The sequence below is a fragment of the Uloborus diversus genome, unplaced genomic scaffold (genome assembly GCF_026930045.1).
Source record: "Uloborus diversus isolate 005 unplaced genomic scaffold, Udiv.v.3.1 scaffold_953, whole genome shotgun sequence".
In the NCBI taxonomy this organism is placed as follows: Eukaryota; Metazoa; Arthropoda; class Arachnida; order Araneae; family Uloboridae; genus Uloborus; species Uloborus diversus.
This window is the reverse complement of record NW_026559180.1, coordinates 11,512-75,873: the sequence shown is the minus strand read 5'-3', so window position 1 is coordinate 75,873 and position 64,362 is coordinate 11,512. Positions and strand designations below refer to the sequence as shown.

The 64,362-nt window shown below is 36.7% G+C and overlaps 3 protein-coding genes across 3 annotated transcripts in view; 2 read left to right on the top strand and 1 right to left on the bottom strand.

Annotated features, from left to right (window-relative positions):
* Positions 1-3,851: 3,851 nt before the first annotated feature.
* LOC129234047 (THAP domain-containing protein 2-like) lies at positions 3,852-6,884 on the bottom strand (the record flags this gene model as incomplete). Its single annotated transcript, XM_054867947.1, has 2 exons — positions 6,719-6,884; positions 3,852-4,062 (listed from the first exon to the last, which is right to left on the bottom strand). Coding segments are annotated over exons 1-2 (377 nt in total), but the record flags the coding sequence as incomplete, so codon positions are not given.
* A 367-nt stretch (positions 6,885-7,251) lies between these two features.
* On the top strand, positions 7,252-44,138 carry LOC129234046 (tubulin-specific chaperone D-like). Its single transcript, XM_054867946.1, has 10 exons — positions 7,252-7,429; positions 9,657-9,882; positions 14,355-14,498; positions 18,167-18,444; positions 19,460-19,621; positions 23,149-23,337; positions 27,223-27,500; positions 32,484-32,620; positions 38,697-38,892; positions 42,881-44,138. Exons 1-10 carry the CDS (start codon positions 7,252-7,254, stop codon positions 43,427-43,429), a joined length of 2,337 nt encoding a protein of 778 aa, XP_054723921.1. The 3' UTR covers positions 43,430-44,138.
* Positions 44,139-52,178: 8,040 nt separating this feature from the next.
* The window catches only part of LOC129234045 (eukaryotic translation initiation factor 4B-like), a gene marked incomplete at its 3' end in the record, with an annotated part of 22,264 nt that continues 10,080 nt past the window's right edge, over positions 52,179-64,362 (top strand). Inside the window, exons 1-2 of the mRNA XM_054867945.1 lie at positions 52,179-52,247; positions 63,335-63,478. Of these exons, the coding sequence (XP_054723920.1) occupies positions 52,235-52,247; positions 63,335-63,478 (157 nt within the window). The remainder of the gene's footprint in view (positions 52,248-63,334; positions 63,479-64,362) is intronic.

Sequence of the window (64,362 nt, the reverse complement as noted above, 5' to 3'; positions counted from 1 at the left end):
GTAACAGGGCTGTAGCTAAACACTGAAATAAGGTAGGGCAATTGACTTGGATTGCAGGGGCACTCCGAAAAAAATTTTACGTTAAAGAATTTCAAGCTTATTATTCACTACTCAGTACCGTCGCGGGGTTCAAAAAAGAAAAGGTCTCAAGTTATACAGCGAAAGATAATTAGCCAGGGGCGCCCACCTGAGGAGTTGATCATGGCGCAGACTGCTGCATTGAAAAAATGAAAATAAACATTGGTCAAATGGGAACAGTCGGCAGAAATTTGGGGGAAGGAGGGCTGTTGTCAGAGGGGGTACTCTTCCTTTTTTGGGGGGATGGGGAGCTTGTGCCCCTTTTGGGGTTGGGATTGGCCATTGCTCTCGGAGGGGGGGGGGACACCTCGGAATAATAAGCCATATGAACTCAGACACAAAGTAGTATTCGCACAGAAACATGAGTACGGGACTCTTCCTCAGCAATTAATCTAAATAGCAGCTTTAAAAATTTAAAGTTCAAACGATATTTGGTGGTGTTACAGGGAGGGACAAACATTTTTTTTTTTTGGAATTGAAATCTTGAAAACGTTGTTGTGAACCATCTGTGGTAACGTTAAAGGAAACGCTGATATTCAAGGAACCTATCCCAGGAATGTTTCGAAATTGAAGTTTCAAAAATGCAATTAATGCCAAAAACATTATATTTAAAAAATGTATTTGAAGGGTCTCCTCCAGAAAATTTTCGGAATTAAAGTTTATGAAAAACACAACTGTAATCATCTGTGATGAAGAAAAGAGAGGGCATGGGATTCTGAACTCTCCCTCGGGATTTTGGAAATAGAAGTTCCAAAATACAATTATAGATGATTTTTTTAGTGGTGTTAAAGGAGGTTTGGAATTTTCCCACGGAAATGCCCCGCAATATAAATGTTGAAACCGCATCTGTAGGCTATATTTGGTAATGTTAAGAGATATAGGATAGGGTTCGTTCAGAACTTTTCCCCGGAAATTTTTCGTTATTGAATTTCCAAAAATATAATTTAAAAGATCTTTGATACTTGTTAAGTGAAGAGAATTTTTGAGGTTCTCCCCTAGAAAGTTTTTCGAATATCAGTCTAAAAATACAACTGTAGTTAGTTTTTGTTGACGAGAGCAAAGAATTAGATTTGGAATATTTCTCCAAAAATTTTCGACATTCAAGTGTTGAAAAAGCGATTTCAGACCACCTTTAGTAGTTGGAGACAAGCGAGGTTTGAAGGCTTTCCTGTATATGTAGGCCATTAACTGATATTAGGGACAGGGATGAGGTTTGGAACTTTCTTATGATTTTTTTTTTCGAAATTGGAAGTCCTTAAATATGCAAGCCTAACATCAATTGTTAGGGGAATGAAGTTGGTACTCTCCTCCACAAATTATTTAGAAATTAAAGTTCCTAAAATGCAATTAAAAAAGATCTTTGTCGATGTTGTAAGAAGGGGACTTTCTCCCAAAACTTTTCATTGTTTTATAAGTAATTTTAAGGGTAGGGCATTGCCCCCTAATACAACCCCCAGGCTACGGCTCTGTGTTGTAAGGGCTTTTTAAGGACCGCTCGCCGAGCCTTAATTAACTTAACTTAAAGTTTCAAAATTTTCCTAGATTGTTTTTGTTGTTTAGAATTTATATGATCGCTTGAACTTTGACAAAAATTTTTAACATATGGTCGAAAAAACTTGTTAAGGATAAGAGTGCACAGCACTTGCTTGTGGTTAGCTGTTTTAATTAGTGGGCAAGAAAAAATAGGATTTTTTAATATTGACGGTAAAAATATTGCAGTTAATGTTTTGATTACAAGTTTTTCAAATTTATCAATATTGAATAAATATTTCAAACATGAGTCCAGTAAAATCAAAATGTTGGTGAATTGAGGTTTGGGGTATTTTAACCCTCCCCTATCCAACTGGATGATCATGAAATTGTGTGGAGAATTGGATTTTGCAATAGTTAAAAGGTTATAGCATTCGACACAGTCTATGTTTTCCTCTACTGTTCTGGCTAAATACCCAGCAACTACTGAGAAAGTTGCTGTGTTCATGCTGTTTTGAGGAACTGCTACCGTTTTCTCCAATCTCTTTAAGTCATCATCTATGATTGATTGATAGTACGACACAGACTGCAGGAAAGTGGTGTCGTCTTGCGTTATATTTTGCTTTCGGGTAAATGATTTCGTGTTCTTAATTATTCCAAGTTTCAATACTTTGGAAATTGCGTCGGTTGCTGCAGAAGCATTCGTTAGGTCATTGCAGCCGTTTAATCTCCTTATATATCCAAAAAACGATTCTACATCGTCACTGGAAAATTTTCTTGTAAGAACATAGTGGAAACCGTTTTCGAGAAGGTAGATTATCGTTTCCACTGCTGATATTGTCGTTACTGTTATCGCTTCATACGTTTCTTTGCTCAGAAATTCTACCTTCTCATTGGAGCACTTATTTTTCCAATTTCCAAAGTACGTCAAAAAATCCTCTTTTAGCCAGTTTAATCTTTCATCTGTTATGGAAAAAAATTGCATGGAATCTGGCTGTCTTTTGTGTATGTGCTGTGTTGTATTGTGAACGTTGAGAATATTAAACCACCTGTAGACAGTTTCCATGAATTCAATTGTAGGGCCTGCGTCTTTGAAGCCCTTTACACCAAATTGTTCGCCTTTTTCTTTCAAATATTTTAGTGCTGCCGTCACTTCGGGCCTAAATATGTCAATAGCCCTTTTTACGTTCATTTTTTCGAATGAAGAGGGATATAAATGTTTTCTTGTCAAAAAACGTACTGGTTTAATTATTTGTTTTTTTTGGATCTTGTACAATTCGAAAAGATACCATGGGGAAATGGAATTACCTTGATTATTGAAATTTTTTTTGTTGGATAGGAATTGGTTTCTGATATTTTTAATTATATGGCAATAATCGTAGCTGATAAAAAGCTTTCTGCTGCTGTCCTCCGGATGGACGATAGATGGCAAAATAGTTCCCCCACACAGTTCTTTGTACATCAACGTATTTACACTTAGGTTATCAGTAACAATACGACAAATTTTAAAGCCAACTTTTTCCACCTCAGAAAGTACTTGTCTAGTTAGTTGATGTAGTTCAGTCCCTTGAAGTTGCAAAGTAAAATAAAACGCAACTGGTATTCTTATTGCTGTTGATAAACCTGAATATAGGAAGCACAAGAGATGTTTCGCTAATTTATTTTCTATTCCTACTTCAGTTTCAATTCCTCCCATTTTTACGTATCCAAATATTTCATCACGATATTTATCATAGTTCAACATTGGTTTGATACTCATTTCATCGATAATTAATGAACCGTAAACTTCATTTTCCTGCAGTTGGGCTTTTTCTAATTCTAAGCGTTGTTTGACTAATGAGCTAAACCCAATATCTGTATTAGCAGTACCATACCCAATATACCTTTTTAAAGTTGTACTGCATGGTAATTTTAAAAACTTCGAATCACGCATGAACTTGTATCCTCTTGGGAAATATCTCTGCCACAAGATGCATATCTTTATAACTTCGGTACTCCATCGAATTTGTTTCTCCTGGTGAGATTTTAGTTGATCCATTATAAATATTGCATGCTCTGACCCAGCAGCAGCTTCATTTTCAACATTTGAAAAAATTGCTAATTTTTTCACCAGCTCAACATTTTTTCTCAATAAGGATTTCTTTTGGTTTTTTATTCTTTTTATACGTTTCCGGGCTCTTCTGAGACAGAAAGTTGCGGATTTTAATTTTCTTTTCAAGGCTTCATTTTCAACTTGTAAAGCTGAAATGGTTGAAGATGACGCAGAGACCGAGTTAGGTGGCAGATTTTCATCTTTTTCATACGTTTCTGATCCATCTGAAAGTTCAACAACTGATAATCTTGCTCTTTTCTTTGGAGGTCTCAGAGAGTTAGAATTATCTGAAAATATTGAGGGAACAGCACCTTGCTTTAAAATCTTTCTCTTAAGTCCTTGTTTGAAATCATCTGATTTAAAATGTTTTTCGCATATTACAGTAAAGTCGTTGGGATACCACGAAGAATCTTCAGATGAAACTAAAAAAATAACGAATAAGCCTAATTAAAATTTAAACGAAATTATACTTAAAAATATTTATGAAAAATTATCGCAAAAATCAAGATTTTGATAACTGTGACTTAGGTCAATAGTTTTTCCATTTCATAATGCCAAGGGCTTGCGGGAGTAATATTTTCCGGCCCTGGATGATCGTCCCAAAATAAAACGATTGTTGCCCAAAATTTAAAGGCCGCACCAAAATTTCAGTCATTGAAATAACCCCCATAAAAGTGATGGTAAAGATTACTCGTCATACTTCAAAAGCTACAGTGGCTCCCAAAAGTGTTCGCACACTTTCCATTTTCAATAAAATAGGCCGCTATCTATTGATTTAAATTAATATTTCAGAATAGATTTTTATGTATAAGATCTGTGATCTCTTATTTTTTTTTTTCAACAAAATTACATAAAAATTTGTCAATAATATAATAAAAATTGATTTTTAAGAAATCAATAATCAACTATGAGTGGACGAAAAAAAAACCGGTTTGAATTAATAACCGCCTCCTTTTTGAAATCGGTTAAAAAGTGCAGAAAAGTTTATCTCACAAGTCTTTGAACACTTTAAAAATTGTCTACATGTAAGTAAATAATTTTCTCTTTAAATTTATATTTAAAAAGATATCATTCAACACACACAACCTCAACAGCTTTTAAACGCCTGGAAAGAGATTTCACTGTTTTTTTTTTTTTTTTTTTTGCAAATTCCTGAGTGAGTGTTCAGGTTCAACCATACTTCGAGCATTACCGTTTTGGGTTCGATTTTTGTTTCAATGAGGTACTTTCGTAATCCAACCTCCAATCTCTCAAAATATGTGCCATTGGGTTTGAATCTGGTGATTGAGGAGATATTTTCAAAACGTGTGCACAATTTTAGAAGCACCAGACGCAAACGTTGAAAGACAACTGTCTTTATAAAAAAACAAAGTTGTTTCCAATGAGCAAATTTTCGGCTATTAGCTTGCAATTGTCCTTTAAAATTTTTTAACTAACAGCGTGATTCATTATTTTAACAACAAATTCCAAATTAAAAATTCCTGATGCTGATATATACCCCCACATAAAAACACTTCCACCACCATGATTAACTGATCCAACTATAAGTACCTTGTCTCCGATCCGATTTTTATCTTCAAAGCATTTTATCAGACACATAGAGTGGCATAAATTAACTAATTTAGTGATATTTCGAACTAATTTACTGGTACTTCACTGTATAAACAATTCAGAAACGTTCCTGGAAAATAATGGGCAGCTGATGTGCCCAATGTCTGCCAGTAAAATATCTTTCCAAAACAGGAATGTTTTTCCCTAAAAGTCTGTAAACTTTCTGAAATATTCATTGAATTATTGTAAATAATACAGAAATCTCCTCAGTTGAAGCCAGTCACGTTGCTGAAACCTTATAAAACAAAATCTAAAGTAGCTTTCAAGCATTCGCTTGTAGCCTTCCTGATTCACCTAGAAAGCTCCAAAAGCATTACTGGGGCCAATGCCAACGCTAAGACAGAACTACAAGTAAGTACCAAGCACCTCATCTGTTCGTAAAGCTGCGGAATACAGTGACTTTTTCGCTTTCATTGGGAGTTTAGTCAACCTGAACGGGCCGTAATTCATCTGAAGCCGATAATAGATACGCTCAGTTAATCTTTAAACTGGTAGCTAAAGGTATTTTTCACAAAAGGGAGAAGTCTGCTTTCGTGAAACTTGTAGTAATTTAGGAAACTTTTTGAAAAATATACCTAATTTTCGCAAGAAATTGGTGAAATCACGGAACGTTCCATGGAAATTACCAGTAGATTTCGCATTTTTTTTACTAATGATGAAAAAAAAAATCTTGTTTTCAATGGTGTTTGTTGTTTTTTAACGAATACCGGCCATTATAAGTAGAATTTTGTGGAATAAATAAGCAAAAAATTTAAATCCAAATGATTTTTAAGAGTCAATGAAAGAAAAAAAAAACAACACAAGACAATTTTAATCATGAATTTCCCCGAAAATATTTCAGTGTACGATTACTTTTGCGACTCGTTATTTCTCTTCGTTTTTTGACTCGTTTAAAATAGAAAATCAGTTAATATTTGGAAAAAAAACTACTGTTTTATGTAGAATGACTTAGAGATGATGTGAAAAAATATTTAACTTCTTATTCGAATTCAGTTCTGCGTTATTTTGGTTTTTATTACAACTTTTTAAAGTATACGGACACTCTGGAGAGTCATTGTATACATACTTATGCAGTTTAAAGCGCACATGAACAATTATTAAAGAAAATTGAAGGATTTATCAAAACTAGAACACTTGGTTCGTTTCCACATTTTTTCGTTAAAAACTTATCCGTTTTTCAAAGGTTGCTAAAATCAATATTTATAAATTGAATTTGAAATTAAATGTTTAGTTTTTTTAATGAAATAGTCCATTGTGAATAAATTAAAAAGTACCATTAAAGCAATATTAATTATTCTGCCAAATAATTAAATTGTATCACTTAAATATAAAGTAATCCTCCAAGTAAATAAAAGCAAATCATCTCATGAAAAGTTCTATTTAAAAATGTAAAATTAAAGTAAGAAGAGCAAAAATGGCAAACACTATTTCAAGCAGTGGGAATATTTTTTTTTACCAATACTCAACGATGATATAATAATTCCACCCGGAAAAAAATATATTTACCTTGTTCTTTTATGACATTTAGCCATAATGCTCGCTGATTTACATCAGCAGGAATTTGAAGAAAACTTATTTTTTCCTTATTTTTATATCTAGAAGTGCAAAAAGGTATACAACAGGTTCGAGGCATTATTGGAATTATTACATTTCAAAACAAAGAAAGAAAACCGCACTAATCTTTGAAGCGCTTCAATATTCTAAAGAAAAAAAATACACAGAGACAAAAAATTTTACAAGAGATTTTATTCGAGCAAACGATTTTAATCCAAAAGAAAAAGATGAAAACAATTCTAAATATCAGACGATATTTGCGAAGCAAATGTTTGAATTGTTTGGATTCATCGTCATAGCAACGTCATCCTTCTAATTGCCGCCAGGTAGCGTAGTTTGTGTACCGGTGGAGACACTCTTTTTGAGGCAAAGTGGTTAGGCATTTAGTATATAGGAGGCGTTGGTTATACGAGGGACACCCCAGTGTTCGAATGATTTCTATCGTCATGGTGCCATTCTCTTTTCCCATTCGCAGGTGGTCGGCCGCCAAGGGCGTGGGCCGGGTGACGGGCCGCCTCCCGAAGGAGCTGGCGGACGACGTCGTCACCTCCGTCCTGGAGCTGTTCAGCCTGCGGGAGAGCGACTCCGCCTGGCACGGGGGCTGCCTGGCGCTGGCGGAGCTGGGTAAGTGCGAAATGATAGACATCGGTAAACGATATTTAACCGCGTTCTCATTCCTAATGTAATGTAAAATCGACCTTTTTTGAAATTAGATTAACTTCTCGACTCTTTCGGCACGTGTAAAGTTTCGGTTTTAGGTTGGCCTCCTTTGATGCCCAATCCCATGCAAACGAGGCAAGTATAAATAGTGAACGATTCCAATCGTTCTCTTTTTTCTTTTTTTTTGCGTTCATCAGCCTCTTATGTGTTTAGTCTGGTAGGTGTCAGGAAGTGTCATATAATGTATTGAGACACCTTGACGTTTAATATGCATTTTATTTTAGATGAATTTGGGAACCAGTTTTATGTTACAACATTTATTGCATCTTAAGTCGTTCTGACAATATTTTAAAAACCTAAAGTCACGTTCACTTACAATTATATTAAAAGTAACATTTGATGAAATAATTAAATATGCAAGGCTAAACTATATTACAGGGAGTTGTTAACTTCACCTCCGCTTATGGCCAGGGTTTATTTTTATGAACTTATTTTGTTAGTTTATTTACTTTAGTTTCTATGGACCAATAAATTTTTGGTAAGATTTTAACAAGTTTCCAATGTTCATTTCTTCACATTAACATTGACTCTGCATCTTCCACTGTGTGATATTATCTCTGCTTGTATAAGCAAGTAATAGTGTTGACTGACTTACGGAATTTAGCCTTTCGGCTTTTAGTTTAAACATCGTACGTTATCAGCCTCGTCTCGTACATCAAAGGCTGTTGTATAATATATTCAATCTAATTTAGTCTGGTCCTTGAAACAAACTATTATAAATGTGTACGTATCAATTTCTCAGTTGTTTACTGTACATCACATCACACCCGAGGGTCCCCTGTTCCTATCCCAGTAGTGACTTGCCCAGATTAGGGACCCTCGGGAAGTACTGTACATCCCGGTAGATGGCGCCATGAGTATGCGTCAACTCCGTGTTTTCTGTTTCTGATCATGGGAAATGTTATGATTTGAGAAGTGAGATCAGAGGGAGTTCTGTTTTTGTTTGGTGTGTGGCTGTCTGCTATCTTATAATATCATGGTGCTTTTTCCTTGGGTCCGAAGGGTACAGGTATCAGGTTTAGTGTTCATCCACCCTCGTTTACAATATATTGTGTTCTTTTAACTTGCCAACTATTTTAAACTTTTAAATGAAAGCTTTGTATAGAAAAAGTATCTTTTCTTGTCATGTGTAAGATTAACTCTGCTCAGTGGTAGACGGTATTAGAATGTGTCGGAAATCTTCGCTGATGGCGTTTGGTATTCCGTGCACAACACAGTCTCTTACCTACTGCGGCGACCCGTACAGCACGGGGATTGAAACCGATGAGTCATCTGCTGGAACTTTCATGGAACATATGAGGCAGTGAGAAGCAAAGGGATGTAAGTGGACGTTTTCAAGTTTCGAGTAAAACGCGTATAAAGATAGCATCCTAGGTAGGCTTTCATTGAATTTTTTTTTCTAAATCATGCTGTACGGTTTACTAGTACTATCTCTTGCCCCCAAGACAGAGGAGAGGTTCACCTACCCAGGGCTCCTACTTCCTTAAAAAACCCATAAGAAACCCTTAATTTCATCAAGCAAAATTAAGGTCCCTAAAAAACCCTTAAAAAATCTTTAATTTTCTGCAAATTTCCTTAATTTCTAAATTATATTATTCGGTCCCCATTTTCTTATATTTCTGGTAAATTAACATTATTTTGTTGAATTTCGGAATGTCAGACACCAGGGGCTATTTTGATCTCATCCCTTTTCTGCATGATTTTAAGTTTTTTTTTCGCTTTTGATTTCTTTCTTTTTGCTCTCTGATAAAGTATAGTTCACTGCTAATGGAGCATCACAGTCAATTGCGCCTCTCCCTACATTTTAGAAACAAGGTGTATATAATGTGTCAAGTACTTTGTCCAACTGGAAAACTTTGAAATGGCGTACCTAAAGTTATCTGATTATTTCCAATGAATTCGTAAATTTTTTTCAGAGTCCTTAAAAAGTCCTTAATTTTCACTTTTAAAAATGGGTATGAACCCTGCTACCCTTTGTGCGGGTTATCTCCAGATTTTTAATTTTGCCACTTACATCCCTTTGCTTCTCACTGCCACATTTGTAAAATGGATACTCAAACAACGAGTGCGTGCTACGAGAATGGTTTTGGGAAAAGCCTGCATTCATTCGTCTCTCTCTCTCTCCCCGCAGGCAGGAGGGGCCTGATCCTGCCCCAGCACCTGGAGCGGGTGGTGGGCGTGGTGCTGCGGGCCCTGGTGTACGACGAGCAGCGGGGCAACTTCAGCGTGGGGGCCCACATCCGGGACGCCGCCTGCTACGTGTGCTGGTCCTTCGCCCGGGCCTACGACCCCCCGGTGCTCGAGCCCCACGTCCGGGGCATCGCGGGGGCCCTGCTGGTGGCCGCCGTCTTCGACAGGTGAGTGCCCCCCCCCGGAGTCAGTTCGAGCGGGGCCGTCTCCAAAACTTTAAAAGTATTTTTTTCCTGAAAGGATCTGACCACTTTTTAAATCATTTGACTGAGATCAATATTTTTGAAAAATCACCTTAATCGGTGCACTTTCGTTGCTCACGCTTCCGCCGATGACATCACAAATGATGAAATCCCGTTCAGTGTTGCCATTCAGGGTCCACAATATTTAATTCGCATCTTTACTCACGTGTACTGGCAACGATTGTGTAACGGATCCGGAGCGACTTCCAACTTTCTTGAAAGGACGACACAGTTCTTGATTAAAAACACAGGAAATTTATTTACACTATGTACCGGAAAGATCGTCAACAACTGCTAAATGAATCATCAGCAAATATCACTCAACACCGTAAACTCGACGGTTACACACGTATTTACTTCCAAATACGAAAAACAACGCAGCGAAATGCCTCGCAATAAACAGAGCTAATACACTCTCAGCACAAATTCTCAATCGAAACTGACGTTTTATCATGCGGGACGCTTTTATAAACATCGAAAAGTTTCCACAATACTCCAAATGCTTCTCGAAAATCGTGGACCGTTATTTCTTTCATTCACAAACCTTATCAATGAAAAATAAAGGACCGTATACTTCAGCCAAATGTATAGGGGCTGTATATTCATTACGGGAAACTATTTACAGGTTACGTTACTACAATAATTTTAGATGAAAGATAATTTAGTAAACGCCTAATTTAGCTAGATTACGACAAATTAATCACAAAAATAATTACTATTTACAGAATTTGTAACAATAGGATTGATAGCGAGCGTAGAGCGCAATGATTTAATTCGCTTCTTGATTATCGTAACGTGGAAACCCGGTGGAAAGGTGCGGCAAAGTGCATCATTTGTGACGTCATAAAGGCCGAGCCTTGTTTGAAAAATCGGACACTTTAAAAAAATTAATTAAGAAATAACTGTTGGGAAAATGAAAGTGTCTTCTGGGTTCGTGTTTTTTCTTTTCTCTGAATATTTTATCAATTTCAGTGACTAAAAATAGTAACACATTCATCACCGTTTGTCATTCAAAAAATAATTTAAGCCGATTCTCTTTTGAAGTGGGATGGCCCTTGCGAGCCTTTCTCGCCACATTGTTTTTTAACCGTTGCCAAAAATGATAGTAATTTTAAAGTTTAAAACTTCCGCTTTTTAATTGCCTCCAAAAACATTGAAAAAGAAGCATAACTATAAAGTTACCATATTATCCACTGGTGGCCTATAATCCGCAGTCCTAAAATCAGCCTAAAGAAAAAAAAGCTTCATATAATCTGCGGCGGCGTATAATCCGTGAATAATACGATGTAAAAAAAAAATTTTTGAATTTAAAATACCATTTGAGCAACTAAACTAAAATCTTGAAAAAGTAATTGCTTTGAAGGCTTAATCAAAATTAATCTGAAATATGATCTAAAATATAATGAATTCTTCTTGAATTCACGATTATAGTACGCTAATTCCTTGAAAAACGAAGACAAATGAGCAAACGATCTAATCTTGTGCAAATGGCTACCTATTTCTCTGTATTCTTGTTTATTTCACATGACCAAGAGGAACATTCAAGCAACGTAAAATAACCAACATACAGACAGGCAGCGAGGAGGAACAAGCATGCTTCGTAAAATAAACAACATTCAGTCGGCGTACGATCTCGATGGGTGAATCCTACTGTAACACACCTCATAAACAGGATTGTAAGAGTTTCGGCTGCTGGTGGTTTTAACCATGGATAAAGCCGGTTAAAACCGGCAGAGATAAAATCAGTTTTATCCAGTTTTGGCCACTTAGATAATTATCAAATTTTAAATGAAAACGAAATAATAAATTATTAAAAAGAAATGCAAAACAAACCATAATAAATCATCTTGCATTATTTATCGAAATAATATGTTTTACAGTTTGTAGAAATTACAGCATGTTTAGAAGATAAGGTTTACGTGAAAAATATGCAGTAACATTAAAAAAATAAAATTCTCACACAAATGTACAAAGTATTTCAAGTAATTTTGAAGAATAAATGAGAAAAAAAATAAAGAACTTCTTTTAGAAACATACATTTTTTATAAATAAAACGGAAGCTACAGGGGGAAAACACTTTTGAAAATTAAAAAGCAACACTACTGAAAAGTTACTATATTTATGTTACAGGCTGTTTTGTATTCCCTATGTCTTTTGTTTTAGTTGTGAGCAGTTTCAGTTATTAATTTTGAACAAAGTTAAAATTTGTTCACTACTATTGTTATAATAATGTAAATTACTTCCAGTAATATTAAATTTAATTAACTAAAATTGCTTTGCTTAATTAAACAACTTCCAACTAACAGATTTATTGGTTGTAAAACACACATCTCTCACATACATACAAATTAGAAGTGTATTTTCACATAATTTAGTTTTTTCCAGTTCTATGGTGGTTAAATCCAGTTTGGGCCGGTTTTAACCGGTTTTAGCCAGTAGCCTGGATAAAATCAGTTTTGTCCGGCCAAATCTACAACCCTGCGTCATAAACTTTGCCTTTTTTAAACAGATAATCCGCGTATTACACGCAGGAAAATACGGTAGTTTTGTTGAACACTTAAATGAATTTCGAGGACGAAATGAAGCGAGCACATGCGAAACAACGACCCCCATCGCCGAACACAGAAATTCTGAAGAAATTCACACGAAAGCAAAGATCTCGGAATGTGGACCCTTCGAGCTTCAGTGATGCGATATTTGCATTCAGATCAGTCTGGATGAAATCCGTCCCTCCAGGAATGCATGAGCAGAGTTGCACGATTGTAGAGATGAGCAGAGGTGCAGAAAATGTTTTGGCTGCCAACATTTCCTCCAATCCGTTTGAAAGTATCTCCAAGATTTTGCAGAGATCGAGAGCAGCGGTCGGCAACTGGGGGGTCCAAAATTGAACTTCCAAAAGTATTTTTAAAGTATAACTGACACCAATAAGTTATTTGAGAACATTCATCCATCGGCAGTTCCGTCGGTCGTTTCTAAGGAAGCGAAAACGCCAAAAAGTGCTTTAAAATGTTTTTAATCCACTCTCTACACAGGCATGTAATTAGGGAGTTTTTTCAATGTGTTTGGTCCAAAGTTCGCAGGTTTAGGCAGCTCAATCCTTTTCAGGGTCTTTCTACAGACCATTCATGACTCATTAATATTAATATCATAAAGGACATAGGAGCGCATTTTTTTTGTAGTGTGTTTTGAAAAAAAAAACCTTGAATTGTGAAGTTTTTGTTGCCGATCAAAACCGATTTTCAGTTTGGGAATTGGATTATTCATTTTTTTTCACCCAATTGCTATCGTTGGACATGGGAGAAATTAAGAAAAAAAAAAGACTGCTTAAAAGCAATTCTTTTAACTTCCCTCACTCATGGCCCCCTTCAGCTTCGTAGTGGATAAAGAGCTCTCAAGTTCCAGTTCCGATTGGCCTGAGAGGTAGGCCTGTGCAAATTTATGAATCCTCCATTGATTGAACATGGGGAAAGAAACCGTTTGTAAGCACTTTTTGGCCTTTTCTCTTCTCCACATTGTGCACAGCTACGTAAAATGACCAGTGCTACCGGCAAAGGAAAACGTGGGCCTCGAGGCACCTCCTTCGTTTCCCGTTTCTTCTACGCATGGACTAAAACAATACCGTATTTTCGGGAATGAGCACCCCGGCGCATACGAGATAAAAAGCAAAGTTGTTTCACCTCGGGTGTGGCCCTTATGGCGGGTGCGGCCCATACATTAAATTCTTTTTCCTTGGGAATATATTTCGATGCGGCACTGACTCCCAAAAATACGGTGACCGAAAAGCGTGTTACGAAAGGAAATAAATTATTTTCCAAAAGTGTTGGCAACCTTAATTTGCATTAGGGTTTTTTTCATTCGTTCTTTCCTTCTTGCAACGAGATCGCGTCAGCAGAATATGCAAATTGCCGGTAGCATTTAAGCTAACGGCACTTTGCTTCATTCTCTTTCCCTTTCAATTTCAACCCAAGCCAGACTCGGTCGGTTTCTTTCGGCAGCCCAGTCGAGTCTGTCCGTTTTTGTCGATAGTTTCGGCTTACTGCTCTGGACATGAATATCATAGCTCAGTATGTTTAACGTTTCATACTTTGACTTAGAATGTTAGATTCAGAAGTCATTTAAAGTATTATGAGCTACTTAATAATGTAAAGAGCGTATTCTCAATATTTCCTTTAACATGTCATTGTATATATCACAGCCATAATAAACAAGTTACTTTTTAAATTTGGCTCTTCGTGATGTTGCACAAGATAAATATGTTTTTCCAAGAAGTATCATACGTCCTGGTTGAGCTTCCACTTAAAGTTAATAAGCTGAGCACTTTTAAAAGCTCACAGTTTAAAGCGTATGGGGGGGGGGCTGTCCGGCCCGAACCAATGTGCTGTCCTCGTGTGTTGCAGGGAAGTGACGTGCCGGCGTGCCGCCTCCGCCGCCTTCCAGGAGAACGTGGGGCGCCAGGGCACCTTCCCCCACGGCATCGAGATCCTCACCGAGACCGACTACTACGCCGTCGGATCCAGGACCAACGCCTTCCTCAACCTCAGGTGAGATCCTCTCCCCTCCCTCTCTCTCTAGCGACCCCGCGTCGCGTGTCCCCCCGCCTCTTCCGATCCGAGGGGGGAAGCGGTTGAGAATCGTCTGTTCATGAAAATTTATATTACAGTGAAACCTCAATAAGTAGTCGACCGGTTAAGTGGTCACTCCGTTTAAGTGGTCGTTTTTCTTCGGTCCCGAAAAGGTCTCATTCACGGTAATGTAAAATGATCCTCCTTTACTGGTCACCAAATTTAATTTTACCCGGTTAACTAGTCGCTCAAAAATTGTTTTCTAAAATTCCTTTTCCTTATCGGATCTTATAAAATAGTGTCGGACTCAGTTGAAAGGCTGTTTGATATTCATTTTTCCTTGAAATCTCGATCCTCGGTTTTGGTCATTCGAAGCATACTTCTTGCTGTGACTCTGCCAAGAATATGAATCTAACTCTTTCCAGCAAAGACAGACAAAATGTAATACCTGGAGAAAGTTAGTCAGTATTTAACATCTGTTCACAAGGAACAATAAACACAAAAGTTAAAGTTTGATGTACGTTAGAAGAGATAGTTCTTTTCCGTAAGCAACAACTTCATCAGACAACATTGAAAGACTGTATTAATGTACCGTAACTACATTAAAGTAATTTGTTGTTATTAAGTAATGTATAAGTAAGAGAAAACAAAACAAAGTAACCATCATTAGTATTTTTCCCCTTTTTAAAATGTCCACTAATTTATAGACATTTATTACATAAGCCATTGTTTTTCTCACAGAATTCTACTGCAATTCATAAACATTTGTAAAGCTTTTTTTTTCTTCCTTAATTTCCACTCCACATAAGTAGTCACTCCGCATAAGTGGTCAGAAATTTTTGATCCCTTGAGTGACGACTTAACGAGGTTTTACTGTAGTAGCTTACCACATGAAAGGCAGCGAATATCTGTATGAAGAAGTAGGGAGTGGTGATCTGCTCCTAGTTCTTCACAAAGTATACAGAGAAAAGGCGAGAATGAAGCGGCCTCGATTTTATGGAATTGACGATTTTCCCGACTTCAGCCGAAGCCGACTTCAGCTCATCTGGTAAGTTCTTTGTCATGAGAGTTTCATGATGGAGGTAACAGTGTACGGTTTTAATTTCTAGTTTGCCGAGTCTCGGAACCGAGCTTCGAGAAACTACGATCGAATGAAATGAGTATCGGAACTGGAAAAGAGGAAAACAGGAGTTAAAGCTGGGGCTGAAATTCTGGGAGGGAGGGTATGATCCCTGCCTGGAGGAGAGGACAATGCTCCCGTTTGCGAAAGATTTAGAAAAAATTCTGTATAGTTAGTTTATTTCGTGGAAATTAGAATCCGTTTTCAAAAACTAAAAGTAACGGGATCACAAGAAGTTTAAAAGAAGTGGGGCAGCAAATCCCGCCTCTCTCCCGTTGTTGGGTATGTCTTACTGCACATGATCCACAGGGTGAATTGAGAAGTTACAGAGCGATACAAGCGCTATTTGGTCGTAACTTTAAAATAAAACACATCAAGGCTCTTTCTTTTTATATAACTATGAAAATACTGCGACACACCAGTATGCCTGTTGGCATAAAATATTATTATATTTATTCTCGGCCCACAGCCGATAGTTTAATGAAAATATTTTGAGGTTGAATATTGTTACCTACTTTTGGCCCAGTCTGGTAAAAGGGTCATTCAACTAGTCGGTGCAAACACTTCAATCGACGTTTTCCCCACGCCATAATTAATGGCGACTGTTTTCGTGAGCTGTAGCTGAAGTTTGAGAAGATAACATTTCCGGGCTTATTGGCCGTGGTCTAATTGGAGTAGAAATTCCAGATGTTTCGGCTTGCTTCGCTGCAGCCATCATCAGTGGTTTGAATTTGGTGAGACTGAGTCAGTGGTTTAGTCTCACCAAACTCAAACCACTGATGATGGCTGCAGCGAAGCAAGCCGTTTTGAATTGAAAGTCCTGATAATGAAAATGAGACCAGGTGAAGAAGTGCTTATTTTGTGTCCGGCAAGTTGCCAGGGAAAAGAGTTCCAGACGTTCTATTGGATAGTTTACCAAATCTTCTCATGTGGATTACCTGTCAAAATAAGTGTTGTGTTCCTGGAGTTTAATCCGGTCGACTTGTTGCGTACTTAGGATTATCGACTCGGAACTAACTTTGACATCATCTGCAGACTTTTGATTTTTTTATTCTTTATTCTATGGGACTTCTTTGCTGTGATATTTTGGGGGTCGTTTTAACGGGGATGTTTGTTATATTTTTCTAGACATATTGAAATAAATGAATTTTTCTGAAATATGCTTTTTACTTGTCTCCAACTTGACGTTTCACGGGCATTTAATGTTGGTTTAGTTTAATGTTCTTAAACAGAATATTGGATATTTAAACTTAACTTCTAATTATGCCAACAGTGCCGAGGCACACCGGTTGCGAAGCCCTGGTATAGAATGTATGCCATTCATAATATGAGGAATTTTATTTATTCCTATGAAACACATTCTTTGAAGAAAAAAAACTTAAAAATGAAATTGGTCTTTGGATAACAGAAAAGAACAGTTTTCATGTCAATGTTTCGTTTTTTTTTTGTTTTTTTTTGAGTATTATTATTTATAATTTTGTTTGAATTTTTAACATTCATGTTGAAAATAGTTCAACAAAGCAACAATAGAAATACATTTTCTGCTTAAATAAATGTGAAGATCATTAGCAGATCTAAAATAGCCTGGAGAGAGATTTGGTAAAATTTTAGAAAATGAGCCATCAGAATGTCGTCTATTATATGGACGCCTCTGTTGCCGAATTGATTTACTCCTTTTTTAAAAAACATCCTCATTTCTGCTTTAATAGTGCTCTATCAATGCATAGCATGTGTTAAACTTTTGGTTCAGTACATTTCTGACCCTGCGATGCCAGAAAATGTAACACAAGGTCCTATTTGCTCCTATGGATAACGCTGTTCATCACTTTTCTCTAATTTTTGTTTTATGGACTGAGTCGATTTGGCAAGTGAGGCATCCATATGTCTCTATTCTGTAGAGTATTCTTTCATGTTAAAAAATAAATAAAATAATATATATATTTAATTATCTATTAAAATTAGCATAAAATTAGATTAAGTATTTCTTAATATAAAATTAATTTTTCAGTATCTTAACTGTAGCCAATATGTGATTGGTCAAGGGCTAGAGAAACTCATTTAAATAGGATGATGTCGATGGACCCATCCATTTGTCGGCTGTACACGTCACTGCAATGACGACGGTTGGCTTTCAGCCACATATTTTGCTTTTTCACTATGTGTATTTGATATTTAAATTAGCTTCCGGCTGTTGACCAATCAGGTGTTGGCACATATGTAACTGCACAGTTCCAACTGTTGGTTTTCAGCAACATGTTTTAATTTTCACCATGTATTCAGTTGCCTTTTATCTTGCAAGAAGCAAGCGGTGTTCATGTTAAATAAAAGATTTTTACAGAATGGTTTTTACTCTGATTTGAAACAGATAAGTAACTTTTAATTATATAACATATTCATTTCTGGGGAACATTCTCTATTTCTGTCCATCCAGGGGGCATCTTTGTCCCTCTATTTGTCTGTCTCTGTTTACAAACTGACGTCCGTCCCTGCGAATAAACGACCTCACACGAGTATCTGTCTCTTGCAGCGTGCACATCGCCCAGTTCCCCGAGTACACCCTGGCGCTGGTGGAGCACCTGCTGCGCCACAAGATCAACCACTGGGACCCGGCCGTGAGGGAGCTGGCAGCCAAGTCCCTGCACAACCTGACGCCCAGCGACCCGGACTACGCCGCCGCCCAGGCCGTGCCACTCCTGCTGGACCTGGCCACGGGGGTGGACCCCAACGCCCGGCACGGCGCCCTCCTGGCCCTCGGAGAGGTCGTCCACGCGCTGGCGCTCCTCGGCCCCGTGGAGGACGTCCTGGGTGGGTAGCCCTTTTTCCTGATGCAACGATGGCGAGAAAAATGTAAAAAAGATACGGACTTTTAATCATTTTTTCAGAAGGAGGCTTTCCGAGATTTTTTTTTAAAGAAAAAACAATCTAAACTTCACTGGTGAAAAGCATAAAAGCCTATTTTTCTTTCTCTAGGCACAATGAAATCCCGTTACAACGAATGCCGATACAAGGAAGGAAACATTCAGTCCCGTTTGGAAACTCATTAAGATAATGTATAAAATTCCTCATTTTAACGAAACCATTTTTTCAAAAATTCGTCACAACAAAATTATTTTCTCGGCTTCAGTTTGAATATTTTTTAGTTATTGCTGTTTTCGGAAATTAAAAAACAATTTTCGGGAGTCGTAACGTGAGAACTCGGTTTATACTTTCGAAACAGAGGCATTCAAGGTGGAAATCTGCTCAAGCTGAAACGTAAGCTGATGTGAGACTCTAAAAGACAATGTCTAGTCGTATGCTGTCAATTTCTACGTGCCAAGAGTGAGGCACCCTGAGAATTTGCAAGGGCTTCAGGAAGATTTCAACTTATCTTAAGGTCAGCAAAGTGACATTCTTAAATTACAATCTTTTATAATGTCCTTTGGAAATAAATTTCTCTTACAAAAGAAAATAACACTTTCTGTGAATACGACCAATGAACAAAACGTCAGTGTTCAATGAATGCTTCCCCTTTGTTTTTTACCAAAGAGAAAATGTGTTTAGTTATGTTTTAGATCGTTATTAACATTAAATTTTACATATTGATTATGTTAGGCTGTTGATTTGCAAAATTAAAATTTTGATAAAAATAAAGAAAGTTTTAAGGCAATTCGGTTACAACGAAAAATTTTATCTGTCCCTTGGAGTATGTTGCAACAGGATTTCTTTGTATGATGAAATAGACTATTTTATGTTTTTTTTTTTTTAAATATGTGACGTTTTGTTTTCTTTTTTACAATTTCTCCACCCCAGAGCAAGATCTGACATCTCTCTCCCTCTCTAGGGGCCGAGGTGTCCGGCCGCATCGCAGGCCTGGTGAGCGTCCTGGACGAGCGGGGGCTGTTCCGAGGCATGGGAGGTGTCCAGATGCGGACGGCTGCCTGCCTCCTGGTGGAAAAGTGCTCCCTGGCCGCATTGCCCCTGCCCCCCGGCGAAGACATCCCGGGTGAGTCGCCTTCCGGACCATCCGCCATTTTTGTCCACATGACGAAAGAGTGTTCAGCGGAGGTCGGTCCGCTCTCCGAGAGTACCCTTCCTCTGTCGGGCCGATATGTGACGGATTTGCAGCAATTTAGTCCGAGTTAAATATTTCGTGGCCGGTCCAAATGTGGGTCGGGGAATGTCGACGGAGACCGTTGTCCCGCCGCGAGGAGTCGACCCGCCGGACAACTGCTGAAACCCATAGCAACAAAGAGGGCGCTACAGGGTACCCCTGTTTCCATTACTTTGCCGTTGATTGGTGGATGCAGGGGTTCCCAGTGACACCTGTTGCGGTCGAAATGGGCGACGTCCAATCAAAAATATAAACAAACTTTGAAACATGGAGAGGACATTTCCAGGCTTATTGGCCATGGTCTAAATAAAAATGAAGAAAAACCATGGGTGGCTTAAAACAGACTGATGTCTTTCCCATTTTGAATCTGAAGCCTTAGACTTCCATTTCAAACAATTTCTGGACGGTAACCCTCTTCCTTCCTCCTAACATCGCCAAAGAGGTGTTTAAAATGTGTTTTTAGGATTTATGTTTTTCAAAAAGCTTTAGAATCTACCACTCCTTGCATAACATATCCAAAGATTGCTTGGAATCGCATTTTTTGACCCTTTTTGTCGAAAAGTTCCGGGAAGGGACCGCTTATCCTAACATCACCAAACGTACCCTAAAACTGCATTTTTAGGCTCTCAGTTTCGAAAAATTTTCGAAGGAGAGTACCCATCCGCTTCCCTAGCCTCACAACAAATAGACTGAAATTGCGTTTTTTTTTTATTTCACTGTCAAAGAAATTTTGAGAACTGCCCCGAACCCTCGTCCTTGACATTATAGAACCTGAAATGCGTTTTTAGGACTTCTATTTAAAAAACTTTGCAGTAAGGCCCCTGAACCGCCAGTGTTTCCCTGATGTTAGTACTAACAGTAGCCCTTTTTTTTACAATTTTTTACAATAGCCCTTGTCTTTTAAGTTTCAATTTCGAACAGTTTACGATTCACATCCCTATGCCCCCCCCCCCTTTCCACTTGCACAACTCCTCCAAAGATAAACTAAACGTTATTCATAGAAAGTTGATGAAATGTTAGTTCTTCCACTAACTCTGCAGGAAGTATTAAAATTAATAGGTGATATCATTCATCAATGGTATCAGAATTTTGACCGACCTACGCGAAGGACGTGAAGCTGGTTTGCATGGTTTGAACTTTGATATTTTTTCCTTGTGCGATCTATTTTCAATATCGCATTTAGTTATTTCTATTTATCCGCGTTCGCCGATCCCCGATACGATGTCCGACATTCCGAGAAACGCCGGTCACGGTACCGGGTCCGAATGGAGTATGTTTAATTGTGTTTGTAGATGTTCGCCCGTCTCTCGTACGACACGGTACAGTATCCATATCTCACCGTATGAAACACAAATTTAACATTTCAGGATTTTGTTCTTTGGCAGTATAAATGATCAAGTTGTTTCTTATTTTTATGTAATTTTTTCTCTTTTTTTTTCACAGAAGTACAGTCGAATACCTTTATAACACAATTCTCTATAAACCGCACAACTTTTCTGATGTAAATAATGAATTTTACGGTTAAAAAAAAAACACTCTTCCGCCTTTCAAACCTGAAAATTACTAGGCAAATTAAATTTTAAAGCATTTTTCATCTTTCTATCTTAATTCAAAGCTTTAAAATGAAAATTAGTGTTCAAAGAAAGAAAAAACGAAGTGCCAGATTGCTCCTGAAAATGCAGCTATTGTGCAAACCATGAAGTTAGCAGTAATGCAGAATAATTCGCTTTTTTTAAGTTGTAAAATACAGTTGGCTCTCTGTTTAACGACTTTATCTATTTAACGACGGCTTTTTATGGTCCCAAATGGTCCACTATAGTGTTAAAAGCATTCTATTTAAGGATGCTTTCTACTTAAGGACGATTTTTTGAGGTCCCTTGAAAGTTGTTAAACAGATAGCCAACTGTATATTTATTTGTGAATGACAATATAGATATTATATTGCATAATTCATGCTTTAATACTTATGGCAATTAAAACTTATTTTGAGGTGCAAATATATAGACATATTCGCAGTATTATTTTCAAATGAAATGATCCATATAACGCCAAAACCTGTATAACGCAAAAGCTCTGGTGCCAAGGTGTGCGTTATAATGGTCTTCTACTGCAACTAGTGTATTTTGTACGCTTTCCGGAAACCGAAGTTTTGGCCATCGCGAAATTTCCCACCTCGAGAGTCTACTGCCGTGTGCAGGTAAAGGACAGTAACAGCCAATTTTCCATTTTTCATATTTTTGCATTTTTGTCATCTATTGTACGTTAGCTATATTGTTCAAACTCCCTGATTTGTTTTCCGCTGGAAAAAATGTGAGAAAAAGACGTCTCATTCCGACGCTTCCCTATTGTTAGTATTGAATCCGAAACGCATTTCTTGAAACTGCCGTTAACCTGCACACGGCAGTCTACTCATTTACACTGCCGCGTGCAGGTAAACAGCAGTATCTGCAGAAATGAGATTTCGAGATACAGTTGGCTCTCTGTTTAACGACTTTCAAGGGACCACAAAAAATCGTCCTTAAGTAGAAATCGTCCTTAAATAGAATACTTTTAACACTATAGTGTACCATCTGGGACCGTGAAAAGCCGTCGTTAAACAGAGTCAACTGTATTTGAAGAAATGTATGGTGGATTCAATATTAACAGGAAAATGTTGGAATTGGACGTTTTTTTCGAGCCTTTTTTTCAGCGGAAACCAAATAAGCGAGCTTGTACAAAAAAGATAACATACAATGGATGACAAAAATGTAAAAAAAAATGCAAAACGAAAAATTTTCAGTTACGGCCCTTTAACTGCACACGGCAGTACGATGCGGTTTTTGTTGCCTCAATTTTACGTCATTTCGGAGTTTCGCAAGACACGGTACGTGACGCCCCGGTTTGTGTCGTGTGCAAAAATGAAACATTAGTTTAGATAAATCGGCAGAAGAGTCTCGCGTTTCGGACACGTACGGGCGAACCGTTTCGTTCGAGGGCGCCGTGCGATCGAGACCCGCGCTCACACGGAGATCTCTTGTGTAGAGTATTCTTTCATGTTAAAAAATAAATTAAATAAAATAAAATATATATTTAATTACTTATTAAAATTAACATAATATTAGATTAAATTTCTTAACATAAATTCATTTTTCAGTATCTTAACTGTAGCCAACATGTGATTGGTCCATTAGATATTTAAATGAGCTTCTGGCTGTTGACCAATCAGGTGTTGGCACACATGTAACCGCATGTACACATGTAACTGCATTTCCAACTGTTAGTTTTCAGCAACCTGTTTTGATTTTCACCATGTATTCAGTTGCCTTTTTATCTTGCAAGAAGCAAGTGGTGTTCATGTTAAATAAAGGATTTTTATAGAAAGGTTTCTACTCTGATTTGAAACAGATAAGTAATTTTGAATTTTTTATAACATCTTGCAGCGAAGTGGCAGCGGCTGCTGGACGGGTGCCTGCGTCACGCGGACGGGGGCGTGCGGGCGTCTGCGGTGTCCGCCCTCCCCCACTTCCTGGGGCGGCACCTCCGCCCGGGGGACCGCATCCTGGACCGCTACCTGGAGGGGCTCGGGGAGGAGCATATGGAGTCCCGCTGCGGATTCGCTCTCGCCATAGGTGAGTACTCATAAACACTATCCTGAGTAGATTATCTGTAATTTATTACATGTGTGTGTCTCATAATTTACGAAGTCATTTGAACGTAAACTTACTGGGAATGTTCACTGTGAAACATACTTGCCAACTCTACTGTTTTTAACAGGAGACTCCCATTTTTACTTCCTTTTACAAAAAAGGAAGTACTGATTCGCGAAAAAAAATTTCATTAAAAAATTGGGCTTCATTTCCATTTTGCTCAACCCCGAATGAATGTTGAGTTTTTTTTTTTGACTCGACCACACGTGGATAAGGGCCTAAGAACATATAGACACGCCAAATATCCATAATGATGATTTCCGAGTTAATTACAACGAGATTTCTCGTGATGTTTGTATGTACGTATGTATGTGCGTATGTATCTCGCATAACTCAAAAACTGTATGTCCTAGAAAGTTGAACTTTGGTACGTAAACTCCTAATACGGCCTAGTTGTGCACCTTCAATATTGTTTGATTCAGATGTACCTAAGAAGGTCTTTTGCCCCTTTTTGGGGGGAAATCATTATTAAACTCAAGTGGTGTTATAATTTAGAGGACACTTGGCGATACATAGCCAGTCTTTTGGTCGCCAAGTTTTGTCCCCAACTTGGTGACAAATTTTGCGATGTTTTTTTTTTAAATTTTATTTGGTATCAATATGGCCACTGTTGGTGATATTTAGAGAGCAAACAATTGAATCACATTAAAATTGCCAATAATGAGGAAATGACATTAAATTGGAGTAAAAGGAAGTCATGTGATGCACACATCAGCTCGTTTGCTTCCATCTCCCAATTTCCCTTTTTTTACGATTTTCTCCCGTTTTGCAATTTTGTCAGTCAATCATCAAAAAGTTTCACTTTCCTCTGAATAGATGGCGCCCCTTTGTAATTATCTACCAATGTCGGGGAATAAGAATTTTTCCGATTAATAGCTCAATTAGTAAAAAAATATTTTTTGGAAGCTTTCCACATTGCACGTTCAACGAAGCACGTGCTTTGCCGTATATGGCACCAGATTTCAATCCTTTTGCATCTTAAAAATATTTCAATTGTTTTGAAACTTTGAAGTTGTTTTAACATGTGCTACCCTATACCTACTTATTTCATATTTTATTTTCATTATATATTGATTTCCTTCTCCTTTTTTTTCGGATTTTAGTAATTAAATTTTTGTAGCGACTTTTTTGGTAGAGACTGGAAATGCACGAAACTTAAAGCAAATTCACTCATTATTTGGTTTTACCTTTGCAGTCTATTTTTTCTTGCTGCTACCAATTAGATTACATCTGCGAAAAATCCCCATTTCATTTTAAATTTAGTATTAATGTTATTTAAAAGCATAATTTAATAATTCTGTTGTGAAGATATGTCGCTGTTGAATCAACTATATACCTCTTGTGGAATCTCCTGTTTTTTTTTTCTTTGAAGGTTGGCAAGTATGGTGTAATGATAACCTAATGAACGCATTGCTTTGCTAAGCAACTTCGCTAAGCGCTTTCGATGTTCTACGAAGTTCTGGAATGTTGTTGGCTCATTCTCTCTTTCTCGTTTTCGGTTTTTGGTTTGCCTGCTGGTAGATTGCAGTAGAGGTTTTTGACCCTCTGGCATTATAAAGCCATCGAGTTCCCCGTTCATATTCATCAGGATTTATTAATCAGGACTTAGTTTTTTTATCGTCGACAGATAGGATTCGATCTTCGAGCATTGTCCAAACTCGGTGTTCCTTGAGTATCTTGAATTGATGATAGTATCAGGGTCGTATTTAAGTGAGGGCAGGCGGGGCTACTGCCCCGGTGCCTCCACAACAAAAGGGCTCCCCTAATAAAATTTGTACGAAATATTGTAACTTTCACAGGTCAGTAAATTTTACGTTTTTTCTCCCAGACATTTTTTTTTTTTTTGTATTTCTACAAAAAATGCTTGCACAAAAATAATATTATTATGGATATATCGGAAAGCCCTGATTGCAAGTATCCATTTACTATCAATTTTTTATTTGATCGAGCATTTCAGTGGCAATATATATATTTTTTTATTCATTTAATTTGCAATTTGTACCTATGAGTTAAAGAGAAATAAAGTAAGTAAAAAAAAATCTGAAAAATAGTTCACTTTGCTGGTCATCCTTACAACTTCTCGCTTCTTGAGCTCAAAAATTTAAAAATTATTTGACGAAATGACTTGAATGGAAATTTTTTAAATCGAAAATATTGGATATATATCCGAATATTTTGATATATATGTATATCAAAGTATTGGATATTTTCGAAAATAGGATGATCTTTTCGAACCCTGATTAGGGGCCTCCACTCCTTCATTGCCCCGGGGCCTCTATGTTTTTCGACACGATCTCCGGTAATAGTGAATTGGGATTAGTAAACAGAAATCAGATTGAATTTAGATATAGTTTTAAGGTGAAGCTTAATTTTGAATGTCGCTTTGAGTTAGTTACTTTTTCTTTGATTTTAGTTTGTACAATTGTTAATCGTTAATAAACTTGTTGTTTATAATACAAGGTTTTCAAAAACCCGGGGTTTTTTTAAAAAATGCCCATGGACCCAGGGTTTTTTGGGGTTTTTTAAATAAAACCCAAAAAACCCAACTGAAGCTGGGTTTTTTAAAAGAAATGTGGGTTTTTTTTTTTGTCTTTTTTTAGGGAAAACATAGGGTACTTGTAGCATTTTGTAGCGTAAGTATGTGGACAAAGCACAAATATTGTCTTGGGGTAAAAAAAAAGCTGGGAACCAATTGAAATTCAAAGTTTTCTGAAGAAAAGTATAAAAGAGGACGAAAACCAAGAATGGTGAAGTTTCAGATTTTTTACTTTCCATGATTACCAACAGTTAAGACAAAGTTACTTCTTGAGTGATAAAATCTATTGTTCGTTTGTTCGCTTTTAATTACTACATTTTTTTTTTGCATTTTACTTTATTGCATTTTATTATGCAAAACTACTGTAGAACCTCAAGTAGTTTAAATCCCTTTTTACTGAATTCCAGCTTAATCAAGACATTTCTTTGAATTTAATGTTGCCCGTTTTTCTATTTCTGTGTACAGAATAAGAAATATTAAACTTTTTCGTAAAATAATAAAAATACTGTACATCCTATTCTGTTTTCTGTCCGACCGTTTGTAAAACCTGTTCATTTCTAAAAAATATACCTCGTTTATTCGAGATTTGTGATGTGTTGGTTAGAAGAAAATAATTTACATGAAAGCCTTTTAACTAGATTAGTTTCCTCTGTACAATCTACAAATATTGAGAAAATCAGACGTGACAGGACTCGGTCGAGATAATTTGAGTTATTTATTGACCAGTTAAAGAAAAAAGTTAAATACATTTATTTAAAATCTTTGAAGTATTTTTTTTAATGCCGTTAAGAGTTAAGAAATACTATTAAAGCTCAAAATTCATTTTTTATGTCCATTGTCTGTGGTGAAGAACAAATAAAAAAGAAGTTTAAATTGTGAAAGTACTTAAATTAATTTTTTTAAAAACTTCTCACAAAATTTTTAAAAAACCCAAAAGTGGTCTAAATAATGGTTTTTTTAAATGGGTTTTTTCAAAAAACTTCTCACAAAATTTTAAAAAACCCAAAAGTGGGCTAAATAATGGGTTTTTTTAAATGGGTTTTTTCAAAAAACTTCTCACAAAATTTTGAAAAACCCAAAAGTGGTCTAAATAATGGGTTTTGTTTAATGGGTTTTTTCAAAAAACTTCTCACAAAATTTTAAAAAACCCAAAAGTGGTCTAAATAATGGGTTTTTTCAAAAAAAACCATTGGGTCCAACCCAATCGGGTCCAATTCGGCCAAACCTGGTATATATGCAACCTATTGAAATCGTGCCCTCTCTCCCCGCAGGTGCGCTGCCGGCGTCAGTGCTGGCGGGCCGCGTGGAGGAGGCGGTGCGCGCCCTGGGGCGCTGCGTGGAGGACACGGAGGAGCACCCCGAGTGGGCGGACGCCCGCCGCGACGCGGTGCGGGCCCTGGCCGGGGTGGCCCGGACGGTGGGCACCGGGGGCCTGGGGGACCCGGGCCCCCTCTTCGAGGCGCTGCTCGCCGCCACCCGAGACTACACGCTGGACAGCCGCGGAGAGATCGGCGCCATCGTACGTGAGGCCGCCATGCTCGCCATACAGGTACGTCCGTCCCTTTTGTCCGGTATGCATTGGTTGGTAAGGTATGATTGAAATTGAGTCTTACCAGTCAACGCGATACATTTAGCAGAGTGGGAAATTCGAGTTTGTGAATCAATATGACTGAAGACAAAAAGTTTAGCAAACATCAATTAGTTTATTACGAAATAAAGAATATAATACAGTAAAACCTCGTTAAGTCGTCACTATTGGGACCAAAAATTTTTGACCACTTATGCGGAGTGACTACTTATGTGGAGTGGGAAATTAAGGAAGAAAAAAAAAGCCTTACAAATATTTATGAATAGCAGTAGGATTCTGTAAGAAAAACAATAGCTCATGTAAAAAATGTCTATAAATTAATGGAAATTTTAAAAAGGGGGAAAAATACTAATGATAGTTACTTTGTTTTCTTTTCTCTTACTTATACATTACTTAACAACAACTTATTTTAATGTAGTCACGGTACATTAATACAATCTTTCAATGTTGACTGATGAAGTTGTTACTTACAGAAAAGAACGATCTCTTCTAACGTACATCAAGCTTTAAATTTTGTGTTTTTTGTTCCTTGTGAATGGATGTTAAATACTGACTAACTTTCTCCAGATATTAGATTTTGTCTGTCTTGCTGGAAGGAGTTAAATTCATATTCTCGGCACTCGGCAGAGTCACGGCAAGAATTATGCTTTGACCAGAACCGAGGATCGAGATTTCAAGGAAAATGACTATCAAACAGCCTTTCAACTAAGTCCGACACTATTTTCTAAGATCCGATAAGGAAAAGGAATTTTAGAAAACTACTTTTGAGTGACTAGTTAAGCGGGTAAAATTAAATTTGGTGACCAGTAAAGGAGGGTCATTTTACATTACTGTGAATGAGACCTTGTCGGGACCAAAGAAAAACGACCACTTAAACGGAGTGACCTCTTAACCGGTCGACTACTTATTGAGGTTTCACTGTATATGGCTTTAATAAAAATAAATAAGAAAGTATACGTTATTGCAACTATCCCATTGACCTAGACAGTTTAATTCTTAATTGACCCGACTTTCGTTCATGAAGGAACAATGCCTTCAAAAGGATAACCAACATTCTACTTCAATCAAACATAAAGTCTAACAGCCGAAGCTTGCCGAACACACAGCAAGTTGGCTTGCCTGAACTGAGACAATGCGCCGAGGCTGTGCAAGAAGTGAGACTGAGATCAACTGATAACAGCCACCACTTTATATCCCCAATCTCATTAGCATATTATCACTCCGATACTACCTGATCCGTCAGTGGTCAAGCCAGGGTAGGATTTAGGGGAGGGCACGCGGGGCTACTGCCCCGGGGCCTCCACAACAAAGGGGCCCCCACAATAAAATTTTTACAAAATATCCTAACTTACACGGGTGGAAAATATAGGATATATACATATATATCAAAATATTCGGACATATATCAAAGTACATGAAATACACCATCAACTCAGTGAATTCCAGCCGAGGACTGCAGTTTCGTACTCATTAGCACTCTTCGGCCCGGCATAGGAGTGACTGAGCCGGAGTTGGAAAACCTCTTAAGGAAGCCAAGAGAGCCAAACTGGTAGCTAATACAGAATTAGCGCTGACCAGACGAGTGACCGAAGCAATGGTTCGGTTCAACTCGAAGATTGAAGGCAAGGCAGGTATATTCAGTAGGTTACCGCCCCATAGCCAGGGCTAAGGCAGAAATGCATGAAAGGGCTTCCTTAAGAGGTTTCCACCTCCGGCTCGGTCACTCCTATGCCGGGCTGATGAGTGCTAATAAGCACGAAACTGCAGTCCTCGGCTGGAATTCACTGAGTTGGCGGTGTATTTCAGCCTTAGCCCTGGCTATAGGGTGGTAACTTACTGAATATATCACAGTATCGGATATTTTCGGAAATATGATGATCTTTTCGAATTCTGATTAGGGGCCTCTAATCCTTCCTTGCCCCGGGGCCTCCTCACTTCCAACTCCGGCCCTGGGTCAAGCCCCAAGCGTGTGGAAGTGACGTCATTTGTCCTAGAAGGATTGACGTCAGTATTTTTCCCGAAGTAGTGACATCATGGGCAACGGCCACCACACATGCCATTTACTATTCCGAGAATACTTGCACCACGGATTCTAGCGTTCGTTAACGAACAATGACTTGAAACATGCAAAAATCTAAAGGTTATCTAATATGAAAGAATAATGATAATCAACCCTCACTTAAGTAGACATACTGTCTAACCACGGATTGTATGGAAAGGCAAACATCCGGTTTACGGGCGGAAATGGACGAATCTATTAGTTTTCAGGGATTTCAGATTTTGCAGATGTATGTTAGCCTCTAAATTAAGCAGAGTCTCATTCAAATGAGCGGAATACGCGCATAAAATTTTTTATTTTTTCCCCTCATTCAGATGGAGTCGTCTTAGCTGGATGTTTGCCAATTCCATACAATCTGTGGTCAAACAGTACTGTGTCTATGAGTATGCTACATTATTAAAGTCCTATGGCCACGAATCTTTCGCTCAGAAATGGACGAAATTTTCATTACTGTAGCAAGCTTTGCTGTTGTAAGCAGGAAAAAAAGATTTTTATTTGAGCAAGAAAAAATAAATGTTCCATAAAGTGCCCTCTAGTGCTGAAATTCAGGAGTTACAGATTTATTTTACATTTACCGTGATATGAAAAAACCTTTTACTGCAACGTGTTCGACACATCATTTTCATCTCCCTGCCGGAATCGTGAGACGGCATGTTCTGGGCAATGCTACAATGATAGGCTGTGTTTAAGATCTGGTAAAGTTCTAGGATGATCACAATTCACAACATGTTTCACGTGTCTCAAATTACACTGCAAAGTCACTTGGAGCGAGGTTTGGTGATCGGAAAGTCATGTATTTCATCGAGAGAAACTTTCTCTTGGCATGATTTTAGCTTTTTTTCATTCACTCAAATAAATAGCTCAAAAAAATTTGCATCCTTTCGAAATGTCGTTCATTTCTGAACAATAGTTTCATTGTTAGACAACTCCAAAGTAGAGTCTTAATTATAGATACCCTGTATTTCTAACAGAAAGTCATTTTTGCCGAGTAGGAGCACCACGGCTTGGCTGTATTATAGCCAATCTGTGATGCTTAAATCAAGTTCATCAAAAACATTTAAATATATGAGCAGGACTGACAACTACTTAACATAAACCTAACTCACTATGCATCTCGAAGCACGAGCTACGTATTCGTGTGTCACAGGAAATCGCCTCTCGTGTTTAAGATTCCAATCTTTTATCATCTCTCAAATTTATCTCTCCGATCGTCGGAAGTCCATTTGACGCTCGTTTACCGAATACAAGTTTTTTTATTTCTGATTGTAATAACTCTCGAAATAGTTTTTTCTTTTTGTGAAGATATCAACCTTGCACGCGTGCCAGAAATGCTTGTCATTCATTTGAATAATGAATGAAATAATTTACTTTTCGGTGACATACTGTCCAGCCACAGATTGTTTGAATTTTCGAACATCCAGATGAGACAAATCTATCTGAATGAGGGGGGAAAGTAAAAATTTGATGCGTGTATTCCGCTCATTTGAATGCGACTCTGCTTCTGCAAAAGTTGACATCGTTAGAAATACAGTAGAAGACCATTATAACGCCGACCTGTATAACGCAATTCTCTATAAACTGCACTACTTTTCAGAAGTAAACAATGGGTTTTGAACTTCTACAGTAATATATTTGTCCATTTCCGACTGTAAAACGGATGTTTGTCTTTCCATACAATCCGTGGTCAGACAGTAGCTGGGATTTGAAATGTCAACGTGTGGTGACACCCGACACGTCTACTGCTGTCTAACTGCTAGGTTACATTATCAAACAAAGGCTTGTGATAGACATAGGATGCCTACTTAAGTAAAGATATATTGTCATTATTTTCTCATATTACGTAGCCTTTAGATTTTGCTTGTATTACATTATTGTTCCTCAACGAACGCTAGATCCTATTGCGTAAGTATTCTCGGAATAGTAAACGGCACGTTTGGTGGGAGTTTCGCATGACGTCACTGCTTCGGGAAAACACCCGATGTCCATCTTCCTAGAACAAATGACGTCACTCGCACACCCTTCGGGCTTGACCACAGAGGTTCACTATGCAAATCACTATGCATCTATGCAAATGTGATTCGGGAATATAAGCGGGGCTTTTATCAGTTAAGAGCTCACTTCTTCTTGCACAGCCTCGAGTTCAGGCAAGCTAAATTCGCCATTTGTTCGGCGAGCTTCGGCTGTTTGCCTCTTAGTTTTTTTAAGGATGTTAGTTACCCATCGAAGACTGTTCATTCAAGAACGGAAAGTCGAGTCGTTATGGATTTAAATTAACTTATCTGGGTATCTAGGTCGATGGGGATAGTTGCAACATTGCTATACTTTCTTATTTATGTTTTTAATAAACTAATTGCTGTTGCTTACACTTCTTGTCTAATTAAAAGTTGAACCAATCAATGGTCAGTTGAGCTTAGTGTGTAGTAAGTTGAGCCAATCAAAGGTCGGATCAGCTTAGTGGGCGGTCAGTTGAGCCAACCAAAGGTCGGTTGAGCTTAGTGGGCAGTCAGTTGAGCCAATCGTTTGTCAGTTGCTCTTAGTGGGCTGTCAGTTGAGCGAATCAAAGGTCAGTTGATCTTAGTGGGCGGTCAGCTGAGCCAATCAAAGGTCGGTTGAGCTTAGTGGGCGGGCAGTTGAGCCAATCAAAAGTCGGTTGAATTTATTTGTTAGTCAGTTGAGCATATTGATTCACGAACTGGAAGTTTCACTCTGCTAACTATATTATGTTGTTTGGAGTAAGATTGCAGTTTAATCACACCTTCCCATCCAACAATTTGTTCTTTAAAGAGCCTTTCTTTAAAAAATTAGAACGGTCGGTAATAAAAAAAAGCACTAAATAAAAGTTTGGATGGAAGCACTTCTCGAAGAATGATGTCTCTCTTTTGCAGGAGGTGGTGCTGCTGGTTAAGGAGGTGGAGGAGGACCTGGTGTCCCGGATCTTCTGCGTCCTGGTGCAGCAGTGCACCGAGAAGATAGACAGGACCAGGGCCGTGGCCGGAGGGGTCTTCCGGACGCTCCTGCACAGGTATCCGATGGACGTCGGTAAACGATATTTAACCGCGTTCTCATTCCCGATGTAATGTAATCAGGGGTCGAAGTAGTCCTATATATCCTATATTTCCTATATTTTCAAGAAAAGCGTCAAAGTCGTCCTGTATTTCCTATATTTTTGAAAAATGTCCTATATTTCCTATATTCCCGTTTTTTGTTTTTGTTGAACCAGGAGGACATTAATTTTACAAATTTTGGTGCATGGTGCACTAAAGGAAAAGATGATTCTACCGCTTTTTTGCCATTTTTGCAACGGTTCAGTGCCCATAAGCAATAGCGGATTTTCGCAATGGAGGCAGCATGCTAAAACATTGAAGCATGAAGAAGACTCTGAAAAACGTCAAGAGGATCCTTCTCGAGCTCTGTTTGTTCTTAATACAGGTGTTAAAGGGTTCAGTTTAGATATAAAATCAAAGAACAGTGGAATTAGTACTTGGGTCATGAGTGAGGAAGAAAATATTAAAATTTTCTTTGTTCAAATTCTGTTTAATTTTTTCATCTATGAAGTACACTGTTTTTTTCAAAACCTATTCTTTCAACTACAGGAAAGTCATTTCAGGTGTAAGGAATAATTTTATTTGAGGTTTTTTTAAAAACAAAATCATTGATAAGAATAAATAAATAGTGTATGATATGTATTATTTCTTTTTTCATAGCAAAATTATTCATATAATGTGTCCTATATTTTTTGCGGAAAATGTCCTATATGTGACAAGTTGGTCACTTCTACCTCTGTGTAATGTAAAATCGACCTTTATTCAAATTAGATTAACTTCTCAACTCTTTCGGCACTTGTAAAGTTTCAGTTTTGGGTTGGCATCCTTTGATGCCCAATCGAATGCAAACGAAGCAAGTATAAATAGTGAACGATTCCAATCGTTCTCTCTCTTTTTTTGTGTTCGTCAGCCTCTCGTGTGTTAGTTGGGGAGTTGTGAACTCCACCTCCGCTCATGGCCAGGGTTTATTTTTATAAACTTATTTTGTTAGTTTATTTATTTTAGTTTTCATGGACCAATACATTTTTGGTAAGATTTTAAACACGTTTCCAATGTTCATTTCTTCACATTGACATTGATTCTGCATCTTTCACTGTGTGATATTACAGGGTTCGTACGCTCCTTCAAAACTCCTCCAATACTCCTTCATTTAGGAAATTTTTTTGAAGGGCCCTTCAAACTCCTTCATTTTGGTTTTAACTCCTTCAGAACTCCTTCTTTCTTAGTTCAAGATTACATAGTCCTCCTCCATGACAGTGACTTAAAATACTTCGATCAGCAACTTAACATCAACACAAGGGTAATGGTATAAGTACAGTTTTAATGTATTAATTTTGGAAAAAAAAAATTTCATAGAGATGTGATTTACAAATTGAGCATAGAAGTTGTCAAAGTTGAAGATGAAAATATTATATGACTAAGACATTTCATAAGTTAAGTAAAACGTGCTTAAATAATGCTTGGCTATTTTTTCAAGTATTATGATTGTTGCTTTTCCCTCCACCACTTTCTCAGTAGCAAAAGTCAGTTTGTCTAATTATTATTTAAATACTTAAAAATACATAAGTAAATGTACTATATTAAGTGATTGTGTTAAAAAAAAAACTATTGTTTAGTAAATCGTAGTGACGATATTGTAAAAAGGGTTATATGTTTATGAAAATATGACATGTGACAAGAGGAGGAGTTAGGTGAAGTGTGACACTTTGGGACAAAGGAGAAGGGGGTCAAAAAATGTGATGTCATTTAAGGACAGCTCAAGTACTTCTTCAAAATCTCCTTTTACTCCTTCATTTTATTTCTGAAATTGAGTACGAACCCTGTATTATCTCTGCTTGTATAAGCAAGTAATAGTGTTGACTGACTTACGGAACTCAGCCTTTCGGCTTTTCGTTTAAACATCGTAAGTTATCAGTATCCCCTCCTCTCTCTCTCTTGTGCAGGTTGCGGTGTCTTAAACAGTTTACTCTCGCACAATGATAAAAAATTTAAAGTTTGTAGTAAAGTTGTGATCGGAAAAACATTGAAGCTTTTGGCGATTCTTTAAATGTAAGCTTCAATGTGAAGAAAGTCACTCCCCTGGCACGAAAAAAATGTCATTCTGGTGCTACCATATTTTCCTGCGTATTATCCGCAGGCGGCTTATAATCCGCAGGTCCGAAAATCAGCCCGAAGAAGAAAAAAAGCTTCGTATAATCCGCGGATAATGCGATGTAAAAAGATCGAGCTCGAATTTAACATACCATTTGAGCAACTAAACTAAAAACGTGAAAAAGTAATTACGTTGAAGGCATTATCAAAATGAATCTGAAATATAATGTAAAATACAATGATTTTTTCTTGAAATCTTGATTATAGTATGCTAATTACTGGAAAAACAAAGAGTCAAGACAAAGGAGCAAACGGTCCGATCTTGTGCAAATGGCTACCTATTTCACTGTATTCTTGTTTATTTTACATGACCAAGAGGAACATTCAAGCAACGTAAACTAACCAACATACAGGCGGGCAGCAAAAAAGAACATGCAAGCTTCGTAAAATAAACAACATTCGGTCGGCGTACGATCTCGATCGGTGAATCCCGCTGTAAATATTGAGGTTGAATGTGTTGGTGTTAAGGAGAAAAAAAAATCACAAATAATCCACACCTCATAAGCTTTGCCTTTTTTAGCAGATAATCCGCGGATTATACGCAGGAAAATACGGTATTTTTAAAGCACCGTTGATACGTCCAGGATAGGAGGATTTTTTTCCGGTACTTGAACTTTGAGAATGAGATTATAGAATCGAGAATGAGCTGCATTTGGCCAGTGATAAGTGGAAAATGTAGCAGTGGGACAACTCCCGGTATTTCTTTCGTTCGTCCAAAAGCGTCTCTCGAAGTAGTTAGAATGAATGGGCATTAAAACTCAATGTGAAAATTCTTATTCATGTGTTGGTTTAGAATTTTACTATAGCAATTGAAAAATTTCTTTTCTCCTTTAAATAACTCAGTTATGCCAACGCCTCTTCTCTACATAGTATAAAATGAAGTCCTCAAAAAGCATCTGTGTGTTTGAACTCACAAAACTCGAGAACTACCCGGCCGATTGCGATGAAAGTTTCACAGTTTGTTCCTTTAAGTCCTGAGAAGGTTTGCAGACCAGTTCGAAAACAATTCGATGAATAGTTCTTTTTTTATTCCAATTTAGGCCCAATTTTCACATAAATTCCCGAATATGGGGGTGAAAAATGACTCGCAAATAGTAATATTATATATCGTTGGAAAGGGAAGAATTTTCCGCGTTCGACGCAATTTGTTCCAATGCTCTAACTTCATTGCGGCGGGAGTTATTTATGTTTTTTGCTCGAATTTGTTTAGGCTTAGCTGAAATTTAGGCACTACTTTCTTCATTAAATCCATCAATAAAAAGTGAAGGAATTGACCTACACTTTTCTTTTTGACACCGTTGAAAAGAGCTACCTTTTTTACTCCAGATCTAACTCGACGTATGGTCGAAAGTTTAACCCTCTGTCTCCATTAGAAAAAAAGTTACAAGCGAATTAAATGAAGTCCAAAAATCTGTTCTCTATTCAAGTTTTTAACCATTTTATTTTGCGTTTCCATGGTAACGCTTTTTGAATCCATCACTTCCATCTTTCTCATTTTCAATTCTGAAACTTATTTTATTTTGTGTTTCCATGGTTACGCTTTTTAAATCCATCTTTCCTATTTTATTTTAATTTCTTAAAAGTATTTTAATATCTGTCGTCATTGTTTGGAGGGGAAATTTTGCATGCTGTTTTTTTTTTCTTTTATTTATGCCTGATTGTTGAATATACTTCACTTGATACAATTTTTGTTTTCAAAATAGACAGGGCAAAGCCGGGCAACGCAGCTAGTAAATACTGAACGCCTGTCTATTTCAGCATAGAACAAAATGACCCCAGTAAGAACAATTTCGGTACCCTCGCGACTGCCATCCATCGAAGGTCAAAAGTATCGGAAATGAATAGCGGAGAACATAATTGGTCAACTTCTAAATTTAAATATTGAAATTGACCAATTAACACGTTAACATCTTTCATTTTGATAAATTTAAGCAACTGAATCACGTCCCCTCTGACTGCCCTTTGCTCCAGGCTGTACATATTATGCCTATGAAGTCTGTACAGTTTCTTTATTGTTGTTCAAGGGCGCCTATATAGGGGGGCTCGAGCCCCCCCCCCCCCTAGAAAGTAGAATTTCCTTGCTTTTAGTACTTTTTTCTTTGCAAAAATGTAAAAATATTTGTTCTCCAGCCATTAATGAATAAGTAATTAAAAATGTCAAATTTTAATGACTCTAATCTGTTCTGAAATCTGTTTCCATGGGGAAAATATCCTGCTAAACCATGGTTAAAATATCTGAGCCCCTCCTTACAATTTTGCATATGGGCGCCCATGTTGTTGTTGTTACATTTTTGACGGCCCCAGTGTGTGATCATTTGAGCAGGGGTAGAAATAGTCCTATATATCCTATATTTTCAGAAAAACATCAAAAGTGTCCTATATTTTTGCAATTGTCCTATATTTCCTATATTCCGAAAGTTTGTTATAAAGAATTGTTAGAAAGGACCATTGAAAGGCATTTAGATCACTTGATTCGCACTTTCTTTCACGACTTGACAAAAGATAATTCGAGACTGCTTAAAAGCTTGTGTATAAACATTTTTTTTTTTTTTTTTTTGGAGTATCTGCCGAAACCTGTCTCTTTAAATTTTGTAGAGTAATTTTCACAAAATTTGAAAATTGTTTCAGAGAAATCTTCAGTGATTCATATTTTATGACAAGCTCTCAAAACTATTGTTGAAGCACTTTATCAATGAATCTTCACTAACAACAAAATGTGGGGAAGATTCACCCGAGATTAATATTTAAAAAGAAAGGTATATTTTAAATATTTAAATGTAGGTAGTTATTCAAAAAAAGAAAAAGATGCTTGTATTCAAAATTTGAATTTCTTGCTAAAATTATTACTTAACATTATTTTAGCTCCATATTTTTAGCAGAATTTGTTATTGAAAAAAAGGCTTTTCAGAAGTTTTTAAAAAGAAATAAAATTGCATTCTCTTTTTGAAAGAAGCCTTCCATCGCTATGTCACCATCTGAAAAATATCTCGGCAATATTTTGGCCTGCCTAAGTGCCAACAGAATGGAGAAAAATATTAGCAAAAGGTATTCAAAAATATAAATAACCAATAATTGTAAATAGTTGTATTAAATGTAAATAGATGTTTAAATTTGTTGAAAAATATTTTTTGTATGTATAAGTAAACTTTTTTTTTTCATAAGTTATTCTTTCAAGAACAGGGAACTCAGTTATTATTAAATCTATTTAAATTAGTTATAAACTTCTTATTTGGGTTTTTTAAACTATGCAGAATGATTAATTGAAATCACAGATAATAATTAATGCAAGATTAATTAGTTTATATATAAACTACGTATTGTTTATTTTTTCAAATCAGAAATATTCATAAAACGTGTCCTACATTGGTCCTATAATTTTTGTGGAGAATGTGCTATGTATTAAAAGTTGACCACTTCTACCCCTGTTTGAACCCCTCTTTTGAGGGGGTGCATTGTTGAAGTGTCTCAATAAAGTTCCTGGCAAAGGGTAAGTCAAAAGTCCTTTCTTGTCTGTGAATGCCGTCTGTCTTATTATAAAATCAAAGTAACTTATCTGTTTTAAATCAGCAGAGTGAAAACCTTTCTGTAAAAACCTTTTATTCAACATAGAACACAACTTGCTTCTTGCAAGATACAGCAACTGAACGCGTAGTGAAAAAGCAAAACATGTTGTCGCTGCGGTGACGCGTACATCCGACAAACAGATGGGTTCATTGGCATCATCCTATTTAAATGAGTTTCTCTAGCTCTTGACCAATCACATGCTGGCTACAGTTAAGATACTGAATCACTCATTTTATATAAGGGAATATTTACTTTAATTTTATATTTATTTTAATGGATAATTAAATGTATTTGTTATTTATTAACACTCTGCACTACAACTTCTACTAACCCCCGCAGCCAGCCCCCGATCCCGGGCATCCCGCACCGGGAGGAGCTGCTGGAGGTATTCCCGGAGGAGACTTGCCGCGACCTGAACTGGGCCTCACCGGGGGACACGTTCCGCCTGTTCGTGCGCCTGCTGCACCTGCCCCGCTACACTCCGCACCTGCTCATGGGCTTCGTGGTCAGCGTCGGGGGACTCACCGAATCCCTGGTACGCACCCCGAGTCCGGCCGCTACGCCGGTTCCCGCCTGCGTGCGCGGGCGCGTCCCTCGTATAACACGGTTGACTCGGTATCGAAACCGTGTTATACGAGACTTTTTTTTAAAAGACTTTTTAACTCGTGTTTTACGCTCATTAATCATGTGCATGGGCCATTCCACAGAAAACGGTCATTTTTGTCCCTCACGTGACGCTTCATACATTTCATAAAAAAATAATTTAAAAGGATGATGAACAAAATTTTGTTGTTTAAGAAATTACAAATGCATGTCTGACTTCTTAAGCAAAAACTTTCTTCAAAATTATTTCTTTTTTGTGAAACATGGGAACTGTCACGTGTGGGACGAAATGACCATTTTCAATGGAATGAGCATGTACACATTTTTTCAATGGTTTGAATAATTATTTCTAAACTGATGCGTCATTTTTCCTTTACGTTGGAACCACAGCTTTCATAATCTGCAATTTGTTTCGTCACTGCTGTATTAATAGAGCAAAGATATGAGCTTATTCATGAGCAAGTTACCAGAGGTTGACTTTAGCTGTCTCGCACATAACGCATGTAAATAGATTTTATTTTAAATAACAAAGCTGTTTATTTTTAATCTACTGTACTGCAACACTGTTTATTATCACTATCTTGTTGGATTCCTTGAGTATTTATGATTTGTCTGCCGTACTAATTTAGATTTTTAAGTTCAAAAATGGCTATGTAACATTTTTGCTGTCATTCCCCTGGACATAGTTTTTGTTTTAAATAAAAGAAACCACTTTTTTCTACTCATAGTGTGTAAGTGAATGGAGAGGTTAGAATAGAAAAATAACATTCTTTGCCTTGTGATTATAACCCCTGGCTTACGTAACTGCCAAGTAATAAGGAAAATGTAATGCCCCTGGCGCAAAAAAATAGAAGTCACTCTCCTAGCACACATATTATAACGCATTGGTAAATACATTTAGTAGAATAGAATTTATTTGCAATACATTAGTTGAAAAATAAAATTATGATTAAAAAATAAAGCTGAATTTGGCAAGCAAAAAATAAAAAAATGTTGGTGTAGAAAAGCTTTATTTATTTAATTTGTTTTTTCCTTGTTCTTTCACAAAGAGAATTGTAGGTTATATATTTTTTATGCACTTGGTTTGATTCTTGTCTGTGCAGGGGTGATGAGCTTCTTTTGAAATTTTGTCTGTAACCTTACACCCGATGACAATGCAAAATTCTATAATCAAATTAATTAATCATTCATTCATTATTTGTTCATTCCAACTTGAATCTACATTTTGTCATAAATCCTCTTATATGAGGCTCAAAAAATGCTCGCATGAATTCAAATTAAATATCCTTTCATTTTTCTGCCTCAGATAAAAAAAAATTTCCAACTTTCCAAGGTAATTAGATCCGGAATTATAATTGTTTTGAACTCATTTCATGCTAAAATGTGAAAATTCATTGTTGATCAGAGTCATTGTTGAAGAATGAATTCATTAAAATGCCTGTGATGTTTAAGGCAATGTACATAATTATAGCAATTCTTATGTGCGAGAGATATTCCAAAACTGTGGCGAACTTTCAATGTAAATGCTGGAAATTATAAATAAAATGATAGGTTCAACTGCAACTTTTAGTAGATATGTGGTTTTACTTCTGCTTAACTCAGCTCTGGTATATTTTTGTAATCGTCTATGATGTCTCCAGTTCAATTGCAGAGAAATAAATGCGATATTTTTTTTTTTTATATTTCCTCATAAAAAGTTTTCGACTTGCATTGAATTTACGTTATACATAGAAATTTGAGTAAAAATAAATGTTTTTTAGGGTTGCAATGTTGTTTATAATGCAGTTTATTGTTTTTAAGTTTATTTTATCAACTGAATAAATCCATCATTGTCAATTCAGCCATCTCGGTCGTTGTCCGATCGAAGTGCATAAAATCGGGTGGAACATTTAAGACACACAATACTAAAAAGCAGAAAATAAGAAATGAAATAAAAAATTTTAAAGTACCATGTTTTTCAAATGAACTGAAAAGTATAAATAATTTCTCTAAGCGTCATGTAGATTTATAGCCCTATACAGGTTCAGGATTTCATGCAGATTTTCTGGAAAATTTGTGATTGTGAGTTTTTATAGCTATCAAAATACTTGTAAGCTTTAAAAGGAAAACCATGGGGCGCATGTACAACATATAAGTGGAAAGAAAGTTTATTAATGAAAAAACTTACGCCTCAGTTTAAACTAGTTGCAGAGCAATAAAACTTAATTTATAATTGCATCCATTTTGTCTGTTCCCATATTTTTCCTTTTGAAACTCATAAGTATTTTGATAGCTATTAACAGCCCATAATCACAAATTTTCCTTGCTATCCATAAGGAATTCTGAAACTGTATTCTGCTTTAAATGTGCATGAAGCTTGGAGAAATTATTTTATACTTTTTAATTTATTTTAAAAACACATGGTGCTTTAAAAAAAAATTTCTCAAATAAGTAAATGAAGTTGCTTTATATTTCTGACTTAGATAAATTAAAGCACAACTTTCTAGAATTAGGTAAATGCTTTTCTAGGTTAGAAAATTCGAAAATTTGTTGGTTTAGAATTTAAGCATAGTTTTTTTTTTTTTTTTTTGTTAAAATAACTGTCCATTATTCGGAGTGTAAACTATTCAGAGTGAATAATGTGGAAAAACCTATTCCTGGAAAACTGGGATTTGAAGAGATGTTCGCAATTTGGGAGGGTCCAGCAAGGGAGGTTTTACATAGAGATTGTTTTGTGGTACAATAACATACTTTTTGGTCGAGGACAGATTTTTTTTTTATTTCTATAGTTACATTTTTGATAATCTTACTCCTGTTGTGTGAAAATTTCACCCTCTGTTTTGAGGGGTGTAGGATAGTTAAAGTAAGTTCTATTTTTCTCTTAATAGGTTTCTAATATAGAGTAAGTATCATTTTTTTCAGATTCTTTTAAATATTTTTATTTTTAAAATATTTCTACTTTGTCAGGTTTCTTGAGGATTGCCCATATGCTTTTTTAAAATCATTTTATATAGTTGTTTTAGTAATGAGCAGGGAGAAAAGTCCTTATGCTGCATTTTCAAATAATAAAATACTGCTGCTAACCAGTAAGATAAAACAAACTAGCTATATTATTTAAAACAAAACAACTGACTTAAGCTGTTAATTTATTTCAAAGAAACAAACAACAAGCATTATATTTGACAGTATTAGTTACTTATCGCTTGTAGGAGTGTCACAGAAGTGTGCCAACATTTTTTTTTGCGAAATTAACAGATCCATGTATGATCTGATCCCTTTAATTTTGCTTCAGTACAAAAAAAATTTCAGTACAAAAAATATGCGTTATTTTGATTTCAGATTTACTTTTTCAGTAAACAGTTTGTGAAGGGTTTGTTTTGGTTGATCTATATTTCGTGGAAGATCCGTTTTCGTTGATCGGATATTTGTAAATGGTCTGTTAACGGACCCAAATTTCCTGCTAACCACAGAAAGTGAACAAAATACCCAACCTCTGTAATTTTTTTTGTGGTTCTGAAGAGATTTTTTTTTCAAAAGCAATCATCCATTTCTTATTACTCTCTCTTGATGTTCCTGAGATTTTTATACTGTCCTAGGTGAGCGCCAGCCTCTTCCGGGGTGGTGGCGTCCGTGCCGTACAGGCACACACCGTACCGCCCGGGAGGAAGGAGATGCTCGTGGCGACCCTTGGGGCCACAGGATATGGACGCCACCGCCCGGGAAGAGGGAAGGCCGTCTCGTGCCGTATGCCGTTTTTGTCCGAAAGGGATTGCGACGAGCCGGGCATAAGTGAAGCCGATTTTGGGGGACGGGAGTCGTTCGTTGAAAACAAGCGGGGTCCCATCGCGACTCGTTGTCGAGAGAAATATTATTTGAATTCAAGCTGTAAAAATTCAAATGAATTTCTTTTTTTTCTAAATCAAAACCTGTTTGCTCTGCAGGTGAAGTATTCCAGCTCCGCCCTGGTGGGCCACCTGTCGTCCCGGCGCTCGGATGACGCATTCCTGCAACACCTGTGCGACGCCCTACTCCGCGTCCTGGAGGAGAACCTGTCCAACGACCGGGTGGTGGTGCCCTTCTTCAAGATGATGAACCACCTGCTGCCGTCGGGGGCGGAGCTGCCCGGCCCCGCCTTCCACGAGCGGCTGCTGGCGCTGGCCTGGGAGGCCTCCCGCAAGTCCCGGGACCCGCAGAAGATCGTGGCCGCCGTCGACCTCCTCTGCAACCTGCTGCCCTTCTCCGAGGGCTGCCGGCGGGGGGCCCTGAACCGGCTGGCGGTATTCCTGTGCCACCGCTTCCCCCGCGTGAGGAAGGTGACGGCCGGCAAGCTGTACGAGGCCCTGGTCACCTACGACCTGGCGGAGGACGAGCGGGCGACCGAGATCCTGAGCGAGACCGACTGGGGGGCGACCGTCGAGGCTCTGAGGCCCGCCCGGGACCGACTGTGCGGGGCCCTGGGGCTGCAGCCCCCCGTGCCCAGGGCCAAGTGACGTCGATGACGATGATGATGTTGCGCGTGAGTTTGATTGGAAAAGCAGCGTATGAGCTCATTTAATTAATGAAAACTCTTAAACCGCTTTCATTTTTAAGCCTGATCTCTTTTTTTTTTAATTCCGGTACACCACGATTTCGTTTCCACACCACACATGGCTCTCTGCCATTCGTGGCTCGTCGCCGAAACTCGTAATCTCATCGAGCAATTTTACTGTCGATGACGTGTGCCTTAGGGCCTCTGAACCGAAAATGGCCGTTATGTCCCGCACGTGACACCTCCTCTATTTTGTAGAAAATAATACTTTTAAATATCAAGGAACACTTTTTTTTTCTGCTTAAGAAATGACAAGCTTATGCGAGATTCCTTGAGCAAAGAATGTTGTCATTGCCCTTAAATATGATTACTTTTTGATGAAATATAGGAAATGTCACGTGCGGGACAAAGGATCGACCTTTTCGTGGAATGGCCCCTCACGGGAATATTTCTGGTTCTGTCGGGGTAAAGGGGTTGCCACGCCGCAGGGAGACGGGGAATTTTGAAAATGTCTCCTAAGACCTGGAATTTTGCTTTTTAATAATGGAAGTGGCAAAAATCAGTAACTGAATATATAAACTTAGCAAATAAATCAATCAATTAATGATTATATAAATAAAAATAAATTCAATTTAGAAAAATAGTAAATCTACCTTTTTTTTTTTTTTTTTTTTTTTTTTTTTTTTTTTTTTTTTTTTTGAGCAAATATGAAAAATGTCATTATAAAAACAACATTTATTCCATTGACATGCATCTTGAATCGTATGCAAATTCAATTTAGAGAGCATTCTGCTTCTTTGCATCTTATGAGGCCCAAGTAATCAACAGGGAAGAAAAGGTTTTTATTTTCAATAAAAAGTTAAATATAAATATTCAGTCACCATTATATTCTTCCAATCTTCCTCTTTCATTTATTTGTTTCTTTTTTCTCCGTGATGAGACTATCGGGACGTTTACGCTTTTCGGGAAGAATGCGATGTTCACTCGTTTGTAATGCTGCATGTTTATGAAACGGAATTTTTTCCCTTGTCAACCCTGGTCTATGGCCCCTCCTGTCGAGTTTTCACGCATCAAATGAGCTCATTCCCGCTTTCGCTCGAAGGGTATCTCCGTGGAACAAAGTGGAATTCCTTTCCGCAAAATGCGCATCTCTTCGACAGACATTCTCGCCTTTAGGACATTTATTTATATTTTTGATACTTTCCTGTACATTAACACTGAAAGTTTATCTATTGTTTGACTGTCATCTTTGTACTCTTTATGCTGTTGTTGAAAAAGTTTTATGAAATAAAAGCTGCACTAATGCTCCAGCTACTGTTTCCACATCGATGACTATGGAATCCCCAGAAGTAAAAACATGTATACATTAATGCTACATGAAAAGCATACCTGCTTTATTTCGGTAACCTGTTGCAAAAGACCCATTAAAGTGCTTAACTTTGAACTTAAAATCACAATTTTTTTGACAAGGTGCTTTATTTTTCAATTTTTTTAAAGGAAGTTTTAAAAAAATTAAAACTTGTTTTTGCTCAATCATCTCTTTCTTTCTCTCTCTGAATTTCAAAGCCCATTGTTTATTTTCTTTGCTGAAAGTTGAAAGCTCAATGTCCACCAAAACTGTCCATGTTTGTTGTCTTTTGAATCAGGGTTCGTACGCTCCTTCAAAACTCCTCCAATACTCCTTCATTTAGGAAATTTTTTGGAAGGGCCCTTCAAACTCCTTCATTTTCGTTGTAACTCCTTCGAAACTCCTTCTTTTTTAGATCAAAACTACATAATCCTCCTCTATGACAGTAATTTAAAATACTTCGATCAACAACTTTGTCACGGGAGCAAAGGTATAAGAGCCATTTCAATGTAGCAATTTGATATTTTTTTTTTCATAAAGTGATTTATAAATTGATGTGATTTATAAGTTGGTTATAAAAGTCATAAAAGTTGAATGACTAGGACATTTCATAAGTGAATTAAATCATGCTTAAATGGTGCTTGGCTATTTTGTCAAGTATTATGATTATTGCTTAACTCAGTAGCAAAAGTCAGCTTGTTCAATATTTAAGTATTGATAAATACATTAGTAGATGTACTATATTAAGTGATTTTGTTAAAAAGGCAATTGTTTAGTAAATCGCAGTTTTGACATTGTAAAAAGAGACATTGTAAAGTGTGATGAAGGGGGAAGGGGTTCAAATCTGTTGAAAAAGAAGTGACAAAATTTATATATATAAGGATAACCCAAAAGTACTCCTTCAAAATCTCATTTTACTCCTTCAAAACTCCTCCAAAACTCCTTCATTTCATTTCTGAAATTGAGTACGAACCTTGTGAATTCATTTTTTCCCCAAAATTAGTTTTTATCAAAAACTATCTGTACCCGACTCGCGTTGCTACGCCAACAAAAAAAAAAAAAAAACATCATTATAGTGATTTTCATGACAATCGGTTGAACGGGGCAGAAGTGGCTACTCTGCAGTGCCACCTGGTGGCGAGTGGCTTCCATGAGCCTATGATGCACCTTCTCCGTGGAAAAATACATATAGATAGCCATTTTCATAATCATCGGTCCAGGTATCGAGTGACTCTACTCAAATTTTGTACTCACGCAGTTTGCAAGATCAATCAATATCAAATAGAAAAAGTTTTAAATCCCCCCGTTGCATGAAAAGCCATAAAACAATAAAGAAAGAATTTATTTGTTCAAACTCAAGGAAAAATGGCAACTTCTTATCAATGAGCTCTTTCACGCGAATTCATTTCTGCAGCCGATCATTTTATTCGTATTTATCCGATGGATTGTGACTTAAATTGGAATAAAAAAGGAACGATCGATCAGATTTTTTTCCATCCGGTCTATAAACATTCCTGGTACCAAAAATAACAAACGGTGAAAGTTTCAGCCAAATCTGCCGGGTAGTTTTTGAGTTCATGGATGACATACAGACAAACATTCATTTATATATATATAGATTTTTAAGAAGCATTCTCTGCTCCTGTTATCTCAGTTTCCTTTTTGAAACTGATCGTGTATTTTTAACGGCTCACCTGTCTTTGTTCTTCTTTTAGTTTGGTTGAACAATTATTTCGATAACTGCACCCTTATCGGCTTTTATGCGAGATTGCCGACGCTCCACATTTTGCAGAGTTCCCCTGCAATGAACAGAAACTCTGCAAAGAAGTTGTTTAGCTTCGCATCTCTCGACAAAATTCATCGAACGAACATCTTAAGCCAATACCCTTTTTCTGAAGTTAATATTTCTGTCGGGATTTTTGCCGATAAACGTATTCTTCTATTGCTGGTCCTTAGTAATATTATAATTTTGAATAATAATATGAAGTTTTAAAACTTGATTATTATTCAGTCTTTTCTATTTTTATTATAATTTGTTATTTCTGTCGGTATTTTTGCCGATAAACGCATTCTTCTATTGCTGGTCCTTAGTAATATTATAATTTTTAATAATAATATGAAGTTTTAAAACTTAGCTTCAAAACTTGATTTATTATTCAGTCTTTTCTATTTTTATTATAATTTGTTATTTTAACGTTGTAATGAGATATGTATGAATATGCCGTTGTATGGAAATCAATCAAAGTTGTTTATACTTGGAGTATGAATTAAGATTAAAAACGTTTTATTTATCAAATACTAATAATTATTTCATGTGTCAGCTTTAAATGATTATATCAAAATAGAAACTAAAACCTTAGATATAATTTTATTGGTTTTTGTACCGTAAAATCACAAAATGCACAAATAATCCTTTGTAGAGGGTTCTCAAATCGTTTGGTTTCAGGTTGGTAGTCCTGCCTTAGGCTTAAATTTTACATCTACGCTCGTAATATGGTTTATCCTGTATCCCTCATTTTATGATTTATATTTTCCTTAAGGCGTCACAGTACTTTTCAAGCAAGTTCTTTTAATTTATATAAAATATGTATATTTCTTTGAAACTATAACATGCATACTTATTTCGTAATCAATAATTTATTTTCCAAATTTAAAAATATTGCCTACTTTTTCTAAAAATTCAAAAAATTGAGGAAAATTTCAGCTTTTTAAAATTTCTAAGGCTTTTTTATTTTTGCACTAATTTAAAAAAACGTTTTTTGCAAAACGATCACCATAATCATCTCTAAAAATCTGTGCATACATTTGCTTATGAGTTCACTCGAAAATTTTCTGTGATTAATTATGTAAAAAATAAGTTTTTTTTATTTGGTTTTTAAAGGTTTAACATGCTCTAAATATTTGAGTCATTTATAAAATGCTTATCCAATGCACAGTTTTGTCAAATAGGTTATCCCAATTGCAAAAAGTATTACTTTAAATTTGTATCTTTAATAGAAAAAAATCCTTAGGGATTCTAATGACACGAAAACACAAAAAAACCATCATCGAGAAAGAGCAATTTGAAGTTTTTCTTTTTCATAAGAACACATAGCGAGCATGGCCTAAAACCACGCATAACTTTTTAAATATTTGAACTAAAGCATTGAAACTTTTCCCCGGTGTTCAGAATAGTTTTTTGTTTTGAAATAAGCAATAAAAATTTTTTTGATCGTTTCATCATTTTTGAGGTATTCTAACCCCTTAATTGCCTATTTGTTTTGCTGGGGATCTCCAGGAACCAGGTTTAAAACCTGGTAACACAAAAAGTAGGAAAATCTTGGTACCTTAAAAAAACATCAAAAAATAGGGTGCTTTAAAGGGCTTTGTTTTGATTTTCATTTTGCAGTTGAGTACTGACACTCCGACGAAATCTCCATCAATTTGCCAGTTACACATGCTGCTATCAGACAGAACCCAAATTATGGCTAATGTAATGCTCCATAACTCTCCAAATATAAATACAGTAGAAGACCGTTATAACGCACACCTTGGGACCAGAGCTTTTGCGTTGTACAGGTTTTTGTGCAATATAGATCATTTCACAAATTTTGAAACTAATATTCAGAATATATCTATATATTAGCACTTCAGAATGAGTTATTCACAAATGAATATGTTTCAGAATCCAAAGAAAGTGCATTATCCTGCACTTCTGCTAGCTTCATGGTTTGCATAACAGCTGCATTTTCAAGAGCCATCTGGCATTTTCTGTTTACTATGAGTACTCATTATCAATTTAAAAGCTTTGAATTAAGATGGAAAGATGAAAAACTTTCAAAATTTAATCTGCCTAACAGTTTTTATGCTTGCAAGGCAAAACAGAGGGATTTTTTAAACTTCAAAACCTATTGCTTACTTCTGAAAAGGTGTGCGGTTTATAGAGAATTGCGTTATATAGGTCGGTGTTATAAGGGTCTTCTACTGCAACAGCAAAAAAGTCCAGAGTGAATGAAATGGGGGGGGACTCCATTTCCGAAAAGAGGGATGAGGTTCGGGGAATCACTAGTCATATTTAGATTAAGGGGTAATTTTACTTAAGAATCGGCAAGAAGTAGGGGTGGGTGGCTCAAAGCGGGTAGGTTTTCGAAGAACGCTCGAAAAGTAGTTTTTGGATTTTTACGCAACAGTTTCGGTTTTATTTCCTAGAAGGGTTCTTGAACTTCAAAAGAAAAAGTGATTTCTGTATTAATTCAAACCCAATTTTTTACCAAACTTTACAAGCATTTGAAAACCTCGCTTTGCCCTACCACCTACCATGGAGCCCAAAGCGGATAAGCTTAACTAATAGTGGTTTGTTACATTTGCGAATCAAATATGAAGTTATAAATGATTAAAATAGTGGACTAGCTACCTGCCGTTATATAAAAAAATATAAAACAGTTTTACTTATATAATTAAAAGTCAGAACATTTGTTTATAAAGCATAAATAAATAACTGATTAAATGAATAGACTAATTAATTGCCATCCTAAAAAATAACATTTTAAGGTTGCACTTATCCTATTGAAATAGAATATCTAAGTCAGCACAGGAGTAAGAAATTATAAATAAATATATGATTAAATTCTTTATCTGCTTTACCCCGAAATGTCCTTTTTTTATTTCAATAACTATAACCTTAAAATTAAAAAAGAAACAAACGAAACGCCGTAGTTTGTAGGTGGATGGTGTCAAAATAGCATCATATTATTGACAATCAAAAAAAAAAAAAAAAAAAGCTGGTCTTCGACTAATCACAAGTTAGTTCTTTTTTTTTTTTTTTTTTAAAGGAATGTATCATTTCTTTTTATTAAGCCTGGTTGTGCCATGCCGCTTCACCGGGACTGATTAAAACTCGGTGGTGTTCATGTAAACACGACATACGCATGCATTGCCCCTTACACACCATGAGGAGGCATACGAAGGTCTACCCGCTTTAGGCCACCCTCATCTATATCAGAAGCTTTTTTTTTTTTTTTGCAGTGTAATTCTATGAAGTAACGTTACTTTCCTAATTTATAAATCCCCAGTCTCTGCAACAGATGGATTGTCAGAAAATTTTATTTACTAACATAAAAATATACAAATGTCGAAGATTCAAAAAAGCTGACTACGACTAAGTTAGAGCCTTATTTTTTATTTTTACTTTTGCTATCCATTTGAATAACTTTGACCGAAGAACGATCAAGGCATGTGAAATGTCACTAAATTACAACACAATTGTTTATTAAATTGTTACGAAAAACTTCAATTCATAATTGTGTGTGCAGTAGAGGCGGGAATGCATGCCCGTTTCGTGACTCAACACGGCATTTATCCAGTTAGACTGTGACTCAAAATACATTTTATCTCGATTAATACTCATTTCGTAAAATATTTGTTTTTGAAGAAATAAAAAAATGCAACAGTAAGATCGATATTTCCCGGGGACGAAGAGAGTACACATTCAACGCATATATCATTCAAAAACTTGGCCCACTTATACGTAAGCAGTGGCGTATCTGGGTTGGCAGGATGAGTGACTCTCGCCAGGGGCGCAACAGCAAGAGGGGCACCAATTTGCCAAGAATATTTCGAAAAATATGATTCTTAAGTAACAAATTATGCATTTTTTTAAAAGTATATATATATAGAGAGAGAGAGAGAGAAAACAGAACGATCCCTTAATCTTTTGAAATGTTTTCCAAATAAGATAAATATATATAATACAAGTATCAAGCCCAATTTAAAGGGGAGAAAACTCCTGTCACAAATATTATGGAAGATCTTTTTAAACACCGTTTTTAAAACGACAACTTCAAAAATTTTCCGGGGCAGTGAGCTTTGTACATTTTTTCTTTTTTTTTCATTTTTAAATCATAAATTAATGCCTTTCAGAAATTTCAAAATTAATGCCTTTTTAGAAGAAAAAAATTATAAACAGAACTGAAAATCAAACCCTGTTTTTTGATTCAAGGACGAGCACTTTTAATTTTTACAATGGATTGCAAGTGTTATCAATTTTATTGAATTCCTGCGAAACGGTGAGCGTAGTACCATTCCTAATGTTTACCAGGGGTGCTAGACCCCACAGGTAACTACTGTATGTAAATCAATTCATTTCACAAAGTCGGAGGGGGTGGGAAAGCGAAAGCTCCTCCTGTTCGGGGATACGTTTTCATATAGGGACTCTACTCACCCCTAATTCGCTGACGCTCCTCAACGGTGCGTAATATAATTTTGTTTGACGAGGGGTAAATCATCTGAGAGGAATTAGAAGAAATATGTGTTTCGATTAGTACGAAATGAAAATCCCACTGTCCCTAAATGCTCTTTTTATTACAATTAGAACAATATTAAATTCCAACTCCCAATCTGTTTTTTTTTTCGGTATTACAAAGTTTAAGAAAAGGAGAAGTGTTCTCCTTTTCTTAAGGAGAACTCTCTTCTGAGGGAGTGCATACCCTCAGATTTTGAATTAATTTCGTACCATATTTCAAGACTATATCCCACCTTAATGTTTCTGGGGCATAGCAAACGGTTGTAAAAAACGTTTGAAAAGTCGTATTCAAATGGACCCCACATCCACTCTGGCTTTACTTGACTTTAAAGGCTATCACGTGACTAAGAATTCGTTACATCAAAAGTAGAAAACTCTCTTCTCTACTACCACGTTTTACCTCTTCCCAATGGTTTCGCCGGATTTTCTGAGGAGGAACTTTTTGCGAAAAGGATTAGTTGATCTTTTGTTCTTTTTTTAAACAAAAAGAAGCGCTTTTAAGTCATAAAAATGCGTGCCTTAATAATGGATGCCGGAGAATTTGATCCCCCAGGTGCCGTCAAAATATCCGCAGTGACGTAACATTATGCTTAATAGCTGTTCCAGAATCGAGTTCAGCCTAGGATTTTGATAAAAGCGCTCGCAACGTTGTTTAAATTCGTCGTCATTAAAGGGGACAAGGCGACGTTAATTAGGCTCGTGGTCTCAATGTCCTCCAAGTGAAACGATACCTCTGGGGGTAACTATTAGCTCCTGGACTAGTTCTAAATTCTCATTAACTGTTCGATCCGGTGATGGTGCTGCTATCTATCGGTACATAAAATTATGGAGGCAAAGCACTTAGTATGCAGTCCTCGATATAAATACAGTTGTAATCAATTATGACTCTGAATAGGAATAGGATTGTTTAAATTAATAACTGGTAAATTTGGCACAGAGCATCATCATGTGTAAAAAAAATTTCGTCTCTCTTATGTTATTTCATAACTTGGGATTCGATCATGTGGTATAGCGATTTAATTTCACGTATTTATCCGAATCCGAATGGCATCGAGGTTTCTCCCTCCCTATTTCGTCGACGCACTTTCGTCGTGGCAACGTCGAAGGTTTTACTTTCCTTCATTTTCTGGCATTTGGATATGGCGGCTAATGGTAATTATCTTTCTTTTGTTTATGCTTAATCCGCCACCCCCTCTCAAAAAAAGAACCCCCGCACACGACACTCGTCCCCGCTCCGTTTCCCCGAAGGGATCGCCCCTCGTTTTCGAATGCCATCGAGCGGAAGGTGTCGAGTAACGTGTGCGTGTGCTCTTTTTCACCCTTTTCTTATCTTTCCACGGCTCTGTTGTCCATTTTCGAGTGCAGGATGATCGAGTGCGAATGGCGATCGAAATCTGTGCGCCGTGCGCTCGCTTTCGTGCTTTTTCCGATCGCGATCGGCGCACTCGTGTATCGGTGCGTAACACGTTATCACTTCGCGGTTCTCGGCCCGGGAGGACTCGCCCCCCTCTTTTTGTTGGGGGGGGCAGTAAAAATTCGGACATAACTTTGATATACCCCCCCCCAAAAAATTACGCGCCAAATCTGGCACTCCCTACGGACTTTTTAGGGTTGCTGTTTCTTATTTTGGTGTTGCCAATTTAGGTTTTTTCCGCTTTTAGATTTTTGTTGTTGCCAAATGTAGTATTTTCTTGCATTTTGTAGAATTTTTTGGTTTTTTTTCTTAAAGTTTTGTGGCAGCAATTTTTGGAAGTCGCCAAATTTCCGATTTGGGGGGGTATATCAAAGTAGTTCCGAAATTCGAGAGGGGTGCGGGTTTATCGAAGATAATATAAAAAATTCTTGTGATTCAATTTTGTGCTCACCTACTAGTGTCAGCCCTCATGTGAAAGTGACGGACTCGATAATAGATGAGCTCGGAAAAAAAAAAGTATCTATTTCTTTGCTTCCAGACAGCTCGAGTGCTCTATTAATAAATGTGTCATAAAAAGTATCGTGTCATCATTAATGTGACCAGACGTCCCGCTTTTTGTCTTACTGTCCCACCAAAGTGTCTTGCTTTGTCGAAAAAGTCCCGCTTTTTTTGCTTAAAATCCGTCACACGAGAAATATAACATACAGTCTAGATTTTTTAAACGTTTTTTCGATTTTTTGCCGTCGGTAAACGTAAGAACGCCATGAAATTGATGTAATTAATATAATTTTGATTAATAAATTTGTTGTATGATGCAATATTCTTTACATCAATACTATTAAATTATTTTCAACGTGAGTTCTTTATTGGTACATTTGAGTTATTTCTCGGCATTTTTCTGTTACATAAAATATTAAGCCTGTGGAAAAAAATAACTACTCTACCCCCCCCCCCCCCCATCATGTGTCCTGATTTTTAGCTTGAAAAATCTGGTCACATTAGTCATCATGCTAAATTTTGTGTGTGAATTCCCATCGTAACGATGACACGAGGGCTTGAATTCGAAAGGGCGAAGAGCCGAAAGCTCCCGGTTTACCCGAATGAAACTTTCAGAAGTTCGGAGGTCACCGTGGCCTCTCCGACGTTTCCCCCTCGGGAGGACTCGAGGGCTGAATCGCAGTTTTTGAGCAGTGTGTGGCGGAAGCTGAATTCGACTAGTCGAGAAAAATCTTTAGTGCAATGCTGAAAGTCTTAAGGTTGAAGGACTTGGTTTCGTCTGGCAGAGAACTCGATTTTCAGTCTTTTGGCTAACGAAGGCTTCACGTTTCAAGGTGTCGACTAGTACACATATTTTTTCTATTTTCAATAGCATATAATATATAATAGCAATAAAATAATAGCAATAAATTTCATATTTTCTGCTCTTTAACACTTTATCTTTTGTAAAACAACTCTCTAGTGTCGACCAACTAGGGTTACCAACTTTGTGATTATCGCCATTTAGCGTCTGGCGTTAAACCTTTATAATGACTCGATTGGAAAATATTCTCATCATTTTACCAGCTTGTCAATATCTGCGTTTTTAGGGGTGCGGTGCAATGTTTAACTTATTTTGGGAGAAAATAATATGGATTTGATTTTTGGATGCTAGGATGGTAAACAAATAAAATCTCTTTTTATTTTTGTAAAAATCACGGAATTTATAAGTTTTAAAAGAAATTCTGTGCTTTTTAAAAGTGTCTTGGGTCAAAAAGTTTAATGCTGAATCTTTGTCTGAATTTTATTTGTTTTCTTCTCTTTTTTTTTTGTTACAATGATTTTAAATACTGTACAGAAATATTTCTAGAAAAACTTAACATAATGTAGAATGGTAGATAAATATTGATACTTGAGAGAGCAATGCCCCCCCCCCCCCCACCAAATACTAGAAAAACACCGCAGAAAGATATTTTCAACATAAGAAAAACACGCAACTTTAAGTTTGAATGATGCAGTTTGTGCCATCTCTAAATTTTAAAATTTCGCAGGGGTCAAAGTAGTCCTATATATCTTATATTTCCTATATTTTCAAGAAAAGCATCAAAGTCGTCCTGTATTTCCTATATTTTTGAAAAATGTCCTATATTTCCTATATTCCCGTTTTTTGTTGTTGTTGAACCAGGAGGACATTAATTTTACAAATTTTGGTGCATGGTGCACTAAAGGAAAAGATGATTTTGCCATTTTTGCAACGGTTTAGTGCCCATAAGCAATAGTGGATTTTCGCAATGGAGGCTGCATGCTAAAACATTCAAGCATAAAGAAAACGTCCAGAGGATCCTTCTCAAGCTCTGTTTGTTCTTAATACAAGTGGTAAAGGGTTCAGTTTAGATATAAAATCAAAGAACAGTGGAATTAGTACTTGGGTCATTGAGTGAGGAAGAAAAAATAAAATTTTTCTTTGTTCAAATTTTTTTCAATTATTTCGTCTATAAAGTACACTTTTTTTTCAAAAATTATTCAAGTACAGGAGAGTCATTTCAGATGTAAGTTTCTTTTTAAACAAAATCATTGATAAGAATAAATAAATAATACATGATATGTATTATTTCTTTTTTCATAGCAAAATTATTCATATAATGTGTCCTATATTTGTCCTATATTTTTTGAGGGAAAATGTCCTATATGTGACAAGTCGGTCACTTCTAGCCCTGATTTCGTTTTAACATTATTTTTTTTTGCGAAATTATTTGACTTTTCACAAAATTAATTCATTTTTCACAAAATTATTTGATTTTTCACAAAAAACGGACACCGTGGAAAATCCTGGACAGACCCCTGATTATACATTTATTGTTAAATCCATCCAAATTTCAACAGCCTTTGATAAATTTGCAGAATGTGACTGCAGTTTGTCCAGTGCTGTTGACACTTCCTTCAGCTGTTTTTGTAGAGACAAACTTTCTCTATACAGTCCAGCATTGTTCAGGATATTGATAAGGACATATTCTTAAATCATAATCATCTTCACTTACTATTTCCACTTATTTATGAAAATTCTTGACGAATGTTTTAATGCATTCTTCTGGAGAATTCCACCGTGTTTCATCGGTAATTTGCGGCATCAGTCCACCCTTCTCTTTTAGCAATCCATGCGGGATATGATGGTTCCGAAAATAGTTGTGGACGTCTGTAATGTGATTGATAATGGTTTTAGCTGTTACATCTTTCTCTAAAAGATTTAAATAGTGCACTGAGCATCCATAAGTTACGATTTCTGGATTTTCTTTCACCACTAATTCCTTCATCTTTTTCATTTTTTTTTTACGTTGTCAGAGCAAATTGCAGACATCGACACCATATTTAACCTTTACTTCTGAAGTTGTTGAGCCTGCGATTTCAGCACAATACTCGGCGGGGTTTTTTTTCGGCACCACAGTCGAAAACATGTAGCAGAAAAACATTTTTTCCTGCATGAATCTATGTAGCTATTATGGGAACATTTCTGATAGAGGACCATCCGTCGAGCATCAAAGTTATAGTTGAGTCCTTTAACTCTTGTTCAATTTGTGACTCTACTTCTTCAAAATTTTTATCCGGGAGATGTCCTGCAACGTCTTTTCTTCCGGGAGGAGTAAAGCCTGGTCGCAAAAGTTTCATCATGTGTGCATATTCTTTTGATGCTGCAGCATTAAAGGGTATTGCGTTTGCAACGAAAAAATTAGCAATTGCATTTGATATTTCACTCTGTTGTGCCGTTTTTGTTGTGATGGAGTAACGTGACATTTTTGCTTGATGAATTGGCAACATTGTACTTGATTGTGGATCAGAATTTCGTTTTTGGTTAACTGCAGCTGTGGGAAATGGAGATGATGGTTCTGATGTACAGATTGAAGCAGTTGAAGAAGGGAAGTCATCAATGTCTTGTATGTCCTGTGTAGCTTTAGCAACTTTTTTTGAGCATTTACTTTGAAGGTGTGCTGGTATTCGTTTAACTTTTGATGTCAATTCTTCATTGCCATGCTTACATTTTACTTTAGAAGAATTTTCAATATGAGTGACTTCTAGTTTTCATCCAGAACCAATTGGCATTTTTCTATTAATAAAAGAATTAAAAAGGAAACTTATGAGTTATCTTTCAGAAGAGCAGCAGAAAACCAAGCCTCAACTTCTGAGGAAGCAAAGTTAGAATACTGTTGCCTACAATACTAATTTGGTCTCTCTAACTTGACCACTTTTTTTTTATTATTATTTTCTTTCTTCTTGAAAAATCCTGCCACCTGGTCATTTTCTTAGAACTTCTTATCTGTTTATCCTATGTCTTCCTTCTTCTCCCATCTGGTCTTCCAGTGTTTCATTGTTCAGGTGTTTGATAAAGGGACTAACACTTTCTGCCCCAACTGAAAAATTTTCACTACACCTGTGATTCATCCCAGGTACAAGATAAGAGTATCCAATTCTATGCTTTCCCCCTGTCCCTTTGTCCTTCCTCTCTTAGTGTACTACTGAATTGCTAATCCTGATGGTATGGGGAAAGGGAGGGCCTGCCCTTATCTTTTGCTCATCAAATAATGACAGTTTTTACCCTTTGAGTGAAACTGTGGTGCAGCTACACATTCCTTACTCATTGTTCCTTTTATCTACAATTCCTAGTTCCTTGTCAAGACCCTGGCTTGTTAGTTCACTAGGGGGTGGGCCTCATGAATTTCATGTGTCTTCTGTTGTTGTGGGAACCAGAATTAAATAAAACACTCTGTATGTCACATGATATTAATTTGCTACTCACCTCCTTAAGAAAAACTTGGTTATTTTGCTATGTACACACCTACATATTATCTTGCATTTTCTTTCGGGTTTGCTTCGGTTTTATTAGCAAATTTTAACACATTATGTGTTTAAAATAGCACTAAGCTGTCCCGTTTATGGAAAAAGATGATTTACTCCCAATTTCTTGACAGCAGCTTTCTGAAACTTCATTGCTTAAATTGTGTACAATATTTACATTAAAAATTATTATTTATATTTGAGACTAACTTTTTTCAGTATAACATACTTCTTTCTGAAAAAAAAAACTTTTACTGAATTTTTCCCAACAAATGCCTTACCTTTTTGCTTAAAAATCCACCTTTTTCTTGAAGAAAAAGTTTTTAAATTTCAACTTTATTTATTAAACCAAACTTCTTTGTAGAAAAATAAACTCCTATTGAAATTTTCCCTAGAATTACCCCACCTTTTTCCTTTAAAAGACAAAAAAAAAAAAAAAAAACACTTTTTCCTTTAAAAAAACCCAGTTTTGGCTGGATTTGAAAAAAAAACAGGGTTCATGGGTTTTATTTAAAAATACAGGGTTTTGCCAACCCTGGTTCCTTCGGATCTCAAAGTCTTCGTACTACAGATTCTTCCAGGATATGTCCCCTTTTCTTCAAAATAAAATGTGCGGAGGACGGATTTGTTACCTTTTTATCAAAAAGCCACACCGTACCCTTAAATACACTCTATAACAAAAAAATCGACGTACCAAGAAGGAGTTGTCCGATTGAAATAAAAATTGGTGAATAGGAAGACTGTTCGGAATAGTAAATGATTAAAATCTCGGAAAAATTGAAAAATTTATGTCGTGTATTAGTAAAAAGTTCAATAAGGTGTTGACCCGCCTCTATCCTGGATACAAGCCGAAGCCTGGCGTGGCATAGATCGATAAAGCTCCTTATTGGTTTTCTGGGGTATTGGCTCCAATTTGTCAAACGAGGTCATCTTGGATTCCGTACCAGATGCAATCGCCTTCCTATTATATCCCAGACATGCAATGTGGGAGAGAGATCTGGCGATTTGGCAGGCCAAGGAAGTGTTTGATATGCTGGCAGACAGTTCATAGCAACATGTGCCGTATGTGGTCTGGCATCGTCCTGCTGAAAAACCAGCCGAGGGTACTACAAAAGGAATGGTAGCAAAACAAGTCTTTGGATGTTGTTGGCGTACTGGTATGCAGTAACTGCAGAAAATGTTTTTAATGCCAACATTTTCCCCAATTTATGTGAAAATTTCCCCAACATTTTACAATATTTTTTATGTTTCATATAAAAATTCATTCATTACTATAGGTATAGATAATTTTGAAAAAAAAGAAAAAAAAATCTGCATCTTTAAAACTAATAGAACGAACTAGTAACTTGTCGAACTAGGTATTTAAAATGTATATTAGAGACGTACCGAGTACTCGGTAATTACTCGGTACTCGGCATACTCGGCCAATTTGCCGAGTACTCGGTACTCGGCCAAATTCTGATCAGATACTCGGCCAATACCGAGTAGTTGCAAAAAATTGAATATTGTCCAAGACAGATACCGAAATTTATATTTAAAAAAAAGAGCAAGCATTATATTCTGCAATAATTTACAATTAAAATTTATAAGTCAAATTTAAATTTTGAGAATAATGAAGTTTGTAATGCTTCAATGGTATAAATCTTTCTTTTAATGTCCCCAAAGTTTATTAAACTTGTTTATTAAAAATTATGCAAAAAAAGGCAAGTATAGAAAATATGGAATTTTTATATTAAAAATGGATATTTGCTACAAACAAAAATGAGTTATAAAAAATATAAAAATACCTTTGCTTAAAAAATTAAATGAAATAAAACAATGTTAAAAGCACAGTGTAGGAACACTGCAGAAACGTGTTTTGGAAGTTACAAGGAATTCCTTTTTCTATGCACAAAATGGGAGCTCGTGGATTTAAAGGCATCCGACAAAAGTTGGATTTTTTTGTCGAATGTCTTTACCTTCTCTAGCTCACATGTTATGCACTGAGAAAGACGTTCCTTGTAACGGGAGGGGAGGGGGGCAGAAACACGTGTATGCAGTGTTCCTGCATATTTGTTTTATCTGCTTTAAAAAAATATTTATGTTTGGCAGACTAGAACTATAATTGATTGGTATACAGTGAAACCCCTCGTAACGGACACCCCTCTTATGCGGACAATTTTTAATTCCCCAGTTCCAATGTAAATAACATTATTAAACCCCTGTCCTGCGGACACCTCTCTATTGCGGACAAAAAAAAAATTGTCCTGTTAGTGTCCGCATTAGAGGGATTTTACTGTAATTTGTTTTAATTCCAACTTGATTAATCATACCTTTTATTTATTTATTTTTAATTTTAAAAATCTTTTTTTGGTAAAATTTTTGACAAACCAGGGGTCTGGCCAGAGGATATTTGGGTCCGTTAATGGACCCTTCACAAAAATCCGATCAACCAAAACGGACCTTTCACAAAATCCCGATCAAACAAAACGGACCTTTCACAAAATCCCGATCAAACAAAACGGACCCTTCACAAAGCTCTGATAAACAAGATCGGATCTGTCAAATTGTTTATTGAAAGAGCAAATCTGAAAGCAAAATAACGCATATTTCTGTGTATAAACCGGTAATCTTTGGAACCTTTTTAAGTCAAATTAAAGGGATCAGCTTATACAAAATCGGCTAATTTTGAAAAAAAAAAAATTGGCACTCTTGGGCTGCTCCTGCAAGCGATAAATAATTGCTACTGCCAAATAAATATAATGGTTGTTTGTTTTATCACAGCTAATTAGCAGCGGTGTTTTTGTAAACTTTTCTGAAAAGGTATTGGTAAGCACTTTTCTCCGCTCATGATTTAATAAACAATAAATCTTTCAACATTCGATATGAGAATCATATTTTGTTCTTTTTTCAAGCTAACTTCGCTTTATTAGGATTCAAATAAATGAAAAGTCTCTTTATTTCTGTTAGAGCTCTCATTTCAAGTTTTTAAAGCAAAATTCCATTTTCTGTTATGAGTCAAAAATTAAAATGCTAAGTAGATTGTTTATTTTGTTTTATTTTTTGGGTCAACTGTGTCCACAGATATTAATGATATGTTTATCATAGGACTCTAAAATGCAATTTTAAAATAATTTTATCAAAAATATTTCTTTTACAAGCCGTTTTTATACTTTTGATGCCTTCACTTTGAGAATTGCGATCTCTTTGCATCCGCTATGGGAATCCGATTTTTCGAATTTTTAATGATTATTACGCTTCGTTAAGAGGTAAAGAATTAAAATATCTTTTTATTTTTGTTAAAATCGCGGAATTTATAAGTTTTGAACGAAATTCTGTGCTTTTTAAGAGTGTCTTGGGTCAAAAAGTTGAATGCTGAACCCTATTCTGAATTTTATTTTATTTATTTATATTTTTGTTACAATTATTTTAAGTACTGTACAGAAATATATCTAGCATAATTTAACATAATGTAGAATGGTAGATAAATATTGATACTTGAAAGAGCGATGCCCCCCCCCCCCCCCCGCCAAATATCAGAAAAAAAAATCCAGAATGATTTTCTCGACGTAGAAGAGGAAAACACTCAACTTTAAGTTTAATTAATGCAGTTTGTGCCATCTCTAAATTCTAAAATTTCTCGTTTTAATAAAAATAAATTTTTTTTTTTGCGAAATTTTTTGATTTTTCACAAAATTAATTCATTTTTCACAAAATTATTTGATTTTTCACAAAAAAAACGGACCCTGTGAAAAATCCTGGACAGACCCCTGCAAACAAAATTGTTTATATAATGCGTAATTAAATTCCACGAGGAATTTAGTTTTAAAAACTATTATATGGACAAGGAGGTCTATACTACTATTCCAATAAGTTCAAAATTCATCACATGTGTGTCGGTGGTTCTTGTTAAAACATAATTGGTACTTGGTAACTCGGCCGATTCGTGAAAGGCCGAGTACTCGGTAACTCGGTACTCGGCCGAGTAGTGAAAGGCCGAGTACTCGGTACGTCTCTTATGTATATTAAGTAAATACATGTATGTTTTAATTAAAATCTCCTATCTAATATTTATTATTAAATGTAAATTTTTATCCAACAAATAGTTAATAAAAATATAAAGACTGGTGATGCAAAAAAAAAAAAAAATGCATTCAAAAGACACTTGCGAAAAAAATCGAAAAATTGAAATTAAAAAAAAATTAATCTGCAGAATTTCCCCAGATGGTTCAAATTTCCCCCGATCCTAGATCGCGGGATCGGACATATTCTGTACCCGTGCGACCAAAGGGTTCCGGCTGTCAAAGGAAATGGCACCCCAGACTGTAATGCCTTGTTTGAGGGCCTGTGTGGCGTGCAATAGTGAAAGCAGGATTCCCCCTCTACCCTGGTTGTCTCCAAACACGTCTTCGATGATCATTAGGACAGAGTTGGAAGCGGGATTTGTCCCTAAAGACTATACGTCCCCAGTTGGTATTTTTATATCCTAATAGAGCCATACACCACTGTAATCTGGCTTGGCAGTGTGCAGGCGTTAATGTAAGTGGCTTAATGGTTGGCACAAATGTAGATTTCGCCGTCTCAACCGTCTGTCAATGGTCATGCTGGACACTGGCGTTTGGGTCGAATGCCTGGCGGTCGATAGAGATGAAGAAAGCGCTGTGACGGCTGATGGGACAATCACTCTGTCCCCACGATCTGTTGTGGTCCCCTGACATGCTGACGCTGAGCTCTGCCATTTTCCACCCATCCTCGCCAGCATCTTCCAATCGCCGCATCGCTTCGACTCGAATGCCGAGCGATTCTTCGACTTGTCCGACCGGCCTCTTTCGATCCGATGATACGACCTCTCTCGAGCTCTGACAGTTGCTCGTAATGTGCACGAACCCTGTGGCAAGGCACTTTTTAAGTTGTCGAAAGGTAATCTAATCGCAATCAAACCGAAAATTTTAACGACCGTTGAACTCCCCCTTATATACATCCGCTGGATGCACAGTTCCGGTATGCTGGAGATCAAACTATTCATTCATTGGACCATCAAATTTTAATCATTTGCATATCTGGTCAATACACTCATGCGTACGAAATTTCATAGCCATCGGATGATTGCTTCTCGGTGTGTCGATTTTTTTGTTGTAGAGTGTAAAATAGGGTTTTCCACTTTCGGACTTCTTGAGTAAGTGATTTGATAAGTGTCATCTGAAAGATTTAGAAAATTTCATAAAATGATTTTTCCTAAAAATTGGACATGTTCCCTTTTGATAAATTACTCCTCATATAAGTCAGTGAGAAGCAAAAGGATGCAAGTGGTTTTTTTCAACTTTTGATTAAAACGCGTATAAAGATTATGTCTTAGGTAGGCTTTCATTGAATTTTTTTTCTAAATCATGCTATACAGCAGCACCTACCAGGGTTACTATTGCTATCTCTTGCTGTAAGACAGAGGAGATGTTCACCTATTATTTGTACCGGCTACCTCCAATGTTTTAATTTTACCACTTACATCCCTTTGCTTCTCACTGCCTCATATATCATGATATATATCGGCGAACCCTGGTCGCCGAACACGAATACTTGAGAAAAATGACTCCTGCGGTCAGGGCCGGATTTGGAAGTGTTCACCCCTAGTCAGGGTTCAAAAAGATCATATTTTCAAAAATATCCGATACTTTGATTTATATCCAAATATTTTGATATATATGTATATATCCGATATTTTCGACCCGTGTAAGTTAGGATAATTTGTGGGCCCCCCCTTTGTTGTGGAGGCCCCGGGGCAGTAGCCCCGCCTGCCCTCCCTTAAATTGGTTCTCACAAGATGAACTTGCCGAAACCCCGTCCGGTTCAAACATAGAATCACCCGAATGACGTCGTTACCACCGAGATGACGTTCGTTTACGTTCGGAACGATCGTGTCCGATCCCATCTGCCCGGGACGAAAACGTATTTTAATTGAAGGAATAACAACAGGCCCTTTTTTTTTTCAAATTTTTATTCTACACGAAGCTTGACTAAAATGTCCGACTTTACTTTTCTCCTCCAGCAAAAGGCAAACGCAAGACGAAGGGCAAGACCCTGGACCTGAACACGTTCCTGGGGGAGGATCACGATGCCCCCAGCGGGTTCGCGGTCGTCAACACCAGGCGCATCGACTGGGCGGACCTCATGGACAACGAGGACATAGACGGTGAGTGCTTTAACGATTTTCTCCCCGTTTTTGCAGATTTTTTAGTCTAATCATCAAAAAGTTTCACTTTCTTCTCAGTAGATGGCGCCCTTTTCGGGTCTATCAATGTCGGGGAATAAGATTCTTTTTCCAATTTATAACTCATGTAGCAAAAGTTAATTTTTTGGAAGCTTTCCTCATTGCATGTTCACCGAAGCACGCGCTTAGCTGAAAATTCCAGCAGATTTCAATCCTTTTGCATCTGGAAAATATTTCAGTTCTTTTGATAGTTTGAAGTTATTTTAACATGTGCTGCCCTATACCTGCATATTTTATATTTTATTTTCATTATATTGAGCAATCATGATTGCTTATTGTTCTCACTTGACTGTTTTTGGCGAGCTATCATTTTGTTTTTCCCCCCGCCACCTTCCGCACCATCACCGTCAACCGGCTCCTCACGATGCTGCTCCTCTAGCGAAAGCCGTCTCCAAGTTGCGTCCATGTCCTACACACACGCGCATACATACGCAGCTACACGCACGCACGCACACACACATACACACAACTACCCACACATTCATGCCTGCACACTGACACAAACACATATGCCTACACACAGATACACACATTCATATACACAATTACCCACACACTTATGCCAGCACACAAACACACACGCCTACATACACACATTTGTGATTGCGAAAAACATAATTTGAATTCAAGATGTCAAAATTCAAATTAATTTTTCTTTATATTGATTTTTTTCGGATTTTAGTAATTAAATTTTTGTAGCTACTTTTCTGGTAGAGACTGGGGAATGTATGAAACTTTAAGCAAATTCACTCCTTATTATTTGGTTTTTCCTTTGCAGTCTATTTTTCTTGCTACTACCAGTTAGC

What these genes read in the sequence shown, in the direction of transcription:
- LOC129234046 (XM_054867946.1), top strand. Translation starts at nt 7,252, where the DNA reads ATGGTGCCATTCTCTTTTCCCATTCGCAGGTGGTCGGCCGCCAAGGGC. An exon ending in CCCCGGCGAAGACATCCCGG is followed by an intron (nt 19,622 to 23,148) that starts GTGAGTCGCCTT and finishes AACATCTTGCAG; the next exon opens with CGAAGTGGCAGCGGCTGCTG. An exon ending in TTCCGGACGCTCCTGCACAG is followed by an intron (nt 32,621 to 38,696) that starts GTATCCGATGGA and finishes TAACCCCCGCAG; the next exon opens with CCAGCCCCCGATCCCGGGCA.